The sequence below is a fragment of the Sminthopsis crassicaudata genome, chromosome 4 (assembly GCF_048593235.1).
Source record: "Sminthopsis crassicaudata isolate SCR6 chromosome 4, ASM4859323v1, whole genome shotgun sequence".
Taxonomy (NCBI): domain Eukaryota; kingdom Metazoa; phylum Chordata; class Mammalia; order Dasyuromorphia; family Dasyuridae; genus Sminthopsis; species Sminthopsis crassicaudata.
This window is the reverse complement of record NC_133620.1, coordinates 302,078,613-302,150,701: the sequence shown is the minus strand read 5'-3', so window position 1 is coordinate 302,150,701 and position 72,089 is coordinate 302,078,613. Positions and strand designations below refer to the sequence as shown.

The 72,089-nt window shown below is 35.6% G+C and overlaps 1 long non-coding RNA gene and 1 other non-coding gene across 2 annotated transcripts; one reads left to right on the top strand and one right to left on the bottom strand.

Annotated features, from left to right (window-relative positions):
* The first annotated feature begins 27,517 nt into the window (after positions 1-27,517).
* Positions 27,518-27,589, top strand: TRNAA-CGC (transfer RNA alanine (anticodon CGC)). The gene has a single exon. It is a non-coding gene; the product is annotated as a tRNA-Ala (tRNA).
* Positions 27,590-28,535: 946 nt separating this feature from the next.
* On the bottom strand, positions 28,536-59,689 carry LOC141566874 (uncharacterized). The gene is made up of 3 exons (XR_012489400.1): positions 59,571-59,689; positions 29,030-29,082; positions 28,536-28,936 (listed from the first exon to the last, which is right to left on the bottom strand). It is a non-coding gene; the product is annotated as an uncharacterized LOC141566874 (long non-coding RNA).
* Positions 59,690-72,089: the final 12,400 nt, after the last annotated feature.

The following is a 72,089-nucleotide window of genomic DNA, read 5'->3' as shown; positions in this document are numbered from 1 at the left end:
ATACTAAATGGTTGTCAATCAGTCAATAAACATTAATCATCTGCCAGGCAGAATGTAAGCCATATGTGACGTCAGAGGAAATCAAAACTTCTCTGACCCACATTCTCCTCAACTCTAAAATAGGGATAGCGAATAGCTATAACACTCACTTTACAAGATTTTTGTAAGATTCAACTGACAGCTTTGCAAAGAGCTTTGAATACTTTAAGTGTCATATCAGTGTCAATTATTATTGTTGGTATCCTCTCATAAATCTTCCACAAGAATTACTCAATATATTGCTACAGGGAGAACTGTGCCTCCAGCCAAATGAGAACTCCTAATTTTTTTTTTTTCTCTTGGTATAAGAGTTGAGGCAATGACAGAAAAATTTTTATCTTGACAGAGACTTTTTTTGACCAAAACTTAAGTATGAGAACAAGAGAGCCATGTCTTTGATTCACCATTGCAACAAGATTGACAGAAGAAACCATACCACTAGATCAGAGGTTCTCCCTTAACCTTTTCTGTTTCATAAACTATTTTGGTAGCCTTGGAACCTATAGAGCCTTTTTAAAATAAGATGATATGAGTGCCATCAGTCATTCACAAAGTTAGTATGAATTTATTTAATTTGATTGCTTTTTTTCCTAATGTAGTGGGATCTTTGCCCTAAATGCATACGATAAATACATAGGATTACAAAGGAAACCAACTATATTGAAAATGATATACTATTCCATATATAAGTTCATGAAACTCCAGAAATCAAAACCACTGCAAAAAATTCATTAGAAAAAAAATCATTGAGAACATTCAAAGCCACTTCTGGAGGTTACAGCAAGAGAGAAACTTTTATATTCATAATTATTTAGTGATTCTGTAGATTTACATACCTGTTTTTAAGCAACTTTATTGAAGCATGCATGATGATTTCATTTTCTTTTTTAAAAATTATTCAATTATATCTTGGACTATATGCTTTGCAAGTGGAGAACCATTCTCATTGTCTGGGATTGGAGTTGGAGGTAAATAACCATGGAAAGGACCACACATATAGTATCACACATAGATTTTCCCTAGGTGCAGGCAATTCAAGCCCAAATCCAGTGCTTTTCTGCTTTACCATATTATCCCTGTGAAAAAGGCTGAGACAAGATGTTTCACATGTTATGGGATGTGTAACTGGTAAAAAAAAAAAAAAAAAAAAAAAAAAAAAAACAACAACTTTATCACACTTCTAGTTAAAGGATATGGCCATAGGATTTCAGTGGAACAGGTCCCAAGAACAGACTGAATTGAGGTTTATTTTCATAATGTGATTTATGTAATCCTATCAAGTGGATCAAAGTTGATTTTGAAAGGTACTATAAAATTCTAAACCTCAGGCTTCTGTGCACAGCTATAAGAACTTATGGGATCGGTAGTCTGAGGGGATGATATGAGTGCCATCAGTCATTCACAAAGTTAGTGTGAATTTATTTAATTTGATTGCCAATGTAGTGGGGTCTTTGCCCTAATTCTAACTCCATCAAATCTGAGGCTCATGGTCATTTACCAGAGCATTCTAGTCTGGAGAAGATCCAATGTTATCTCAACCTTTTCAGGTTAGTTTCTGTAGTGTTCTTTTTCTCTAAATTGTAATCATTCTCTGGAAGCAGATTTCTTGGAGAGCTTCTGGAGGCAGCCTTAGTTTCAGTTCAGTTCCAATAATCACCAAATGCAACCAGGAGTTAAAATCCAGATCCTATATTGTGTCCTTCAAAGTATTGAATCTTTGGGCCCAGTTAGCTTTCTTAGAGGCCTCTCTCCTTGGTTCCGAGAGCTCTTGTCCAAATGTCTCCGAATCCAATGGTTTGTCCTTTGGCCTCCAGCCCACTTCAGCCTCTCGTCCTCTCAATGTCTCCAGCCAGCACAAAAGTAGAAGTGGGAAATGAATCATGACTCTGAATCTCCTAGAGAGTGGGCTTGTGGGTGGGCTTGTGAATCTCCCAGAAGTCAATCCTAGTTGTAAATGTCCTGGAAGTCCCCTTGGCCCTGAGAGCTTCTCGATTATATCTTATACACTGAGTATACACCAATCATTATATCATGAGGAAACCATTATTTGTTGTAGGATTAAATCAATGCTAAACTAGATTTAACCATCATCTCCTCAATTCCACTCAGTACCTTGTTTCAAGTTCTGGCCCATAACATCTTCTTATAGGGTCAGATCAATCATACTGAATCATGCTAAATTAAATAATTATGGTCTCTATTCATTACAGTGACTTAGCACCTTATAAGAATCCTAACAGTTTCCACCAGCTGGACTGAAAGAATTAGATCATTTCCCCCCACCTGTATGGCTCCAATGCTATCATTTGGAATCTTAACAAGTTGGTGGACCAAAACATCTCCAAGAGCATCTCTTATGTGCTTTACTTATGTTCATTAGTACCTTTTAGTGTACTTGTACACTAAACAACCTTGTACAAAGAGTATTCAGTCATGATCTCCCAGTCAGTGAAAGAATGAGTGTCATAAGTATCTTACTTGCTATGAAATAAAGAATTCAAGGGTATATTGAGCTTAAGGTACAGCAATCCTTTCATCAATACCCAGGCTCTTTAACTGCCTTATCTCCCACTCCCTTTCCAGGAACATTTATTAATGGCTTCTTCTCAGGTTTCCATACTTGATTTAAAAACCCAAACCTTGAGCCCAAGGGAGTACTTACCGTCCTGGAAGACTACTTCCTTGGGAGTAGTGGATGAGAAGCCAAATTTACCAGAAGAAGCTTTAAGATTGGTATAGTAGAAGGTTTGGCAGCTTGTTCTTTTGGAGCCCCAGCCCTGACCCCCTAAACAAATTCCTTCTATGGGTCTCCTTTCCAGAAGCTCTCATTGCCCCAGATGAATGGGCAGAGCAGCTCCCAATTGAGGAGGATGAGGGGAAGAGGGTTTTGTGGCATTTGTTAAGCTTGTTAGAAATAAGAATTTGGTGAAGGGGAAGTGGGGCAGGGAGAACATGCTTTTGAATCTGGGGTAGAGGCCAGAGTTCCCAGGAGGGGTGGTGTTAAAGACCATGCCTAAGTGTGAAGGCACAGGCCAATTCTCAAAAAGTCCTCACAGGTATGAATCATAACACCCCTGAAGGAACTGCAAATCAGCCTTTACAGACACAGATGTTGCTTGTGGATTGATAATGAAATTAATTGCAGGCAAGAGGGAAGAGTAGAGAGGTCAGAGAATGCAACTGCCTTGTATTGTTATCATCCTCTCACATGAAGGGATCTATTCTGCTGGTCTGAGTTAGATCCCCAACAGGCACTGGCAGGTGGCTCCCATAACAGGGTGGTGCTTGCATTTGTTGAGGCTGCCATCCTTTCTGGGATTTGGGGTCTTCTGAAGCATCGTTATCATCTAGCTACTGCCTGAACCCTTGTAGCCCATTCCTTTGCTTAGTCAGGATGTGGCAGGAAGCAAGTGAAGAGAGGAAGATTCTTGGGATTGATTATTTTTATAATTTGTCCTAGGACAATTTGTTCAATGAAGTGTTAGGGCATATGACACACTAAGACCTCTGAGAAGAATCCAGGACGATCTACTTCTATTGAAGTCACATCATAGTAGCCTTATTGCTTCATAAAATTTCATAGAATTTGAGGACCATGGAAATCACCTAGTTAAGCACCATCATTTTACAAATATTAAAATTGAGGCACAGAAATTTCAAGTGACCTGCTCAAAGATACACAACTAATTAGTCCCATATTTAGGAGCAGAATCCAGGTTTCCTGATCTAATGCTCTTATAATAATATATAAACATGCTTTCTGTCTCTTGTCCAGTTTCCCTAGTTTCATCATCTCCCCTTTCCTATATATAAAATCTAGATTACTTAGTACTCATGTATTTAAGTGGGCCTTTGATCTCATCAATTTAAGAATCCCTTTCAATGATGCAGATCCAGACCCACTGATACCTTTCTATACCATAGGATTTTCATCCATTTCCATCCAAAATACTGGAGGTCTTATTCAATACCTTGAAATACCCATATGTCAGAGCTTGCTCTTGCTACATGACCTGGCTTCTTTTTTACCATGCAATTGGTTGGTGACATCCTTTACTCCTATTCTTATACCCACTATGTGAGTTTACATTTTCTTTTGTCTGATTCTGATTTTTAGTTCTTCAGAAGTCATGATGTTTCAGGTCTCACTACCATATAGCAACACTGGTAAGATGTTCAAATCAAAAAGTTGATTATTTTTTGTTATGGAAAACTTGAGTTAGGAAAAGTACTTTATAATTTCTTAAAAGGAGGTCGCTCTTCTCCTCCTTTTCAACTCTGTCATTTGTCCAAGATACTGTTGGACAAACTTTAAAAGATGTCCATTCAGATTATGTTGAAATCTGGGTAACAGAAATGCTTCATGTATTTGGCCTTTTCTGGGTAAATAAACCAGCCAAACTCATTTGAGTAGTTTACAGCTCTCTTTCAGGAAGCTCTTTAAAGTCTTGGATTTTGATATAATAGTACAATGCCATTCCCAAATAGAAGTATACAGAAGACTTTTCCATGATTCATTCTCAATCTGAATTTCCTCCATTCTAACAGCAAATACTTTTGGTTAAGCATACATGCCCCTATTTTATCTTCATCTCATATTTATCACCCAATAGGGATTTTTCATTATATTTTTTCAAGAAATCTTGAATAATTGATAGATGGATGAGAGATACCTTTTTGTAAAAGAGCCTGTTAGCCTGTTTCATTCTACCAAGTTAAATATTTTTCTTAAGAAGCAATACACACAAAAAAGGATCTTGCCATTAAAGAAGATAAATTATTAGCAGCTTTGCTACTGTACCCTAAGAACCACGGGACCTTTCCATCTGATTTGCAGTTAAAATACATATGTTATCTGCCTCATTAGGATGTAAACTCCTTAAGAACAAATACTGGCTTACTATTTTATGTGTATCCCCTCAAATTAGCACAGTTTTATATATAAGTATTTTTTAATAAAGGCTTTTTCATTCATTCATTTAGTCATTCATCTGCATTTTTTAATCAATTGCAAAATGGTAAAAACTTGATTATTAAACATTGCTTCCCAAAAAAACCAAACCAAAACAAAACAAAAACATTTATTTACTACTAATTACTTACTAGAAAAGGAGTAAAGAATTACTAATTGTAGAGGACGGAACTTTGGAGAAGTATACTTGAAACAAGTATATTTGAAACAAGGTGGAGTTGAGATCATTGTTCTCTAGTTCACATATATACTTAGTATTTAGAATGGTGATATAATGGCTCTCTAAGTTCATATATAATTGGAATGCTATAATAATATAATTACAATAAAGAACTCTGGGAAATGACTATGAACCACTACATAGAATTCCCAATCCCTCTATTTTTTGTCTGCCTGCATTTTTTATTTCCTTCACAGGCTAATTATACACTATTTCAAAGTCCAATTCTTTTGTACAGCAAAATAACTGTTTGGACATATTTAACATGTATTAGTCAACCTGCTATATGGGGGAGGGGTGGGGGAAGGAGGGGAAAAGTTGGAACAAAAGATTTTGCAGTTGTCAATGCTGAAAAATTACCCATGAATCTATCTTGTAAATAAAAAGCTATAATAAAAAAAAATCAGTTTCTCTCCTTAAATTATAGATCAGAAATTTTTTGATTACTTGAGGAATTCAGGTTACCAAATTTTTGGTCAAAGTTCTGCTAATGTAATTTTTTCTTCTTTGTTTAAAAATGGAACAGTCCACAAAGCAATAAATATCGAGACAGTATTTAGGTATTTCCTTGCATGTAAACATAACAGTACTTGTATTATCTGAAAATCTAAATTCTATTATTCTGTGTATCTAGAAAATATGAAATGATTTGACTCTACTTCCAAAAGCTATGGGAGAAATAAATGGAAAGAAAATTAGTCTGGAATTTACACCTAAATTTCCAAAGAAAGTTGCAGCATCCCTATTCAACAACTCTTAAAATCCCTGATGCATGTAGCAGCAGCCCAAAGCCAGAACACAAAAATAAATGAGATCTTCTTTTCTACTCCAAATCCTGTTTCTTTCTCTTAAATTTGGAGTTTGGAGCCTTGCTCTAGACTTTTTTGGTCAGTGAGCTTGGATGACAATAATAAGGAAGTTACTAAAAGGGAAGAATGTGTGTATGCATGTATGTGTGTGTTGTGTGTGTGTGTGCCTTTCTTTGTAACCCCACATCTTAGTAAAATGCCTAATGCATAGTAAACCTTTAAAAATGCTTGATCAATGTCTGACTGATTTAGAAAAAAATATAAAGTAAGAGAAATTACAGGAAGTAATAAAAGCAAATTCAAGCTGGGTGTAGCTGGTTCAGTTCATTACTGCTCTATTGGAACTGATTTGGTTCTTCTCATTGTTGGAGAGGGCCTCGTCCATCAGAATTAATCATCATATAGTATTGTTGTTGAAGTATATAATGAACTCCTGGTCCTGCTCATTTCACTCAGCATCAGTTCATGTAAGTCTCTCCAGGCCTTTCTGAAATTATCCTGCTGGTCATTTCTTACAGAACAATAATATTCCATAATATTCATATACCACAATTTATTCAGCCATTCTCCAATTGATGGGCATCCACTCAGTTTCCAGTTTCTGGCCACTACAAAGAGGGCTGCCACAAACATTTTTGCACATACAGGTCCCTTTCCCTTCTTTAGTATTTCTTTGGGATATAAGCCTAGTAGTAGCACTGCTGGATCAAAAGGTATGTACAGTTTGATAACTTTTTGAGCATAGTTCCAAATTGCTCTCCAGAATGGCTGGATGTATTCACAATTCCACCAACAATGTATAATGTCCCAGTTTTCCCACACCCCCTCCAACATTCTAGCCAATCTGACAGGTGTATGGTGGTATCTCAGAGTTGTCTTAATTTGCATTTCTCTGATTAATAATGACTTGGAGCATCTTTTCATATGACTAGAAATAGTTTCAATTTCTTCATCTGAGAATTGTTCATATCCTTTGACCATTTATCAATTGGAGAATGGCTTGATTTCTTATAAATTAGAGTCAATTCTCTATATATTTTGGAAATGAGGCCTTTATCAGAACTTTGACTATAAAAATGTTTTCCCAGAAACTGACTTTTTAGAAGGCTGATTATAGGGTTTTTGTTTTAAAAATACTTAACAAGCTAACCAACAAATAGCTTTAATAATATGTTCTGAATAACCTCAATTTCCTACACTTTTTCTACATCTACAATATAATGAGAATTAAGGTTTAAAATATACCTTTAACTGCAAAATTCTCAATCATCAAAGAAAGACTTAATCATAAGTCAAGAAAGTGAATTGATCCATTGATCCAGTTTTTAAAAACTTTTCAGTAACAAGAACTGAAATAAAATGGATTTTTCCTTAACCAACTCAGTTACTCAGAAAGTTCTTTAGGTTCCCCCACATTCACAGGTCTATGGAAAGGAATTTCTTAAACCTTACCCAAAAGATATCTAATAATCAACTCTATGGCTCTTGATGCCAAGGCCTTTTCCCTAACCCCTGCCTTTGTAGGGGGAAAAAAAGGGCTTACCCGCAAGGGAGATGAAAGTATGTTCACAGGTCTTTCCTCATCTGTGCTGTCTCATTTTACTCAACAACTTATCTTTTCCCTCAAATGAAAGATAGATTTCATTCACTTTTATTCTCCTATAGAAGCCTATAGATTATGAGAGTACTAATCAGTGCTTAGCCTCATTATGAGCAGTATCAATGCACCTCTGAGCCCCAAAGTTTTCAATGTATAAAATGATCTCATGTCTGCATCAACACTTGAAGTTCACTATCCCCTTATCTCCTCAAGTATTTGTCTCCTCTTGTTCATATTAATCTTTTTTTTTTTTTTTTAAGTGAGTTGAGTTGAAAATGAGGGGAGAAAGGAGCTATCAAAGTGGAGTTAAATCAGGTGTAATTGGTAAACTAGCCATGGAGTTGTAGAGTGTTTAAAAAATATAAGACTTCTAGACCAAAGGAAATAGGGTTCAAATCTTGACCTTAATGTTTACTAGCTGTGCATTTTCTGAGCCTCTTTCTATTTTTAATACTTAACTCTGGGGGTGTCAAAAGTACCAAGTAAAATCATATGTATAAAACATTAAGTAAATATGTCCCATTTCTGTGCTTAACATGTTCTAGCCTCTAAATCAGGGCAGTGTTAGTTAATTAGCAAATGACAAGCACTGTGCTGATCTTTCCTTCTAGGCATTCCAGAATTTGATCATCTACTTGATAGACTGAAATATTGTTACAATGGAGTTACTTTGATAGAACCTTCAATCCTAGGAATCTAATTTTTGGGAAACTGAGTTTTAAGAGCTTTTGAATAACAGGGATTCCTGAGACTTCTGGCTCTGCTATTTACTGTATCATCTAAAAAGACAAAATAATCATAAGTTACAGTTAACAGAAACACTATCAAATGGGTTGTAATATTATTTTTCCTGGCAGATATCTTCTCCCTCTCAACCACATTGTGATTCATCTCATTATAGTTCACTTTACATTAGTCTTTTTCTAACTTCATCAGATAAATGTATATAAATCATCTCAAAGAATTGAGACACATCATTTTTGAAACTTGTTTTCTCTCATGCACTGCAAGAGATAGAAAATATCTACTTGTTAGGAAGTTGTTTGTGCCCTAGGCAAATTTTCAAGGAGTGTAAATTACAGATCACCTTCAGAGAATATTTATACTGGGAGATTTTTACTCTAATGAAATCCCTGATCCAAGTTTGATCCAAGATGGTTATTCTGTTGAATTTATCTTTTGTTTATTTGTTTCCCTCTCTCATTTCCTGAATATTATCTCTAGTCCCTGGAGCTTTATTAAAATAAGAAAAGTAAAGTGGAAATTCATACATCAGGGAGAGCGAAATCATTTCCTTTTTCTACTGACAGGGTCAACCTCAGTGACCTTTGAATGTTTTTTTCCTTTCCCAGAAATTCCCAGGAATGCAGTATTTATTTGTTCATTGAAATAAAAGGTAAGGACTCAAACCCAGGATCTCCTGTTTACTAGACAGGTGCTTTAATCAACTAAGCCACGGGGCCAATGTATATTATTGGTCCTAAATCGACTAAGAAAGGTAGTCTGCTTCTTTCTGAGTGATTTTGTGTGTGTGTGTGTGTGTGTGTGTGTGTGTTTAATAAGTGAGCTAGGAAGCATGAGTCATTCATTCATTCATTCATTATCAATATAAATTAAATTCTTGCTTCACTGGAATTGAAGGGAATAAAAGTGTTAGAGTCAGGGGCAGATCTCAAGGGCAGAGTATAAGAGGCGCTCAGAGGCTTATTCTGCCTGAGCCTGATAACAGGGCATTGAAGGTATTGAGTAAACCTCATTAATGAGGAAAAGCCTCCTCGCTCTTGCTGATCATGCTCAAACTGGTGCAGTCTCAGTCATGTGACCTGGGGACTATAAAAAGGGGGTTGCAGAAGGTGGGGGTGGGAACTCCAGAAGGAAACTCCAGAAGGGAAGGAAGAACTCCAGAGGGAATGCTAGAGAGAATGTTAGGGAACACTACGTAAAAAGTTAGAATAGTTGCTGCATATTTGGGTGACTCGGGTGTTCTGTGGGGGAACCTCTAAAGCGGTAACTCTCTGATTGAGATAATCAGAGCTGAAGACGTCCAAAGACCTGGGGAAGGTAAGAAACCAATTGACCCCCGCTGAGGTGAGCAGCTGGGAGTTAATGTAAAAGCATCACGGAAATGGGGGGTAGGTGAAAGGGAGTGGAGTTTAATTTTGCCCAGACATGGGCTCATCCCCTTATCCACTCGGGCAGACAGGAATGGACAAAGAAGTTGAGGTAGTTGTGGGCATCAGGGTGAGCTTATCTATGAGAGGAAAAAAATCGATAGTTTCAGTGTTTAGAGTGTTCTAAGACTGGGGGGAAAAAAAGAAAAGAGCTCACAATGGATGACCCAGAGAAATGGGGATGAGAGAAGCAGGTGAACCTATAGTACTGCAACTCAGACCTCAAGGTTCCTCTCCAGTTCCCCTTTCCAGATGGCTGTGTTAATGTATACAGCTAACTTTTCACCTGCTGTTATCTCTGCAGAGCTGCTTCTTTTGGTCCTGACTGCATCAAAAAATACCAGAAATTCTCAACTGTTTTTCATAGTATGAATGAACTAGGGGTCATGTCAAGACTGGGCTAAATTACTGGTTAAGTCACTTCTAAAGTAATTGTGTTGAGTCCAGTATTGAGTCCCCAGACTTTAGGTAAAACACTGATAGCATCCAGAAAATCTCAGGATCAAGGGATCCTTTGGACTGGAGAAAATTTAGAAGTTGGATGGGAAAAAAAAAACCAAAACAAAAAAAACTGTGTCTTCAAATACTTGGGGAATCTAAGCTTGTTCTGCTTGGCTCTAGGAGAACCTTAGTTTCAGCTGTGGGTGAAAGTGACAGAAAGCTGAGTGTAGCCCCCAAACAAGGCTATCTCAGGTTTAAGATGATACTCCCTGAATCTCATATCAATTCACCATTATGGAAACTTTGTGATTAATTATATAATTATATAAATAACAAAAACCACATAATAATTTCAGTAGCTACAGAAATAGCCTTTAACAAAATGCAATATTCATATGACTGGAAGGACCTTTCTTTAAGATGACCAAAAGAATTCATCTAAAATAAGAATCAATGATATTTGCAATAGAGAAACACTACAAGTTTGTCAGTACTAATAAGGACAAAACAACTATGCTCCCTTACCCCAGTATTACATTGGAGTTTGGTATAAAATGCATTTAGACTAAATAGAAAGAGAATTTAAACATAAAAAGTCACATAATAAAATATCATTTATAAAAATCTGAAATATAAGATAGAGAGGAAATTAATACAAACACAAAAGACAGAGCTATTTCCTAGTAGATAATTAATTAAATAATAGGACCACTTTTCAGAAGAATTGTGAAATAGTATGAATGACCATTTGAAAAAATTGCTCCAAATCTTTATAGTTACAAAAATTTTCATAAGTTAAAATAATTTTGAGATTGCATTTCACCCGATGAAAATTGACCAAAAACAAAAAAAAGGAAAGGGGAGCAGGAAACACCTAACCTAAACAGTTCTACAAGAACTATGGAAATACAGGAAAAATAGATTTGTGGGTAAACTGTAAATTGAATATCTAACTCTTCCATTGCTGACTAAATTGCACAAATCTTTTGTTTTAGCCATCTTATTACTGGGCATGGATCAAAGACAAAAATAGATGTCTAATATATAGTGTACCAAATATCCATAGTAATCCAAAGTAGTTGTTTATCCAATAGAGAATTGCTGAAAAACCTGTGATGTATAGCAGAAAAAAAGTGTACTAACAAGTTAAGCTTCCTGAAAGTAAAACAGTTTTTCTCCAGACATAGTGAGTCCCTTTCATTAAAAAGGTCATATGTCCATTTAGAATATATTATGGAGTGTGATGTTATTATGTTGATCTAAACCTAGTTTCTGTCAGAATGCTTTCCAGTTTTCCCAGCAGTTTTTGTCAAATATGGAGTTTTTTCCTAAGCAACTTAGGTTTGGGGCACCTAAGTGACAAACTGGATAGTTGTCAGGCCTGAAGTCAGGAAAACTTATCTTCCTGAGTTCAAATTTACTTATTAGCTTTATGACAGCCAAGTCACTTAACCTTGTTTCCCTCAGTTTCTTAGCCATAAAATGAGAAAGAAAAGACAATTTCAGTATTTTTGCCAAGAAATCCCAAATGGGGTTCTTCAGTTTCCAGACCAGTTTGAAATGACTGAACAACAAATTATATTTTCTACTTTATCAAAAATGAGTTACTGAGTTCTATTGTTTTTTAATCTCCCTTGTCTGGTCTGTTCCTATCTCTATCCTTTAACCAAATTAAGTGAATTTAATGACTGCTGCTTTATAATAAATATAGTGCAAGGTCTGTTTCCTTCCCTTTTCATTCTTTCCTTTTTCCTTCTCACCTACTCCCCTATAGGCTCTTCTCTTTCTGATCATAGAAGTCACTTTTCCCTCATTGTTAGCCCTTTATTTAACGGATCACTCATTCTTCTTTATCCTCTACTCCCTTCCCCGGCTTCCATGTACCCTCCTATGTAATAATGTAGTCCTACAAAACAAATATTCACCTGTAAGTAGGGTGTTGGCAGCCTCTTCTTCACATTTAATTCAGTTTCCTTGTGTATTTTTAGAGAGAAGTTTGTTACTGCTCTTTTTGTTGTCATTCTGTTGCTGTTGTTATCTGCATTTATTTAGTCTTGAATTTCTGTTGTTTGGAGTGCTCAAAATGCAATCTCCTCAGTTTTGCTTTTCTTTCTAAAAATGTTTGTTGTTGAATATCTTTCCTTTGTCCTGCAAAATTTAAGTTTAGATTTGTAGGTTATGTCACCATAGGTTTCTGAGCACCAGGGCTCTTTAGAAGACAGTATTTCATTCCCTTCTCCTTTCTTTAATTTAATGCAGAAGTCTCTCATTATTTGAATCTTTTTCTTTGTATTTGAAGCAAGGTCTTTCTCCTGATGGCTTGCAGAACTTGTCTTTTCTGCATTAAATTATTATATTTAACTATTATGTGTCTTAGAGTTTTCAACATTATTTTTCCCCTGGAGGTAAGCTATGAATTCTTTCAATTGGAATTTTTATTCCTATTTTCTGAATTAATGGGCAGTTTTCTTTGTTCAACATGGTGTTCAGTTTAGGATTTTTAGTCCTATTATGTTCTTCTGGTAGAATGTATGATACTTAGGTTGTCACTATGCATCCTATCTTTGAGATCTGCATGTTTTGCTTGCATAGTAAAAATATTTTCTTTTTATGTTGCTGTTGTTCTTTGCTTATTTTCTCCTAGATTGTCTTTTCTGTGTGTTGGCATTTCCAATCTATTGTTCTCTCTTTTGTTTCTTTGTCACAAAGCTTGCAATTGTAAAACCAAGTTTTTCTATTCTCGTATTTTGCAATGCAAGACATAAATGGCACTTTCAAGGGGGCAGCTAGGTGGCTCAGTAGATAGAGTATCACCCCTAAAGTCAGAAGGACCAAAGTTAAAATTTGATCTCAAGACACTTAACACTTCCTAGCTGTATGACCCTGGGCAAGTCACTTAACCCCAATTACCTCAGCAAAACAAAATAAATGGTACTTTCATAATACTCATTTCTCTTTTAAATCACTCAGGAACAATATGATGTACTTCCATGTTCTTCTCAAATTTCACTCGGTCCTCTGTTTCATCAAATATTGTATCATTTTCCGTCATTTACATTCATTTATCAGATCTGGAGCCCATATTTCCTTCTATTATTACTGTTTTTCCTGCTGTTTTATCCACTTATGATAAAAACCTCAAAGTTTTTGAGTTTTCTTCTTTCAGCAATTTTTGGTATTTCCCTTCCTTTATTTTGCTTATTGTTCCCTCCCTCCCTCCAGAATGTAGTTTCTTTGGGGGCTGAATCTCAAAACATCTCAACCTCCTCCTATACAGGGCAATTCACAGTTCATCTGCACAGGTATCTTTCCTAATTAATTTTTGCCTGGTTGGGGCTGGCCTCACCTAAATCTTGTGCTCTATCCCTGAGGCTTTTGGACTGCTGCACAGCTCTCCACATGCGTAATAGCCTGTCCTGGTGACCTGTCTCTCTCCTTTTGTTACTTAATTCTCTAGTCCATTATTAGCTATTTAAAACCTACCTCTTCTGGTACTGGCAATTTAGTGTTTTGCAGTGCTGGTGCTTTCAGGTTGCAACCCCTGGAAGGCTTTTTCTCCTGAAGAGTTATGATTAAACTGATTGTCAAAGCCCAAGGGATCTTCCTCAGCTTGGGAATGGTTTATCAATGGCACTGGAAAGAGGAAAGAGGAGAGAAGCTTTGTATGGAGGTTTAGGGTTTGTCTGTATCATGTTCTGCTTATGTGGCCTCACTGCTACTAGCTTAGGAGGAAGAGGAAGAATGCAAGATTAGTGAGCATCCATTCCTAAGGTTACTTTGTTTGCTTTTAACTTTTCTTTTGTATTCTTGGTGCTCAAGACTATGAAAACCGCTGAAGTTGCCATATCTTTCATTCATAATTTCTGTTTTAAAGAGATTTGAGCAGTCATGGGAATCAAAGAAAATGTCTAGTCCTCCATTTTGTTGCTCATATGACCTGAAAGACTTGTAATGGCTTTCTAAATACTCTATCCAAAAATCCATAAATCCCAAGCAGTTGAGGAAATTAAGCAAATAGTTAGAAATTAAATGAATCATATTCACACCATCTTGTGACTCAATTCTGGAGTTAACTCAGTTCTCTTTCTATTCAGTTTAGAGATCTAGTCCAACTTCTGAACTGTGAGAAGATTTTATTCAATTGTGAGAATTGAGAGAAACCTTTATTGTATTTTTTTAAATTTAGCTCTGTGTAGTTGGGAACTTGGACCACCCCAACTTGCTGCTTAGAGACTCTTAGGTAAGGACCTAGGTTATGCTGACCAGAAACTCAATTGAATCCAAATATTAAAGCAAGGAATTTTCTCACAATTATACATTTCAAACAAGTTATCTGAAAATTGGCCCCAAAGTGATCAGTTATTATTTCCATGTTCCTATAATTGTTTACATATACTTGGGGAAGTAGGACATCTTCTTTTCTGATTTCAGAGAATTGCACCTGTCCCCTCTTTTCCTCTCAATTTGGAAAGTTCCTAATCTTTCATCCAACTAGAAATCAAGTCATCTAATGTTATATTGTTTCCTTTTAATTATTTGGCCTTATTGATCATTTTTAATGCAGAAAAATCTGTCTTCTGGTATATCAAGGTCCAGGCCTAATCTTAAAGGGATCCTGTCCTGGTTAGTTGGACAACTAGAATGTATTGCTTAATAAATCATTATGTTCCAAAGACCAAATCTTTGTTTCCTTAATCATTTCATCTTTCACCCACCAAGCAGTTCTAAAACTATCCTCAAATTAAGTGTTTAGAGAGGACTCATACATATTATGTATGGGTCCAAATACAAAGTTGTGCAAATTTAATTTTTAAAAAGAGACATTTTATAATTCACCAAGTATTTTAAAGGATTAAATCAACAAAAAAAATCTAGAAAAAAAGTGTAAAAAGCTAAATAAAACAACAACTAACTAAAAGAAAAAGTAGATAAAAGAAAAAGACAAGAAAAGAGAATGGAAAAAAAGCTCACTAATGAAAGCCCAATATCCCAGAGGGAAAATTCAATCCTAGACAAGAATTCTTTTCTGGGTTTTCTGAAATGAATGTGATCTTGAAATTATACAACAAATAATTTAGTCTGGATGTAAAATAATGTTAGTTAGATTACAGAATTTTAGTCATTCACATTTAAGGGATAATAGGCAATAAATCAGGTGTCATCTGTCTTAGGGTGGGGCATTATCTGGACCAGATGGGATGAAATCACAAGAAAAAAGATATTCAAAGAAACAGGATAAGTGTCAAATGAGTAAAAATAGGCCAAGTCATAAAATGAAATTATTAAAGTATGTAACAGAGTCTCATAATAGTCAGGTCTTTGAGTCCCATGGTTTATCAAAACATGGAAGTATTATTAAAAAATAGTGGTTAGTGAGCATTTAGAAAATTAGGCAGCAATGAGAGATAGTAAATATGGGTTTATCCAGAAATGGTCATACCATACTAAACTTATTTTGTTTCTTGTTAGGATTCTTACAAGGTGCTAAGTCACTGGTACTGATAGAGACAATAATTATGTAATTTAGCATGGTTCAGTATGATTGATCTGATCTTGTAAGGAGATGTTATCTGCCAGAACTTGAAACAAGGTACTAAGTGGAATTGAGGAGACAAGTGGTTAAATCTAGTTTAGCATTGATTTAATCCTACAACAAATAATGTTTTTTTAGTGATATAATTATTGGTGTGTACTCAGTATATAGCACATAAGCAAGAAGCTCTCAGGGCCAGACACAGAAACCCGCTAGAAGCTCCCCGAGCCGCAGCCAGGAGATTCACAAGCCAGAGAAGCAGCTTAAGCTCTCGGAACCAAGCTCTCTACAGAAGGCCTCTAAGAAAACTAACTAGGCCCCAGGAAAAGAGACAAGTTATTGAAGGAAAAAATAAAGGATTTGGACTTTAACTCTTGGCTGCATTTGGGGTGATTACTCTGAACTGAAACTAAGGCTGCCTCCAAAAGCCCCCTAAGAAACCTGCTCCCAAAGAACATTCTATTTTAGAGAAGAACATTACAGTTTCTTGACAGGGATATTCTACTGAGAGATTTGAAAAAATAAAGTTTTCCAAATAGTTTACTTAAATTTTTTGCAAAGCATTTTATAAAGTCTCTCATGTTAATCTTTTGAACAAATTGGTTGAAAATAGACAAGATGATAGAGGAAAGTAGCTTTGGACTAATTGAATGGATTCATCCAAAGAAAAGTCATGAATTCTTTGAATGTCAGGTTAGAAATCACTGTATAAGGGACCTTCAGGCACCTCTGTTTGGCCCTGTGCTTTTTTAGCATTTCTATCAATGAGTTAATCATGACATCATAAATCATGACACAGAAGTGGCAGGCTTATCTGTTTTGCAGATAATACAAAGTTAGGACAGAGACCTGACAACTGAATGATAAAGTTAGTGCTGAGATGAGCTACAGGAGGTAGCGCTTCAAGGGCCAATGATTCTATGAGTTGAGATACAAAAAGCAAAATAAGAGTGCTAATATGAGCTGAGCCATATAAGAGGCAGAACTATAAAGGACAGCAGCCCAAGAAGCTGAAGTATTAGAAGCAGGACTCCAGGGTTTAGATGTGTTCAGCAGCAGATTACAGAAAGCAGAGTAGTAGTAATGCTGAAAGCTGACATCCTAGAAGTAAAGTTGAAAAACATGGTAACATTTGGAGCCATATTAGTAAACCTAAAGTAGTGCTGAGTTCCAAGCTACAGGTGGGGCAGATCTCAGGAATAATGAGCAGGGTCTTTGAGAATTGTCTAGGGAAAAAAAAAAAAAAAACAATAAAGATCATATAAAGAAATTCCAGAAGAGAACACCACAGAATGGAGAAAACTCTACTTCTTTTGCTGGAGTCTTACCCAGGCCAATGCTGTAAGTTACAGAAACTATACAGGTTTCTAAGTGGAGAGTGGCCTATTTTGGAGATTATTGATTTTCTATTGACTTGTATTGAATACAAAAGATTTATGTTTGAAGACTGAAGAGGTCATCAATCTTCCTATCATTTAGAGATAAATGATCTAAATAGATAATTATATGATAAGTTAGCCAGCCACAAAAAAATGTGAAAATAGTCTATGCATAAAACTTACACATACTGGCAAGATTTATCAAAGCATATTTTTCCTTTTTTAAGTAGTATTTTTTTTCAAATATGTGTGAAGATAGTTTTCAACATTCATTTCTGTGAAACTTTGTATTCCAAAATTTTCTCCCTCCCATGTTTATCTCCTCTTTCCCTAAAATAGCAAACAATCTGATATAGGTTAAATATTGTTGGAACTCCAGTAAAAAATTAAAGTTTGAAGACACAAGCATTAGAGATTTCTTCCAGGAGCTTCTAGAAGACTATTTTTCTCTGAGGCAATTGAGTTAATCATCTGTGCTAAAAAGGAGCCAGAATCTTCAGATGTTGGCTTTCATGCAACCCACCAATCCCCAACAAAGCTGTGGAAAGAAATAAATTCACCTACCCAGAGGCTTCCAACATATCTTTCTTTCCCATAAGCTTCTTGAAGGTAAGAACCATTTCATTTTTATTCATCAGCTACAGCAGCACAAAAAATGACTTCCGCAATTTCTCCTTTTATACAGAATCATTCCTCTCTCTGATATGTGTTGATGATACTTCTCCAATACCCTTTAGGAATTTTAGAACAATGATTAGTAGGTATCAGCCATTATCTCTGCTCCTAAATCTGCAAATCTTTGACTATTAAACTGGTGGAGAAAGTGATAGAAGAAGAAAAGATAGTCTTTGCTAGTGGAAGGAAACTGACTTATAGCATCACTGACCTTGAGAATTAATTGTTCATGGTATAGAGATGTGTCTTCTTTCACGTGAATCATGTGAATAACGGATCGGGATCAATGAAACATTTTTATTTATTATCAAGGCTAAAGGTATTATTAAATAGCAAGAAAGAAAAAAACAAAGATGTTGTCGCTTGTTCATAACCTGAAATTTTTTAAAACTCAAACTCTCCTGAGCCATAAAGCATGTTATGTATTAATCTCTTCATCTATTTACTGATTATACATGTTCACAGTTACCATATTTGCAGTTTATTTATCAATTTCTTTGGGGCAGCTAAATGGCTGAGTGCTGAACCTGAAGTCAGGAAGACTTATCTTTCTGGGTTCATATCTGGCCTTGAATACTTACTAGCTGAGTGACCCTGGGTCAGTCAATTAACCCTGTTTGCCTCAGTTTCCAAATTTGTAAAAATAAGCTGGAGAAAATGGCAAACCACTCCAGTATCTTTGCCAAGAAAACTTCAACAAGATCATGAAAAATTGTACACAATTGAGCAACAATGACATATATCTCTTTAATATAAATATATTCATTTGCCCAGAATATTCACATGAGGCAGATGCTCACATGATGCTCAGAAGAAGCAATATAAGGACACTCTCAAAGTCTCTCTGAAGAACTTTGGGATTAATTGTGAGACATGGGAGATACTGATAAAGGACCATCCAGCATAACCTGTCCACATCAAAGATGGCACTATCCTCTATGTTCAAAAAAACATGAGATGTACAAATTTAGAGACAATTCCACTCCAAATGTGCCTAGAGGCTATTTGTATCTGATCTGTTGTAGAGCTTTCCAAACTCATAGTCAAATATAATGTATAAAGTATCCTGACTCCAGTAGAGTGATGTTCTCTTTAAGAAGGAAGGACAACAACAACCAACTATATATATACACACATAAATAAAATAATTTAACATTCTCTCAGATCTTTTGTTCCATTCAACACCCCTTAATTTATAAATCATCATGTAATTATTAAGGACCTAGTATGTTCCAGTCACTGGGAATCCAAAGACATAAATGAATGATCCCTGTCCTCAAGGAGCTTATTATGTTCTGTAGGAGAAGATTTTATATATATATATATATATATATAAATACACTGAAAAACTTGTAAATATAAGTGATACTGAAGAACTTTTTACAAATGTGTACATTGGTCTGATGAAATTAGAGATGCAGCTAGAAACTGAGTTGAAAGTGTGACCATAAAGGAGGTTCCTTAAAAAGTCCAAATGTTGGAGCAGCAGGTGATATAATGGATAGAGCACTGGCCCCAGAGTCAGAAGGACCCAAGTTTGGCCTCAACACTTAATACTCTGGGTAACCCCAATTGCCTCACAGAAAAAATTCAAATATTAGCTCTTCAGTTAGTTTGTCTTTGTCATTAGTAGGCGGGGAACCTCAATTCCGGGGGGGAAATTACTTTTGGGTAAAAGGAAATGATTTATTTCTCCTCCCCATCCTCATCCATGTCCCTTTGAAGGGTAGATCCCATAATTTGAAGGCACTCCATCTTTCAGTCAGAGTTCAAGTCACAATTAACGAAACAGAGATAGTCACTTGAGACCAGAAGAAGCTTTAAAAAAAAAAAAAAAAAAGCCTGAGGAAACAAGACAGAGATAGTTTTAGTTAATTTAGAGTTAAACTGCAGAAAGGACTTCCCAAGGAGATTAAAATGTTCTAGGCTTGTAAGCAAGGGGGTCTTTCTATCACTCTACTCTACTCTACTCTTCTGTACTCTACTCTACACTGTACTATACAGTCTTCCAACAGATGCCAGAATCTGACGCAAGTTTATGGATAATGTTTTGTAATTATTCTTTTAAAAACTATGCTTTCTTAGTAAGTGCCTTTGCTAAGAGTTGTGTCTAGTAGCTGATTGTTAATGAGAATTGTAAAAAAAAAAAAAAAAAAAAAAAAAAAAAAAAAAAAGGTGTTTAAGTAGAGCTTTAAAGTCAACTAGGGATTCTAACAGGTAGAAGTAAGAAGGGAATGCAAGAGGACACCCTTTGCTAAAGCCTGGGGAAAGGAGATGGATCAGAATATTACAAAAATGTAAGGAACAGATGTGTATGGAACAGAAAGAAAAAAAAATGGCAGGCCTATAGCATGGTGTAAAAAGGGTAATTTTGTTAGAAAACTAGGTAGAACAAGGTTGTGAAGGACTTTAAATAACAGACATTTTTATTTTATTCTTCAGATAACAGCAAGCCATTAGAGTATACCAAATGAGAAAGTAATATGTATTCCTAGAACCTAGCACAATGCCTGGCACATAGTAGATATTCAATAAATGCTTATTCAGTTGTACACACCTGTGAATGAACATCAAGAAATATGAACATTTCAACTTAAAAGAAACGGTAATTATATAGAAAATTGTTACAAAAAGTATATTAAATTTAATTTTGGTATCAAAACTACACTTTTTGTGCTTGTTTGTCCCAATCCTTAGTTGACCAATGTAATGATCTTTTCTTAGTGCTCACATTTTTTTTTAACCTCTCTGAGGCATATGACATTGTTAATAACACTTTTCTTCTAGATATTCTCTTCTCTCTGGGTGTTTATATCTACTTTCTCTTTGGTCCCTTCTACATCATTCCCATCTGATTACTCCTTATTAATTTCCTTTGCTGGCTCATCATCCATGTCTTTTTTTTTTTTTTTTCTTTTTGCTGAGGCAATTGGGGTTAAGTGGCTTGCCTTAGGGTCACATAGCTAGGAAGTGTCAAGTGTCCAAGATTGGATTTGAACTCAGGTCCTCCTGACTTCAGAGCTGGTGCTTTATCCACTTTGTTCACCACCTAGTTGTCCCTCATCATCCATGTCTTATCCCCTAACTTTGGGCATATACCAAAACTTTACCTTGGGTACTCTTTTCTCTGTTTGGTGATTTCATCAGCTCTAAAATATTTCATTATCTCTATACAAATTATTCTCATGTCTGTTTCCAATCCCAGTTGGAAAAATCACTGATTTTAATCAGAGAAGATGGATTCAAACCCCACATTTGATTCTTTCTACCTGTAGTTTCTTGGATAAGTAATTTCACATCTACAGACTTCCATTTCTTCATTTATTTGTAAAATGAGAGTTTTGGATTAGATGGTCTGTAAGGTCCCATCCAGCTAAAGGTTTTGAGCTTATGAATCTCAATCCTAAATCATCAACTGCCTAGCACACATTTTGAATTGGTATCCTTCAGGCATCTCAAATTCAACAAATCTAAAACAGAACTCATTCTTTTCCCACCTTGCCTATGCACTGCCTCATTCTTCAGAAGCTTCCACCCTCATCTACCCACTTTTCAAGTTCCCTGTTTCTAGCAGAATGATAGTGGTGGTATCCACCATTCCATCAATCTGTTTACAATCTGTTTACAATCTGTTTACAACCTTAATACTATTCTCAAGGCCTTATTCTCACTTACCTCACATATCTAATTCATTCCCATACTATCACCTCTGACTCTACAATGTCTGTCATTTATATTCCTTTTTTTCCCTTTCATGCATCTACCTCCGCAGCTTAGATCTCATTATCTCTAGCTAGAAGCCTCTAATACTGTATTAATTGGGTCTTTGTCTCAAGACTCACCTTTCTCCAATAATTGCCAAAATTATTCTCCTAAAGTAAAAGTCTGATCATATCATCTCCTATACAATAAACTCCAATGGCTTCCTAATACCATATGATCAAGTATACATTTAAAGCTCTTTATAACTGGATCCTATTTTACTTTCCAAATCTCATTACTCATTGATTGTTCCCTTCTATATATTCTTCAGTCTAACCATAACTGACTTCTAGATATTTCTCATATATGACACTCTATTATTAGTCTCTATATCTTTACATTTGTTGCATTTTATGCTTTTTCTTCATTGCTGTCATCTGGTAGCCTTGGTTTCAAAATTTAGATCAAGTTATATCTTTTTTCAGAAAGTTTCTCTCATAAGTGCATGGTATCTTAAAAGACCACCTAAAGGTGGTGACAGGCTCTGTGGAGGACACACTAATACATATACTAATATTTTTTACTTATATGGATACAAAATGAATGTAAAGAGAAATAATTGGTGGTAATCCTTCATGCAGTGCCAGACAGATAGATGGAACAAGAAAAGAGAGTTGTTGTTTACTTGTTTTAGGTTCTTTGGTTTTCTTGGCAAAAATATTGGAATGTTTTGTCATTTTCTTCTCTAGTTCATTTTACAGATGAGAAAATTGAGGTCAACAAGTTTAAGTAACTTTCCCAGGATCACACATCTAGTAAGTGTCTGAGGCCAGATCTTAACTCAGGTGTTCCTGACTCCAAGCCTGGCACTCTATTTACTGCCATCACCCATTTTGGATATATAAAGAAATAATGAGACACACTTTCCTTCAGAAAGGTGGGATACTCTGAGTATGACATTGTACATATACTGTCAGATGTAGTTTCTATGTTGGTTGGTTTGTTTTGTTTAACTGGTTTTCTTTGTTATGAGATATAGTTCAGTGGATAGAAGGATATATCAGAAGTGTGTGTGTGTGTGTGTGTGTGTGTGTGTGTGTGTGTGTGTGTGTGTGTGTTTGTTTTAAATGCCACCAACAAGACTTTTAAAAAATAAAGCAAAGAAAAGGAATAGAACATATTCTCTTTTTGTCTTTAAGTAGTTTTAATTATTTTTGTCAGACTGAACCAGAATCTACCTACTTCTGCTGGAGCAATGGAATAAGGTGCTGACTAGGAATTAATGTGCTTGGATAAAAATCCTGCTGCTAAAACTCATTAGTTGTGCGAATCTTCTCTGTATCTTAGTTTCTTCATGGAAAATGAAAGAGTTGGACTAGATGATCTCTGAGGTCCCATTCAGTTCCCCATCCTATAAACCCATTCCACCCAGTTGCTTCCACCTTCATTTACCATAAAAGGAAAAGAGGGACATTGCCATTGTAAAAAAGGAAAAGTTTCTCTAAATTGATGTCATCTTCAGGATAGAGTCATGTAGGAAGCCAACTGTATTGAGAAAATTCCCAAATCAGGCTTAGTCAGACAGGTGGGACACTTTTCATTCAAGAGAAAATGCATTTCAGGGGAAATTAAGTCAGGATAATTAGTCTTAATTTAGCTCATGTCGAGAGTAATTTTCCCAGATTTCCCCATGAGAATGCAAAAGATGTTCATAGATATCAACCCCATAGGGTTACTGGCATGAGGTACTGTTTCAACAGCATTTCTTGATGATCATACCTGAAATCAGACTTAGAATAATAAATATCATTTACAATCCCATAAGGTTTAACAATAAACAGCAAACTCTAATAATCAAAGCTTTGGATGGATTCAGTTATTAAGGATCATATATCATTGGGAAAAAGTATTGACTATAATCTGCATTCTAAAACAGTAAAAGATTCATCATTTTTAAAAATCACAGTTTAACTTGTTCTGGTTAGACAGAGCAGGACATGAATATAACACCAAGACTAGCCCAAGACTCACAATGACTATAAGCTAAATATATAGCAGAATATGATAGCTGGCCTAAAATTAACCAGGCAGGCAGATTTCTTCTGTGGGAAGATGGTTTAAGAGACTATAATCTTAATCTTCTCAAGATCACCCTCCTATCCTTATTCTTAGAGAGAGATATCCACTGATGTTAGAGCACAGATGTCACTCCCATTAAGCTGCTGGCATTTTTCTTGAAGTAAAAGAACTTGCAATAAAGCTAAAAACAAAACTCAAAAAGAATATTGAGTCCCAAAAAGTTTCACCTACAAAAGCAAATTCTCATTAATCACAGTAGGGCTAAACACAATTGTTATTAACACACTCAAGTTGTTGCAATTAATTAACTAGCAAATTTAAAATACATTGGGCCTTCATAAAAAAATCACACAAAGATTTCCTTTCTACTAGTAGTTCTCTTTTTTATTTTTCAAATTTTGAACTTAATTACAAAAAAAAAATTTCCACATATCAGTACAACATAAAAAGAAGATGCAATATAAAATCATGAATTTCATTTCACACTGTTTACTTTTAAAAAACTATGTACTAAATGCTACATATTGTTTTCAAAGATACCCTGTTTTTCTGTGCTTCCTTCTAAGTTTTCTTCTGTTCTCTGCTGTGCATTTTTTAATTTTTTCTCCCCATAATGTGTGTGTAATACATATGTGTGAAAAACATACTATACATACTTCTATTGATCAATTCTTTCTGATATAGGTCCTTTGTAGTTGATTTGAATATGTATAATGATCAAGTTGACTTACTCATTTAAAATTGTTCTTAGTAAGAATATTGCTGTTACTGGGTATCATGTTTTCTTGGTTCTGTTCATTAAACTCTTTGCTATTTCATGCAAGTGTTTGCATGTTTTTTCCCTAAAATTAATGATCTCATCATTTCTTATAGCACAGTAGTATTCTATCATAATCATATAGCACATCTTGTTTAGCCATTCTTCAATCGAGGAACATCCTATCTACTTCTAGTTCTTTGCTACATTAGAAAGCTGCTATAATATTTTGGAGCAAATAAGTTCTTTTCCTTTTCCCCTAAGCACCTTGGGAAAGAGACCTAATAGTGATATTGCTGGGTCAAAGGGTATATAATAGTTTGAGAACTATTTGAATATAACTCTAGGTTGCTCTCTAAAATGGTTGGAGTAGTTCACAGTTCTACCAATACTGAATTAATGTCATAATTTTTCCATGTCCTTTCCAACATCTGTTATTCTTCTTCTATCATTTGAGTCAATTGGATAGATATAAGATGATATCTCAAAGTGGTTTTAATTTGCATTTCTCTAATCATATGCCTATATGTAGTTTTGATTTCTTCATTAAAAATCTGCCTCTTTGGATCCTTTAATCATTTGTCAATTGGGGAATAACTCATATTCTTATAAACTTGACAAAGTGCTTTATATATTTGAGATATGAGACCTTTATCTGAGAAACTGTCTATAAAAATTTCCTCCCATTTTTTGTTTTCTTTTTGACTTTATTTGTATAAAAACTTTAAAAATAATATTTCTTTTACTCAAAAATAGCTTAAAATCCATTCTGATGTAAAAAAGGCACTCACTAGACTCTAATGAAGTAATGCCATTCTGTAAATTCATATAGAGAGTAAATATGTAAAAGTTGTAAACCTCAAGACTAACAGATATTTATCTATATTTCATCCTTAAAACAAAAATAAATCTGTAAGACTGGAGTTTGTTAAGACTATTAGTTAAAATGTAACTTCAATATAAACAATTCCGGATATAACTTAATATTTCACAGTAGTCTTATACTACAAACAAATTCTTAATAATCCTTTCTCCTCTCATTAAAAAATATTTGCAATTAGGGAAGAATCCCACAAAAGCTCAAATGCCTGGCAGATGATAATTACAGTTTATCCCCCTAGATTAGAATACATTTTACTGAACACCCCACTAAGAGAGTAAAAGTTTATTAGAAGCTGTAACACAAAGAAAATAATTCAAAAGAGATATAGAACATATCATTTTAACCGGAGTAAATCTAACTGTTGATAATAGGGAGAGAGTTAATTCACAGTCTGTTCACAGAAAGTTCTCCATTGTGTACACATTTTCCATTTAGGTCCAAAAAGAAATGGGGAAGTTGTCTGATAACAATATAATGAACAGATCCCTTGAGGGTTAGAGCAAATCTTATTCAACTGTCCCTTCAAAGGCTGATTGATCTTTTCAGGAGTTGGATTGTAACAGAAATAAAAGTGGATCACAAATTAATAATTAGTTAATAATGCAATTATGTGATATTAATTTATCTCCTAAGAACATTAGGAGCAACAAGTTAATTATTATTTTTATTATTACAAATGAAGAAACTTAAGAAACCAAAACCATATTTTTAACTAGTGATGTTCACACCTCAATCCTACTATTAAAGGAGGGAGGCTTTTCTTATCTACAGCTGCTGGTATGGTTACAAAAGTCATTTTTTCTGCAAAACTGAGATTTTGCCTAGAAGTCATTGAAATAAACACCAGAATCTGCCATACAACTGGTAGATTCCCTAAGCATTCACATTCATACATAGATATCTCCTTTGCCTCCGACTCTTATTGGAATAAAATATGAGCTCTTTTCCAAGTCTTTATGCAGCTTTCATCCCAAAAAATATGGAAGGCAAAGAAGATAATAGTTTTATTCTTCTTTCTCCAAGATAGAAAACAAATCAAGTCTTGAAGGCCAAGAAGACAAAGTTGAAGGAGGCTTTATTTAAACACAAAAGAAGAAAATATGAACATTCCCCATGTTCATGAGTCCCTAGGCCAGTTCAAATAATCTCAGAAAAGTGATCCTTGGAGAAAAAGTTTGATTGCTATGACATAATCAAATTTTCCCTGACCACTGAGTGTGCTGTGAAAATCGAGGACAATACTCTGATATATTGAAGACAACAAACATAAAATAAAGCAGGCTGTAAACTCTATCCGATGAAGAGAAGGCTTGCCCAAAACTATGATGATTGGATGTTGCTGCAAAATCGGAATTACTTGAACTACGGTCAAATAGCTTACTCCATGTAAAATTTCCACTACAAAAATATAGAAGAACTCCACCTCAATCTGCCCTCACTCACCATTACTAAACTGCATATATTCTTCAAGGCAATTTTTTACCCCAATTTCCTGCCTTTGAAGCTTTTCAGACCGAGTCTTTACAGCACCAACTACGTAAAGAGTCCACCTCTATGGGAAGTAGGATTTTGTTTTGAATCTAATGAGTTTAAATGAATGGAGGAGGTATTAGAGATCGTCTTGTCTGGTCTTGTCTGCCCAAACTAATTTAACCTTTTGAATATATTGCTAGAACCCATAAATGGGTTTCCCTATGCACTTTTATTGGTAGATAAGGATGCAGGCCTGTCATTTAGGGATGAGCAAAACATTTCCCATAGGTTTTGCACTTCTCAGAGAAAAATGAGTGCGTGAGAACCCTGGGAAATCTGTAGCAAAACAATCGTGGCAAAACTGTTTACAACAAAGGGTAGTTCACAAGTCTCGATTTAAGGAAGCGCGAATCAATCATGTTCCAGACTAGGGCCTCTTTCCTAACATGTTTGAACTTCGGGGGGGCTCTCCCTACTTAGTAAGAAGTTTATTTCCAGAGATTTGGGGGAAAGGGGGAGAAAAAGAGAAAAAGATTTAGAAGGAAATGCATTGTAATGAAATTCTCTGGGGAAGACCTCCTTCGGGGATTGAGGGAGGGAAAGATTGCGAGAGACTAGAATGACCAGGGAGCTCTTTCCACTCTAGGTGTAGTCAAACCGTCCAGCTTCGAACATTGATGAAAGGACGAAACAGAACTTTCTCTCCACACCAAAACATCCTGCAGATATCACTAAACGTGACTTACTTTTAAGAAAGCTAACTAGAGCCGCTACTTGCTGGCTTGGGGATGTAGCTCAGTGGTAGAGCGCATGCTTCGCATGTATGAGGCCCCGGGTTCGATCCCCGGCATCTCCACTTTAAGTTTTGCAGATTCAGCCGGGTCCTCCGTTAATGTATACAAACAGCAGAGCAAAACGAAACTCAAAAGCCTCGCCCCTTCTGTCATTCCCTTACCCTTATTCAGAAATATGTATCTCCATGTACACATACCCGTCTCTGCATATTTATATGTAGCTATGTACACGGATATATTTTGGGGTTTTTTTCCCTTTCCTTCCTCTTCTTCCTCCCGCCCACCCCCATCTATGTTCTTGCCTCAGCCACGTCACCTGATTAATCATGCAATCTATAGCACTGGGAACAGATAGTGTCACCTCTACTTTTGGGAGGGACGACTGGGTTTACTAGATGAAAATAATCTGACTCCGCAAATTGGAGAAGAGGAACACTGGGTAGAGGAGGAAGATGAGTGGATTTCTGGTCAGGAAACTAACCGGAAAAATAAACAGCTGACCCGCCTGTGTGAATCTCTGTGTCTGTCTGTCTGCCTGCATGTCTGTCTACGTTTTCTGGACTCCGCTGCTCCAAAAATGCTAACAATAGGATCAGAATGTGCAGCGCGATGTCTTTGCCCTCTCCAATCCACTTGAATGTCCCGGCAGAATTCACATACACAGAGAGATTGCCGGATCTCTCCTCCCGGTGTCGTTTAGCCAGGACAGGAGAGCCCGGACGGAAAACCCAAATGTCTCCTGTAGAGACTCTGACGCTCCAAAATACTGTTCCTTGAAACAAAGAAGGGCAGCAAAGCAAAAGCAACACAACCACAACATCCCCACAAAAAACAAAACAAAACAAAAAAGCACTGAACAAGTATATCTGATAGCATCTACAACATTCCGCATTCGTGGTCTTCCATTTCTCCAAGGGGGATGTGCTTTGATGAAATTATAAGTCCATTGAAGGTTTTAAAATATATATATTTATTAAATTTGACATGGTAGTGTCAACATTGCTCTGTTCATTTGTATCTCTTTCTAAACTTCCTTATTCTTCCTTCTGTGGATTTTTATGTTTAATTTAAGCTTTCCCCCTCCCTCACATTCTTATCACTGATGCGATTGATGATGTGCGATTTGGCACCAAATGATGGTAGGCACCAAAAGTTCGGATCAATCTTGTGAAGAATTCGCAATGGCCATTGTCTTTGGCAAAAGATAGATTTATTTAGGGCAATAGGTTACAGAAAAAAATGAAGGGAAACAACAGACACCAGGAATGGTAAATATAAAATACAGTGGGAGACATATGAAAGACAAGTTCCTCGGTGGAGCTCACAATTATCCAGGAGAAAGGGAGAACTCCATGAGTTTGTAACATGTCCTTAGCTGGAAGGCTAAATCCTGAAAGGGATGTAACACCCTAAAAGAAGCATAGTGGAGTTAGAGAAAATACTACCAGGCATGGGGGGAAAAATAAGGGGAAAGACACTATGAAACAGAATGCTTGCCTTACCTAAAAGACTGACCCAAAAGAAGGCAGCAGCCATGTGCAAAACTCAACCTAGTCTTTAAAAATGAGAGTTAAAAAACAAGTCATAAACTATTTCCAGTCATATGAAAAGGTGCTCTAAATCACTATTAATCAAAGAAATGCAAATTAAGACAACTCTGAGGTACCACTATATACCTCTCATATTGGCTAAAATGACAGGAAAAGACAATTATGAATGTTGGAGGGAATGTGGAAAAACTGGGACACTGATGCATCATTGGTGGAATTGTGAAAGGATCAAACCGTTCTGGAGAACAATCTGAAAAACTATGCCCAGAGAGTTATCCAGCTGTGCATACCCTTTGACCCAAAAGTGTTTCTAGTGGGCTTATATCCCAAAGAGATAATTAAAGAAGGGAAAGGGACCCACATGTGCAAGAATGTTTATGGCAGCCTTCTTTGTAATGGCCAGAAACTGGAAACTGAATGGATGTCCATCAGTTGGAAATTGGCTGAATAAATTATGTAAATGAATGTTATGGAATATTATTGTTCTATAAGAAACAACCAGCAGGATGATTTCAGAATGGCCTGGAGATACTTACACGAACTGATGCTAAGTGATATGAGAAGAACCAGATCATTATATACAGCAACAATAAGACTATATATACAATGATCAATTCTGATGGATTTGACTCTCTTCAAAAATGAGATGATTCAAACCAGTTCCAATTGTTTAGTGATAAAGAGGATTGTGGGAACTGAGTATGGGTCACAACATAGCACTTTCACACTTTTTATTGTTTGCTTACATTTTATTTTGATTTTCTTTTCTTTTTTCTAGTTTGATTTGATTTTTCTTGTGCAGCAAGATAATTGTTTAAATATGTATTCATATATTGGATTTAACATATTTCTCTGTTTAACATATATCAGACTACTCGTCATATAGGGGAGGGCGGGGAGGGTGTGGGGGAATTGAAACACAAGGTTTTTCTTTTGTTGAAGAATTGTCCATGAATGTTTTGAAAAATGAAAAGTTTTAATAAAGAAAAAAAAACCAAGTCATAGAAACCACAAATAATTTTATTAAGAAAATGACAATAATAAGACCATATACCAAAACTTCTAAGATGCAGCAAAAGCAGTTATTAGGGGAAATTTTATGTTCGTATCAATAAAATAGAGGAAGAGCAGGCCAATAAATTGGGTATGCAATTTTAAAAGCTCAAAAAAGAACAAATTGAAAATTCCTAATTAAACCACAAATCAGAAATCCTAAAGGTAAGAGTAATAAAATTGAATGTAAGAAAACCAATGAATTAATATATAATACTAGGAGTTGGCTTTGTGGGAAAAAAAACAATAAAAAGATGAATCATTGGAGAATAAAGACAACTAAATCACGAGTATCAAAAATGAAAAGATTGAATATGCCACAAATGAAGATGAAATCAGAGCAATTATTAGAAGTTATTTTGCACAATTTGATAGGTGTAAGACTTTTTAATTTGCATTTCTCTGTTAGTAATTTGGAGTATTTTTAAACTGGATTTTGATAGATTGATACCGTCTGTTCAAATTGTTGGAGCAAATGATCAAAGAATTGAGAATAGTTCTTATTCTTTAGTCAGATAGGTGGCAAAATGAATAGTCTCAGACCTAGAATCAAAAAGGTTCTTCCTGAATTCAAATGTGACCTCAGACATTTACAATATCATCCTGACTAAGTCATTCAATCCTGCTTGCATTAGCTCCTCTGTAAAATGAGCTAGAAGGAAATGGCAAAGTTCTTAAGTATCTTTTCCAAGAAAACTCCAAATTCAGTAACAAAGTGTCTGAAGAGTTTGGAACAACTTATTCTTATAAATTTGCGTTAATGTTCTATATACATTTATCAGTGAAGTTTGTACAAAGATTTTTTTCTCTGTTAACTGTTTTTCTTCTTATTTTAACCATATTGGTTTTGCTTGTACAAATTTTTTTCAAAATAACCAAACATAACCAAAATTTTATTTCTTGTCATCATCTCTATCCTGAGTTGATCAAGTTGATCAAGAGGTCTTCCCCTAGCCACAGTTGTTAACTCCTGCTCCTCTAATTTGCCACACACACACACACACACACACACACACACTCACAAGTACCCATTAGAGTATTTTTATACTATATGGTGTGAGGTATTGATCTAAGCCTAATTGTTTCCAGACTGCTTTCCCATTTTCCCAGCAGTTTGTCATGTTATCCTGTCCTTACCCTAATAATTATTATTCTTTGGTTTATGGAACACAATGTTACTGCATTCTGTTGTTTCTGGATCTTACTTACTGGATCTGTTCCACTGCTCAACTCTTCCATTTTTCAACTAATGTTAAATGGGTTAGATAATCATTGCTTTCTATCACCTCCCTAATTAGTTTCTTTAAGATTCTTGATCTTCTGTTCCTCTGGGTGAATTTCATTATAATTTTGCCTAGTTTTTTAAAGAAACCTTTTAATAGTTGGAACCAACAAATTAATTAATACAAATTTAGATTGTCATTTTCAATTATGTTAGCTTGATCCAAACTATAAGAAACTAATTCCTTTCCAATTATTTAAGTTTTCCTTTAAGTATAACTTGTTTATTGAGACAACCTCAATGTTTTCTTCTTAACTTAATCAGAGACATTTAAACTACCTAGAAGGCATAGGCTTTTCATATTCACACATTAAAACCTAATCATGTGTGTCTATATGAACTGAAGTGTAAAGGGAAACTTCCTCCCTTACAAATATATTCCCCTTTTGAATTTAGATCAGTGTTCCTTACTTAGGGACACTTGAATTGCTTTATTTGATAACTGTATTTCAATATAATCTCTTTGCTTTATAATTATATGTATTTGACTTTATACATTTAAAAACATTTAAAAAAAAAAGTCTATATGCTTCATCAAGCCACCAAAAGCCCATAATACGCACAAAAAAAGGTTAAGAACTCCTGTTTTATATGTTTATCATATTTTTAAAAAAAATTCATTTACTCCTATATTTGGGTTTGGGGCTTTGTTTGTTTATATATATATATATATACATATATAATAGTATTGTGTTTATGCATTTTGATGTAATCATGATTTTTGTTATTTTTGTTCTGAGTATGGTCTATCATTAATTTTCCTAATATTGAATCAATCTTATATTTCTGAAATCCAAACTGGTCATAATTTAAAATCCTTTTAGTATGCTTCTGTAGTCTCTTTGTAAACATTTTATTTAGTATTTTGTATCCGTATTCACTAGAAGCATTAATCTATAGATTTCTTTCTCTAACATATCTCTCTGACTTATGTTTCTATTTCCATTTTTATGAATAGTTTTAAGTAAAATTAGAATTATTTTTTAAAGTTACTTGTAAATTCAACTAGTCCTGCATTTTTTCCTTGGAAAAAATTTTCATTTATGACTTTTTTCAATTTATTTTTCTGAAATGGAAGTAATTATATGATCTATTGATTGTTTTGATAATTTGGGTATATTTTACATTTTAAAAATATTCATCCATTCCATCCATTTTCACGTTGATAATTAAAATTATATAACAATTATATAACATGTAATTTCCTTTATTTTCTCTTCATTTGTTTTGAGTTCTCCTTTTTAATTTTTGAAATAGGCAATTTGGTCTTCCTTTTTTAGTTATCAGATTATCTATAAATATCCATGAGTATTAGAACTACTCATGGGGCAGCTAGGTGGCGTAGTGGATAGAGCACCAGCCCTGAATTCAGGAGGACCTGAGTTCACATTTTATCTCAAACACTTAACACTTCCTAGCTGTGTGACCCTGGGCAAGTCATTTAACCCCAGCTTCAGGGGGGGCGGGGAATACTCATGAAAAGCTTTGATCAAATTTATGTAGAAAGAAGCAAGAAAATAACATGCACAATAACCACAGTAATTTAGGTAAAACAATATGAAAGGCAGCCAAATTGATTAATTGTAATAACCAATTTTGGTTTATTAGAATAAATGGCTAGAGGGGTAAGGGACTATGGATATAAAGCATTGCATTTATATGTAGTTGGCCAGTTTTTCTTAATTATATTTTGTCTGTTAGAAGGAGTGCTCAATGCATGGATATGAAGAAGCATAAATTATATTGAGAAAAATTAAAGGCTTCAATAATTTTTAATGAAAAAAGATGACAGTTATGTTACTTACCAAAAAGAGTTAATTCTATTACAATTCATGCAGGAATCAGCACTACCCAGACTTTAGTGTGAAAACTTCACCTTGAGAGAACAATCTTTATGATCACTTTATCACCCCCTGCCAAGTCACTATGACACTTTAAACTCACTTGTCTCATTATGTATTTAAACTCATCATGTATTAAGTGCTGCAAACTCAGGGTGTCCAACTTTTTAAAAATCTTTTATCCCTTGAAAAGAGAGAGAGAGAGAGAGAGAGAGAGAGAGAGAGAGAGAGAGAGAGAGAGAGAGAGAGAAAGAGAGAGAGAGAGAATTGTTATAGCAACCAATGGACTTTTCCTAATATGCTTTGTGCACATAATTGATATAAGTCCCTATTTCTTTCAAGGACACCATCATTTTCCTGGTCACACAGCTTCCCATCATACAATTTGGTGAGACTGGTCTTGATATTGCTCAAAATTGGTAGGTATATACCATCTCCTGATATGTCTTAGCACTTACCTGGCACACATTTTCATCTCATTTCAACTTCTTAGAATTTTTTATTTCTTTCAAAACTCTGCCCATTATGCTTTCTTTCTTTTTTTTAAATTTTTTACTGAGGCAATTGGGGTTAAATGACTTGCTTGGGGGGGGTCGCAGGAGGAGGGGGGTCACAACTAGGAAAGGTTAAGTGTGAGAGATCAGATTTGAACTCAGGTCCTCCTGACTTCAGGACTGGTGCTCTATCCATCCCATCATCTAGCTGCCCCATTACACTTTCTTTATGAAACTTGTCCTGGTCCTCATAGATTCTAGTGTCTTCTGCATTTCAATAAACATAAATTATATACTAAGTTTGAATCCATATTTATCGGCAACTATGCCTATTTTGGGGAATGAAGAGGTAGATATACTTTGCTCTTCTTTCTCAGAGTTAACAGCTTATTAGTAAAATTAGTTTTGGCCCCCTAGAACAAAAGGAAAGTTGAGTTTTTAATCTCTTCTCATTGAACTAGAATTATTGCATATACATATTTTACATCTATGGGATCACAAAGAGTGCAGGGAGTTAAGGCTAAGTGGAATTGCCATTTCAGCCACTAGATGCTGGATTCAGCAAGACTAGATGCTGGGGCCACTGATTTTTCAGCTGATTCTGTATATTCTCTTATCTTTTCAAGTTAATCACTAATCAATAAAATATAAATAAATAAATTGAGTACCTGCTAAGTGCCATACTGGGCTAAGTACTGGCGATATAAAAAGAGACAAAAACAATCAGACCCTGCTTTCAAGGAGTCTATAGTCTAATGGGGGGGGGGGGGGGGACACAACTACATGCAAATAGGCTATACAAAGGAAAACTTGGAAACAATCAACAGAAGACTAGTACTATAATTAAGAGGATCAGGAAAGGAAGGTAAAGGTGGAATTTTATCTGAAATTTGAAAGAAGTCCACAAAGCCAGAAGGCACATATGAAGAAAAATGCCATTCCAGACATGGGACATAGTAAAAATGTTTAGAGGTAAGAGATGAAGCTGTAGACTATATGTATAATTGGCCATATAATGCAGAGACATAGTTATCTCTCTGTATATACACATTAAATCCATATGTGGTATGGTTGAATATAGAACTTAGGTCCTACTTTCTCCATTAATGAAACAATAATCAGTTTAGCCTCCCCTACATCATACATTGACACCCCCTTTGCTACATGGGAGGCTTGAATGAACCTACTTCCTTATGCTACATGTGATAGGAAGCCTTCAAAAGACACAAAAATCACCACTAATAACTGATGAATTTTTTAATCAAAGTAAGCAGTAATTTGAAATTAGAGTAGACATAAGAAAACACTAGATTAAAAGACTCTTCTTGCTACTCTTCATCCCCAGCTCCTGTTTGGTTCCAGAGTAAATGGCTTCATTCAATAAACTCCATCTGCTTGGGAAATGCTATAGTTGCCATCTCAGAGTCCTAGTTCTTATTTTTTGGAACTCACAAGGTCACCTGGACACTTCCAACTCAAGGTATGGAGTCAACTAATATGAAAAAAACAAACCAAGAAACAAAGACAACTATGTGCTTATAGTTGGTAGAATAGACACATTCTCAGAGTAATGTTTTTTAAATATATTTTAAAAAAAAACCATGTAGGATTATCGAGGAAATTAAATGTTAGTGTCAAGCCCTAGGAATTTCCCTGGAAAACTTTAGGACCCCTATTCTGCTTTGACTAGCAATATTCTCATGTTAAACTCTTTGGAATATCTGTTGTGATCAGCAGTTTTTAAACTGCTTCTGTTCCTGAAAAGAAATACCTCTAAGAATACATCTACAGCTCCTCCCTTCCTGCAGTTCAGCAATTCTGTTAACCCTACAGGTGACTAGATTCTTGGCTGCAATCAACTAAAACTGATGCTGTGGTTTTTATAGGAACTGCTGTCACTCTGAAATAAATAACTAGTGAACCACCTGTTCCAACTATCTACCTAGCTTCGTCTCTTGGGTGTATATAACCTCTGCAATTCCCCTTTCTAAACATTCCTCAATAAGACAGCACATTGTTCTCAACTGCAATTCTTTGGTCCTGAATAAATGCCTTTATTTATGGATTATCTTGATCTAATTTTTATACAGGCTTGACATTACTAAAACTAAAGATAATAATAATAGCTAGCATTGATATAATGCTTTATGGTTTGCAAAGTGCTTTACATGTTAACTTAGTTGATATAATTTGATTCGATGTATTTTTTTTTTTTTTCTTATCCAAGACTCTTCATAGTCTACCCAAGGCCTGCTTCTTCTCATGTTAAGAACCCCTGGGTTATAAGAATTTGAATCAAGGAATATGATTTTGTCACCTTTCAAAATAAGTAGTTTTTTGTTTTGGTTTGTTTTTTCTCACACGGCAATATAGAGAATTTGATGCTCAATACATTCAAGTCTAAGTCAAATTGACTAGCTGCATTTGTCTTTAGTGAGTGATTTCTGTTACTACTCTTGCCAAACTTAGATAATTTTTGTGTTTTATTTATCTAATTAATTCACTAAGAAACCTCTTAAATATTTTAAAATATTATTATTTAAAATTTTAGTGTTATGGGGGGGGGCAGAGCCAAGATGGTGGAAAGGACACATGCTTCTTTCTGATCACCTCCCAGGATCCTCAACTAATTGCCAAATTCAGCCTTTGAATTAGTTCTGAACCAGTAAAATTCACAAATATTAGAAGTGCAGCAAATTACCAGCAGAAGATAATTTCAAAGATTGCCAGAAAAGGTCTATCTAGGTTGGGTGCAAGGAGGTGGCCAGGCGCAGGACTCCAGTCCTGTGCAGACCAGGATGGTGTGGTCTCTGCAGGGATGGTGCAGACTCCATATGGCAAAGAATCTACAGGAAAGACTCTACCACATTGTTGGCTACTCTGACCTGGTTGCAAGCCAGTAGACCAGCAGAGAAGCTATAAAACACCCTACACAAACACAAAAGGTAAAGAGTGAACCCCAAAGTGCCAATCTCACAGGGCCTGGCCACTCCCACCTAGCACCAGAAGTGAGTTAGCATAATTCCAGCGCAACTGCTGCTACTCCACTGCATCTTTGCTATTATCTGTAGAGGAGGTTTGGAAAAATCTCCTTTGTCCTAAAAGAAGAGCCCAACATTTTTTAAAAAATGAGTAAAAAGGCAAAGAGGACTCTATCTATAGATAGTTTCTATGGTGAAAAAGAAGAATTGATTTCAAACCCCAAGGAGACTAAAAACAGATTGTCTCCAGATGAAGCCCCAAAGGGTTAGATAACCTGGTCCCCACCACACAAAACTCTCTTAGAAGAAATTTAAAAGGATCTCAAAAGACAGAAGAAAAATGGGGAAAAGAAAGGAAAACTTTGCAAGAGGGTTTGGAAAAGGCTCATAACTCATTAAAAGATAGATTTGATAAAGTGGAAAAAGAAAACAACTCCTTGAAAAACAGAATTTCTGAAATGGAAAAAGTAAAGAATTCCCAGGAAAACAGAATTTGTGAATTGGAAAAGGTAAATAACTCTTAGGAAAACAAATTGTGAAATAGAAAAGGAAAACAGCTCCATAAAAAAACAGAATTTGTGAAATGGAAAAAAAAATCCATAGAACAAAACAACTCATTTAAAAACTCAATTGGACAAATACAAAAAGAAATTTTAAAAAGTAAATGAAGAAAATAATTCACTAAAAATCAGAATTGAACAAATGGAAATGAATGACTCAATGAGACATCAAGAATCAAGCAAGCACCCCCAACCAAAAATTAAACTTGAAATACAAAAATTGAAAGGAGAAATCAATAATATTGAAAGTAAAAAAACTATTGAATTAATAAATAAAACCAAGAGTTGGTTTTATGAAAAAGCCAATAAAATAGATAAACCTTTGGTAAATCTGATCAGAAAAAGGAAAGAGGAAAATCAAATTGTTAGTCTTATAAATGAAAAAGGGGATCTTTCCACCAATGAAGAGGCAATTAGAGAAATAATAAGGAGTTACTTTACCCAACTTTATGCCAATAAATTTGATAACTTAAGTGAAATGGATGACTTTCTCCAAAAATATGGGCTTCCTAGATTAACAGAGGATTAACAAATTGCTTAAATAGTCCCATTTCAGAAAAAGAAATGGAACAAGCTATTAATCAACTCCCCAAGAAAAAATCCCCAGGACCAGATGGATATACATGTGAATTCTACCAAACATTCAAAGAACAATTAGCCCCAATGTTATATAAACTATTTGAAAAAATAGGGGATGAAGGAGTCCTACCAATCTCCTTTTATGACACAGACATGGTACTGATACCTAAACCAGGTCGATTGAAAACTGAGAAAGAAAATTATAGACCAATTTCCTTAATGAATATTGATGCTAAAATCTTAAATAAGATATTAGCAAAAAGACTTCAGAAAATCATCCCCAGGATAATACACTATGATCAAGTAGGATTTATACCAGGAATGCAGGGCTGGTTTAATATTAGGAAAACTATTAGTATAATTGACCATATTAATAATCAAATTAATAAAAACCATATGATCATCTCAATAGATGCAGAAAAAGCATTTGACAAAATCCAACATCCATTCCTACTAAAAATGCTTGAGAGTATAGGAATAAATGGACTATTCCTTAGAATAATCAGGAGCATCTATTTATGACCGTCAGTAAGCATAATATGCAATAGAAATAAACTGCAACCTTTCCCAGTAAGATCAGGAGTGAAACAAGGTTGCCCACTATCACCATTACTATTCAATATAGTACTAGAAACGCTAGCCTCGGCAATAAGAGCCAAGAAAGAGATTCAAGGAATTAGAGTAGGAAATGAGGAAATCAAACTATCACTCTTTGCAGATGACTTGATGGTATACTTAGAGAACCCCAAAGATTCTGCTAAAAAGCTATTAGAAATCATTCAGAATTTTAGCAAAGTGGCAGGATACAAAATAAATCCACATAACTCCTCAGCATTTTTATATATCACCAACAAAATGCAAGAGCAAGAGATACAAAGAGAAATTCCATTCCAAACAAATGTTGAGAGTATAAAGTATTTGGGAATCCATCTACCAAAGAATAGTCAGGAATTATATGAGAAAAATTACAAAACACTTGCCACAAAAATAAAGTCAGATTTAAATAATTGGAAAGACATTCAGTGCTCTTGGATAGGCCAAGCGAATATAATAAAGATGACAATACTCCCCAAACTAATCTATTTATTTAGTGCTATACCAATCAGACTCCCAAGAAACTATTTTAATGACCTAGAAAAAATAACAACAAAATTCATATGGAAGAATAAAGGGTCGAGAATTGCAAGGGAACTAATGAAAAAAAAGTCAGAGGAAGGTGGTCTAAGTGTACCTGATCTAAAGCTATATTATATAGCAGCAGTCACCAAAACCATTTGGTATTGGCTAAGAAATAGACCGGTAGATCAGTGGAACAGATTAGATACAAAGGACAAAAAAAGGGTACATCTATAGCAATCTAATCTTTGACAAACCCAAAGATACCAACATTAGGGATAAAAATTCATTATTTGGAAAAAACTGTTGGGAAAACTGGAAATTAGTATGACAGAAATTAGATATGGATCCACACTTAACACCATATACCAAGATAAGATCAAAATGGGTCCATGAATTAGGCATAAAGAATGAGATAATAAATAGATTAGAGAAACAGAAAATAGTCTACCTCTCAGACCTGTGGAGGAGGAAGGAATTTATGACCAGAGGAGAACTAGAGATCATTACTGATCACAAAATAGAAGATTTTGATTACATCAAACTAAAAAGTTTCTGTACAAACAATACTAATGCAAACAAGATTAGAAAGGAAGTAACAAATTGGGAAAATATTTTTAAAGTTAAAGGTTCTGACAAAGGTCTCATTTCCAAAATATATAGAGACCTGACCCTAATTTATAAGAAATCAAACCATTCTCCAATTGATAAATGGTCAAAGGATATGAACAGACAATTCTCAGATGATGAAATTGAAACTATATCCACTCATATGAAAGAGTGTTCCAAATCACTACTTATCAGAGAAATGCAAATTAAGACAACTCTGAGATACCACTACACACCTGTCAGATTGGCTAAGATGACAGGAATAAATAATGATGAATGTTGGAGGGGATGTGGGAAAACTGGGACACTGATACATTGTTGGTGGAGTTGTGAAAGAATCCAGCCATTCTGGAGAGCAATTTGGAACTATGCCCAAAAAGTTATCAAACTGTGCATACCCTTTGACCCAGCATTGCTGTTATTGGGCTTATATCCCAAAGAAATACTAAAGAGTGGAAAGGGACCTGTATGTGCCAAAATGTTTGTGGCAGCCCTTTTCATAGTGGCCAGAAACTGGAAGATGAATGGATGTCCATCAATTGGAGAATGGTTGGGTAAATTATGGTATATGAAGGTTATGGAATATTATTGCTCTGTAAGAAATGACCAGCAGGAAGAATACAGAGAGGCTTGGAGAGACTTACATCAACTGATGCTGAATGAAATGAATAGAACCAGAAGATCGCTGTACACTTCAATGTTGTATGAAGATGTATTCTGATGGAAGTGGATATCTTCAACATAAAGAAGAGCCAACTCACTTCCAGTTGATCAATGATGGACAGAAATGGAACCCAGAGATGGAACACTGGGAAGTGAATGTAAATTGTTAGCACTACTGTCTATTTACCCAGGTTACTTATACCTTTGGAATCCAATACTTAATGTGCAACAAGAAAATGGTATTCACACACATATATTGTATCTGGGTTATATTGTAAGATATGTAAAATGTATGGGATTGCCTGTCATCTGGGGGAGAGAATGGAGGGAGGGGGGGGATAATTTGAAAAAATGAATACAAGGGATAATATTATAAAAAAATTACTCATGCATATATACTGTGGGAAAAAATTCTAAATAAAATAAAATAAATAAAATTAAAAAATAAAATAAAATAAAAAAAGAATCAAGCAAGCAAAACCAAAATAATGAAAAAATTGAAAAAAATTGTAAAGTACCTACTTGGGAAAACATTTGACCCGGAACACAGATCTAGGAGCAAGAATCTAAGGATTATTGGACTCCCTGAAAACCATGATGAAAAAAAGAGCCTAGGCACTATTTTTCAGGAAATCATCAAAAAGAACTACCCTGATGTCAAAGAATCAGAAGGTAAAATAGCCATTGAAGGAATTCACCAAACACCTCCTGAAAGAGACCCAAAATTAAAACTCCAAGGAATATTGTGGCTAAATTTCAGAACTATCACACCAAGGAAAAAATATTACAATCAACCAGAAAACAAACAAACAAACAAACATAACAATTCAAATACCAAGGAGCCACAATAAGGATCACGCAGAATCTAGCAGCTTCTACCTTAAAGGATCAAAGGGCCTGGAATCTGATATTCTGAAAAGCAAATGAACTTTAATACAGCCAAAAATAAACTACCTTGCTAAACTGAGCATTTTTTTCCAGGAAACAAGATGGGCATTCAATGAAACAGATGATTTCCATTTATTCCTGATGAAAAGATCAGAGCTAAACAAAAAATGTGACCTCCAAATATAGGACTCAAAAGAAGCATTAAAAAGGTAAAAAAAAAAAAACAAAAAACTCTTGAGAACTGTTATACATGATATACATGGGTATATATAGAGAGTGCATGTATAATTTGATTTTACTGTTATAATTTTAAAAAGGAACTACAAGTAGAAAGGCAATTGTGCCAAGAAAAAAAAAAAGAGAGAGAAAAGTGGAGGTAAAATGATGGAAATTACATCTCACAAAGAGGCAAAGGAAGGGGGATGAGCACTGTGTCAATCTTACTCTCATCAGATTTGGCTCAAAGAGAAAATATTATACATATTTGGTTTACAGAGAAACTTCTCTCACTTTATAGAAAAGTGGGAGCTAGGTGGCACAGTGGATAGAGCACCAGCCTTAAATTCAAGAGGACCCAAGTTCAAATCTGGTCTCAGACACTTAACACTTCCTAGCTGTGTGACCCTGGGAAAGTCACTTAACCCCAGCCTCAGGAAAAAAAAAATAAAAGTGGGAGGGGAAAGGGGAAAGAAGAAAGTTAAATAGAAAAGAAAACAGAAATAGTAGGGGAAAGGTATAAGAAAGGGGGAGGGACTCTAAAGGGGGAGGGCTACTGGAGGCAAGTGGTGCTCATAAGTTAAATATTGAAGAGGAGGGAAAGGAGAAAAGGAAAGAGAAAAGTATAATCAGGGGACAATAAGATGGCAGGAAATACAGAAAGCAGGGGTAGCCATCCTGATCTCAGACCAAGCAAAAGTAAAAATTGATCTAATTAAAAGAGATAAGGAAGTAAACTATATCTTGCTAAAGGGTACCATAGATAATGAAGCAATATCAATACTAAGTATATATGCACCAAGTGGTATAGCATGGAAATTCCTAAAGGAGAAGTTAAGAGAGCTGCAAGCAGAAATAGGCATATATAATAATGGGAGATCTCAAACTTGCTCTCTCAGAACTAGATAAATCAAAACACAAAATAAATAAGAAAGAAGTTAAAGAAATAAATAGAATACTAGAAAAGTTAGGCATGATAGATCTTTGGAGAAAATTGAAGGGAGACAGAAAGGAGTACACTTTTTTCTCAGCAGTTCATGGAACCTATACAAAAATTGACCATATATTTGGACATAAAGACCTCAAAATCAAATGCAGAAAGGCAGAAATAGTAAATGCATTTTTTTCCCAGATCACGATGCAATAAAAATTACATTCAATAAAAAGTCAGGAGAAATAGAACAAAAAGTAACTGGAAACTAAACAATCTCATCCTAAAGAATGAATAGGTGAAACAGCAAATCATAGACACAATTAATAATTTCATCCAAGAGAATGACAGTAATGAGACAACATACCAAAATGTGTGGGATCAGCCAAAGCAGTAATAAGGGGAAATTTTATATCTCTAGTTGCTCACTTGCATAAAATAGAGAAAGAGAAGATCAATGAATTGGGCTTGCAAATAAAAAAGTTAGAAAAAGAACAAATTAAAAACCCCTAATCAAAATATCAAACTTGAAATTCTAAAAGGAGAGATTAATAAAATTGAAAATAAAAAAACTATGGAATTAATAAATAAAATTAAGAGTTGGTTTAATGCAAAAAACAACAAAATAGATAAACCTTTATTAAATTTGATTGGAAAAAGGGAAGAGGAAAATCAAATTGTTAGTCTCAAAAATGAAAAGGGAGATCTTTCCACCAATGAGGAGGAAATTAAAACAATAATTAGGAGTTACTTAGCCCAACTTTACAGCAATAAACTTGATAACATAAGTGAAATGGAGGAATACCTACAAAAATATAGATTGCCCAGATTAACAGAGGAGGAAGTAAATTGCTTAAATAGTCCTATTTCAGAAAAAGAAATAGAGCAAGCTATTAATCAACAACACCCTAAGAAAAAATTCCCAGGACCAGATGGGTTTACATGTGAATTCTACCAAACATTTAAAGAACAATATTATTTAAACTATTTGAAAAAATAAGGAATGAAGGACTCCTACCAAATTCCTTTTATGACACAGACATGGTACTGATATCTAAACCATGTAGGAAAAAAAGAGAAAGAAAATTATAGAACAATTTCCCTATTGAATATTGATGCAAAAATCTTAAATAAAATATTAATAAAGAGATTACAGAAAATCATCCCCAGGATAATACATTGTGACCAAGTAGGATTTATACCAGGAATGCAGGGAAGGTTCTATATTAGGAAAACTATTAGCATAATTGACAATATCAATAACCAAATTAACAAAAAACATATATTATCTCAATAAATGCAGAAAAAAAATTTAATAAAATCCAATACCCATTTCTATGAAAAAACACTAAAGAGTATAGGAATAAATACACTTTTCCTTAAAACAATCAGTAGCACCTATTTAAAACGATCAGTAAGCATCATATGTAATGGGGATAAACTGGAACCATTCCCAATAAGATCAGGGGTGGAACAAGGTTACCCACTATCACTATTACTATTCAATAATGTATTAGAAATGCAATAAGAGATGAAAAAGAGATTAAATGAATTAGAGTAGGTAATGAGGAAACCAAATTATCCCTTTTTGTAGATGATATGATGGTATACTTAAAGAACCCCAGAGATTCTACTAAAAAGCTATTAGAAATAATTCACAACTTTAGTAAAGTTGCAGGATATAAAATAAATTAATGTAAGTCATTAGCCTTTTTATACATCACTAACAAAATCCAACAGCAAGAAATACAAAGAGAAATTCCATTTAAAATAACTGTTGATAGTATAAAATATCTGTCAAGGGAAAGTCAGGAACTATATGAACAAAAAACTACAAAACACTTTCCACACAAATAAAGTCAGATCTAAACAACTGGAAAAATATAAAATGCTCTTGGATAGGTAGAATGAACATAATAAAGATGACAATACTACCTAAACTAATCTATTTATTTAGTGCTATACCAAATCAAATTCCCAAGAAACTATACTGACTAGAAAAAATAACAAAATTCATCTGGAAGAACAAAAAGTCAAGAATTTCAAGGGAACTAATGAAAAAAAAAAATCAAATGAAGATGGCCTAACTGTACCAGATCTAAAACTATGTTATAAAGCAGCAGTCATCAAAACCATTTGGTACTGGCTAGGAAATAGATCAGTTGGTCAGTGGAATAGGTTAGGTTCACAGGACGAAATAGTTAATACTATAGCAATTTAGTGTTTGACAAACCCAAAGACTCCAGCTTTTGGGATAATAATTCACTATTTGACAAAAACTGCTGGGAAAACTGGAAACTAGTATGACAGAAAGTGGGCATTGACCCACATTTAACACCATATACTAAGATATGATCAAAATGGGTTCATGAACTAGACATAAAGAATGAAATTATAAATAAATTAGAAGAACATAAGATAGTTTACCTCTCAGACCTGTGGAGAAAGAAAGTATTTATGACCAAAGAAGAATTAGAGATCATTATTGATCATAAAAAGATAATTTTGATTACATTAAGTTAAAAAAGTTTTGTACAAACAAAACTAATACAGATAAGATTATAAGGGAAGCAATAAACTGGGAAAACATTTTTACATTCAAAGGTTCTGATAAAGGCCTCATTTCCAAAATATATAGAAAATTGACTCAAATTTATAAGAAATCAAGCCATTCTCCAATTGATAAGTGGTCAAAGGATATGAATAGACAATTTTCAGATGAAGAAATTGAAACTATTTCCAGTTATATGAAAAGTTGCTTCAAATGACTATTAATCAGAGAAATGCAAATTAAGACAACTCTGAGATACCACTACACACCTGTCAGATTGGCTAAGATAACAGGAAAAGATAATTATAAATGTTGGAGGGGATGTGGGAAAATTGGGACACTGATGCATTGTTGATGGAACTGTGAATGAATCCAACCATTTCTGGAGAGCAATTTGGAACTATGCCCAAAAAGTTATCAAATTATGCGTACCCTTTGACCCAGCAGTGTTACTACTGGGATTATATTCCAAAAAGATCTTAAAGGAAGGAAAGGGACCCACATTTGCAAAAATGTTTATGGCAGCCCCTTTCATAGTGTCTAGAAACTGGAAATGTGTCTAGAAACTGAATGAATGACCATCAATTGGAGAATGGCTGAAATAAATTATGATATATGAATGTTATGGAATATTATTGTTCTGTAAGAAATAACCAAGAGGATGATTTCAGAGAGGCCTGGAGAGACTTACATGAACTGATGCTAAGTGAAATGAACAGAACCAGGAGATCATTATATATATATATTGGATTAAACATATAATTGAACATATTTAACATGTATTGGACTACCTGCCATCTAGGAGAAGGAGAGGCGGAAGGAGGGGAAAATTTGGAACAGAAGGTTTTGTAAAGGATCAATCCTGAAAAAATTACCTATGCATATGTTTTGTAAATAAAAAGATATGATAATTTAAAAATTTAAATGAAAAAATAAAATAAAATCAGATTTTTAAAAATTTAGAATTATCAATTATATTTAGAGAACAACACAAATGGGGAAAAAATAATAAAAAGGATGCTGAACACATTTTTATTTTAGTGACCAAGAAGAAAATTGAAAAAATATACCTTTCATATATATATATATATATATATATATATATATATATATGTCAGTTTTCCAGGCCTGCTTTTTTTTTTCTTTTTCAAATTCTTTGTTACAAGAAAGGTAACAGAAATGTATTTGGAAGATTATATAAAACAAAATATATTATTTTTAAAACAAAGACAAAAGAGCAATCATTATTAAGTAAACATAATAACATGAGGAAGAGGACAGCAATAACTATGGCCATGACAATAATAATGATGATGATGATACTGACTGTTAACCATAACAGGCAGTTACCACCCTTCTTTATTTTGTGCTTCATTGCCAGGCAGCCAGGCATTTCTATTTAATGGGAACTCTGGGGAAAATAAAACACATAGTTTCTCCTCATATTCTGCTTATATGTAATATAATGGTAAATCCCACTCTAATATATGGAGACTTTTTTGTCTTAATTCTTAGAACAATATTACATCTTTCCCTTGTTCATTCAGTTGTCTGGAAAAGGACAAAATTTATTTTCTTGTTTTTAAATTCCAGAATAGACTTAGGTATCAAAATTTGTTACAAAGTCTTTTCTTTTTCTTTTTCAATGGGAAGGGAAAAATAAGATGGAGAGATATTCATTAATTGAAAAATATGTGAAAGGGGAAGCTAGAGAAGGTAATGACCAGACCTGAGAAATACAGCTACTAAACATCCAAACTCCAAAGAAGAGAACAAGCAGTCCTTAAAAAGCAGGAGAAGCAACTTTTTGTATTCCCCATGTGGCTACTATTTTCCGTCTATAGAGCTTCTCTATTTTCACCTTTCCTGATTTTCCTCCATTGACCCTAACCCACCTCCATTCCCCAATCCACTCTCCCATCCCAGAAAGAGATGCGGAGGGAGAGAAGAAGGGAGGGAGACAGAGGGAGAAAAACAAAAAAGAGAGAGACAGAGATACAGAGAGTCAAAGAGAGAGAGACAGACAGAGACAATGACAAAGAGAGAGGGAGAGAGGGAGGAAGGAGGAAAGGAAGAAGGGAAGAAGGGAAGAAAAAAGGGAAGGAGGAGGAAGGGTGAGAAAAGGAGGGTAGAGGGAGAGAGTGCTTTTTATTTAATTTCCAATTAACAAAAATTTCTCCTTTCCATCTCTTCCTGATGTAATCTATGGTGTGATGTTTGTCACCAAATGATGGCAGACACGAAAAGTTGGGATTCGTCATGTGAAGAATTTATAATGGCCATTCTCTGGCAAAAGAGAAAAAGGTAACATAAAATGAAAGGATACAACAGTGAAAGATGTAGATATAAGGATACGATTCTGTAGGCCTTGGCCCTCAAGTTTCCCTCCATGGAGGGAATTACAGTACAGTGAACTATTATTCACCCCTGTTTTGCAGCTGCTGAATAACCCTGGAACAAATGTAGTTTAAAGAACACCATCCTGGGTGAATTCTGGTCAACTCTACCAAGGACATGTTATCTATGTATTGGAACTAACCACTCCAGGAGTAAAACTTCACTCTTGTCAGACTCTGACTGACTCACAGAAGGTCTCCCTTCTGGATTCACTCAAGAAAATGAAGTTAGTATTGCTGGCATTTAGTCACATTTGTTCCCTGAGTTATTTAAGTCATGATAGATCAATACCCAAATTGGAATCTCACCCATGGAGAGGATGCTCTGCCTGGGATCCTCCCAGTCAGGCTTTGCAGGGGTGTGATTCGGAATTCCCTAGCCTGAGGTTTGCAATGTTGGTGCTTCCCTGAATCAGGATGTCTATCTCTTTGTATTGTACATTATTATATTATGTTAATCATAGGATGCATTAAGTGCTTTTGCTGAAAGAACTACACTGTCAGTTCCTATTTTCCTTTTTAAAAATAGTTCATTGTTATTAAACATTTTCATACAACCTGGAATCTTAGGTCTTGTTGTGGGAGCAAACCAACCCTTAGGAGCAAATCATAAATCTTAACCTAACAAATTGACACTGGAAATGGTAGATATGAATAGAGTGGGAAAGCATATGACAGACAAGTTCCACAATGGAACTCACAATTTCCCAGTAGAAAGGGAACACCCCATGAGATTGGGGCATGCCCTTAGCTGGCAGACTAAAACCTGAAAGAGACTTACTTATAATCCTAAAAGAGTTAGTTAGCTATCAGGAGGAAAATATTGTGGAGTTAGGAGAAACCGCATGTAGTATGGGGGAAAGGGAAGGAAAAAGGGAAAGACACCACAATTGTGATGCCAATTGAAGGCTAAGTTCCTAAAAGATTTAGTGAAGAACCAAGAGCAAGAAAACAAATGTATAGGAAAAGTTAGAGAGACGAGAATTTCATGTTACTTATTTGCTAATTTTATAGCTTACATGTAGATTTGAGGGGTAGTATATTCACTATTGTCTCAGGAACTTGGTTATCACTGACCAACAGACTGGAACTATATTATTATATTCTTAAGACCAGGAGATTTTAGAATCATTGATAGACATTGTTAGAACTAAGGCCAAGGGATTTTAGGATTACTACTATATTTCCCTTAGAAGCTGTACTCCATCATTTCCTTACCCATTGGAAAATTACTCCTCTCTTTTCCCTTCCTCATTCCCCTGTCCTCTCCTTCTCTGTTTTCTCCCTCTATCTTTCCCCCCCTCTTTTTTCATCTCCTCTTCCTCCCCCCCCCCCTTTCTGACCGAGAGGTGGCCAAGGCACTTTGATCTGGCTATTTTCTCAAATTATTACAATTTCTCCAGCCTCTAGGAGTCTGAATCCTGAAAATCTTGTGAGCCCTTGAAAGTCACCAGTATGCCCACCTCTTTCCCAAAGCTGCAGTGTGGGAAACCACTTAATTTCTGGCCAACTCATTGGATTCTTCTGGGTTCCAGGATCCTGTTGCATGAACCCCAAAAGACAAGGGAGCTTTTGGTTCCCTAGTGAAGTATTAGAACTCAAAGTGATGAAACCCCATATAATAATGTCTTTAACCAAGAAGCAGAGGAAGATCCCTGTCATCTCCTAAATTGGCTCAGTCTCTATGTGGCATGAGATTATTAATCTCTGGGTCATGGATTCCAGCTGCAGGCTGGGTGATTTCCCCTTTTTCAACATCAAGTCAATTTCTTTTTTCTTTTTTCTTTTTTTTTCTGAGGCTGGGGTTAAGTGACTTGTCCAGGGTCACACAGCCAGGAAGTGTTAAGTGTCTGAGACCAGATTTGAACTCGGGTCCTCCTGAATTCAAGGCTGGTGCTCTATCCACTGCGCCACCTAGTTACCCCCAATCAAGTCAATTTCTTTGGAAATTCTAGAGACTTCTGGCCAACAATCTCTTTCAGGATTAGGCATTCATAGGAAAATGCTTATGCTAGCCCTTCCTATGTGCCAGGCATTGGGTTGAGCATTTTACTTTTGAAGAGGTCTTCAATGTTGTATATAGTTAAGCAAAGGAACAGATAAAAATTAATCCTGGAGACATGCCGGGAGAAGGCTCTGATAGAGATCAGTTTAGCTCAGTGGTCCCACCCTCTGGGGAGGTCATCCCAGTAAGAAATTCAAGTTGTCACACCCTTGAGATCCATGCTCTGTAGGGATCTCAAGCAGTCTCACCTTGCCAAGCCTTATCAAAAATCCCAGTCATGACCCTAAAATTAAATTTTCCCTAAAAAATCTACTCATGAGCCACCCCATGGCTCCTGCCCTTCTTTGAATCAATCCTCCAAGCATTCTGTCTAGTGGTGTCTTTCTCCTTACTCCTTCTCCATTCCAAGTAGTATCTCCCCTAAGTCCACTATGCTTCTCAACCACACTTCTACTTATGAATACTTAGGATACTAAGTGTAGTGTTCTCATTGGTTTTCTGGAGGTCTTTTTGGACCAGCCTTCATTTCAGCTGAGTAATCACCAAGAGAATAGCCAGGGATAAAGTCCAAATTCTTTATTGTCTTCTTGCCTGGGGCCCAGGCTAGCTTTCTGGAGGCCCTCCAGACTGGCCTTGGTCTCAGTGGAGGAAATGCAGGAGGACAGGCCAGCCACCACGGTGGTGTGAGATGGAGTGAATGTCTCTCCTTGGCTCTGAGACCTTGAGCTCCAGCCTCCATCCTCTGTCTTCTCCGAGTCTGTCTCTGAACCCTTTTCTGGCTGAGTTTGTCCCAGTATATATGCAATATGCTAAGTATAAGCCAATCATTATATCACTAGGTAACCATTATTTGAACTAGAGAACTATTAATCACTATGCTAAACTAGATAACCACTGACTCATCAATTCCACTGAGTTAATACCTTGTAAGGATCCTTCTCCAGAGTTCTGGCCCATTACAACTAAGTCCCTTTCAGAATTTAGCCTGTCAGCTAATGAATTCTTCACAAGACCTATCCCCAACTTTTGACGCCTACCATCATCTAGTATCTGTATTACTCATGTCACAATCAATATTTCATTTTATTCTCACTATCCTGGAATTATCCTCTTTCTTTTACAGATAAAAGAACTGAGATAAAAACACTTTAAGTATCTTGCCCAAAGTCTCAGTTAGTAAATGTCTGAGAATAGACTTGAACCCAGATCTTTCTGTCTCTAGGGCCAGGGTATCCACCACACAACCTAATCACACAAAAAGAAGGGACACCAGATTTAACTATTCCAGGAATATCGTGAAACATGAAATTCCCTGCAAAAAATTGCGTTCTTTAAGAGGCCTGCCTAGACAAAGACTTCAAAGCCCTAAATGCCAAACCTAAGTTTTCTTGGTTTCGCTGAAATTTTTTCCACAGGGAAGTGATTAAGTCAGACTTGTGCTTTAGGAAAATCAATTTAGCAGTTGTGTGGAGGATAGGTAGGGAAGAAGAAATACTAGACTGAGGAAGACCAATTAGGAGTCTATTGCAATCATCTGAGTGCAGAGTATAGCAGTCTATTGCAATTGTGAAGCAAGTGCATAAAGCTGGAACTAGAAATGATTGTAACTCTCCAAATATTATTTGTGACTGACTCATGCTTCTAACCTTGTAAAATGCTTGCTTCACCTAGATCAATTGCTGCTGCCTGAAATTCTGTAGATTTGGAATGAATCCCTCATAGCACTGACATAACAGCTTGCATAAAGTACATTATTAATGTTAGTGTTAAAATAATTGTTAATCAATTAATAGAAGACAATAATAGTGTTATTCTCTCCATTAAGTCCCAACTGCTGAATTTGGAACTAGAATGAGGAAGCACCTCTAAGGGTAATGAACAATTAGATGAAACCAGGCTGTGAAAGAGAAAAAGATCCACCCCCCCCAAAAAAAACAAGGTTATAAAATAGAGAAAGGGGAGAGTCCAGAAACATAATGACAATTGTTGAGAAACTCTTGGGGTTATGTGACATAAAGCAATAAGGGAGGGAAGGAAGAGTACAAACAGTCTATGAGGAGCAGTACATTGTTATATTTCTTACCTGCTGAGATTCTCATCTTTTACCACTATCTGGACCTGGCATTAGCACGCATCAGTTCATGTAAGTCTCTCCAAGACTCTCTGTATTCATTCTTATGCTGGATTCTTTGATGAAAAATGGTTTAAAAAATCCCTGTAGCTTGAATTTATATTTTTTTCCCAAATTTTAGTATGAATTCAGTAGCATATCTAAAGTTTTCCTGGTCCCCTTCAATTGTTAATACTTCAGTTGTTTTTACTCACATGTATGCAACTTATATTTCATTATTACATAAGCTTTAACTGTTTTATTTGTGTCTTATTTCAAATAGATGATTGATCACCATTGAAGAATTGCTTGAGAAGAAAAAGATTAAAGATATTAGAGTAGGTTATGAAGAAACAAAATTATCACTTTTTGCAGATGATATGATGGTATGCTTAGGAAATACCTAGGAAATCAACCAAAAAATTACTAGAAACAATTCCCAACTTTAGCAAAGTTGCAAGATATAAAATAAATCAGCATTTTCATATATTACCAACATAGCCCAGCAACAAGAAATACAAAGAGAAATTCCATTTAAAATAAATCTCAATAATATAAAATATTTGGGAGTCTGTCAAGGCAAAATCAAGAAATTATATGAACATAACAACAAAACACTTTCCACACAAATAAAATCAGGTCTAATCAATTGGGAAAATATCAAGTGCTCACAGATAGGCCAAGCAAATAGAATAAAAATCACAATACTACCTAAATTAATCTATTTATTTAATGCCATACCATTCAAACTCCCAAGAAATTATTTTATAGATCTAGAAAAAATAATAACAGTTCATCTGGAAGAACAAAAAGTCAAGAATTTCAAGGGAATTAATGAAAAAAAATGCAAATGAAGGTTGCCTAGTTGTGCCAGACCTAAAACTATATTATAAAGCAGTGGTCATCAAAACCATTTGGTACTAGCTAATAAATAGAGTAGTTGATCAGTAGAATAGGTTAGTTTTACAGGACAAAATAGTCAATGACTATAGTAATCTAATATTTGACAAACCCAAAGACCCTAGATTTGGGGATAGTAACTCACCATTTGACAAAAATTCCTGGGAAAATGGGAAATTAATATGGCAAAAACTAGGCATTGACCTCATACCTAACACCGCATATCAAGATAAGGCCAAAATGGGTTCATAATCTAGACATAAAGAGTTATATTATAAGCATATCAGAAGAACAAACGATAGTTTACTTCTCAGATCTGTGACCAAAGAAAAATTGAAGTACATTATTGAATAAAAAATAAAAAATTTTGATTGTATTAAGTTAAAAAGGGTTTGTACAACAACATTTATGCAGTCCGCCAGATTATGGCAAATGGGCCAAGGGGCGGAGACAGAGTGTAAGTTTTTGTTTTTACTATAGTCCAGCCCTCCAACAGTCTGAGGGACAGTAAACTGACCCCCTATTTAAAAAGTTTGAGGACCACTGATAGAGAATTGATTCAAATTTATAAGAATTCAAGCCATTCTCCAATTGATAAATGGTCAAAGGATATGAACAGGCAATTTTCAGATTAAAAGAAAAATTGAAACCATTTCTAGTCACATGAAAAGGTTCTCTAAATCAATTATTGATCAAAGAAATGCAAATTAAAAACAACTCTGAGGTTGTCTTACTACTACTCACCTCTCAGATTGGCAATGATGACAGGAAAAGATAATGACAAATGTTGGATATTTGGGAAAACTCCAACACTAATATATTGTTAGTGGAGTTGTGAACTGATCCAAGAATTGTGGAGAGCAATTTGGATCATTCACTTCCATTTGTTGAATTCGAAATTTTAGTGAATTATTTTCTTCAGTTAGCCTTTTTTTATCTCCTTTTGCTTGGCCAATTGAATTTTTATATGAAGTATTTCATTCATTGCATTTTTTTTTTCCATTTCATAGATTTTGTTTTTCAATGAATTGGTTTCTTTTTCATGTCTATTTTGTAAGGGATTATATGCTTTTTCTATTTCATCAAGTGTATTTTTTAAGGAGTTTTCTTCAAATAATTTCTGGTTTTCCTTTTCCATATCCTCTTGCAAAGATCTCATTTCCCTTCCCCATTTTTCTTCTCTCTTTTAAGATCCTTTTTGAATTCTTCCAAAAGAGCTTTGTGAAATGGGGATCAACACATATCTCCCTTTGGGTCTTCTTCTGGAGTTGACTTGCCTTTAGGATCCTCATGGTTTGAGATCTGTTTTTTCTCTTTCTCCATAAAAGCTGTCTATGGTCAGTTATTTTTGCTTTTTTGCTCATTTTTTTCAAAAGGTTGAAGTCTGCTTTTAAGGCCAAAGGGTGACAGCTGTTTTAGTTTACCCTGGAACCAGTAATGCTGTCTGACTTCTGGTAATCAGGTCCCCCATTCTTCTGGGGCTCAGTGGCTCACAATTTATTTGTACTTGCTTTTGCTTGTCTTGCAGCAAATCTGCTTGCAAGTAGGACAGAGTAGCCTAAGAGCCTCACAGTAGATTCCCTGGTGCTCTGATGCTACAAAGTTCTGGCTCCCTGCCCTAACTTCTTCTTCTTTTTTTTTTTTTAATTAATTTTATAATTATAACATTTTTTGACAGTACATATGCATGGATAATTTTTTACAACATTATCCCTTGCACTCACTTCTGTTCCGAATTTTCCCCTCCTTCCCTCCTTCCCCTCCCCAGATGGCAGGCAATGCCATACATGTTAAATATGTTATAGTATATTCTAGATACAATATATGTATGCAGAACCGAATTTCTTGTTGCACAGGAAGAGTTGGATTCAGAAGGTAAAAATAACCTGGGAAGAAAAACAAAGGTGCAAACAGTTTACACTCATTTCCCAGTGTTCCTTCTCTGGGTGTAGCTGATTCTGTCCATCATTGATCAACTGGAACTGAATTAGATCTTCTCTATGTTGAAGATATCCACTTCCATCAGAATACATCCTCATACAATATTGTTGTTGAAGTGTATAATGATCATCTGGTTCTTCTCATTTCACTCAGCATCAGTTCATGTAAGTCTTTCCAAGCCTGGTCATCCTGCTGGTCATTTCTTACAGAGCAATAATATTCCATAACATTCATATACCACAATTTACCCAACCATTCTCCAATTGATGGGCATCCATTCATAGTAGCACTGCTGGATCAAAGGGTATGCACAGTTTGATAACTTTTTGTCTGCCCTAACTTCTTGCCCTGGGCTCTGCAGCCTCTCCCCCTGCCAAATTGACTTTCTGAAGTTCTTCCAAAGTATTTTCTTCTGGAAATTTGTTGTATTCCAAATATTTGTGGGTTCTGTCACTCCAAAACCCTTTGATCCCAGTAGTGTTTCTACTGAGCTTATATCCCAAAGAGATCTTAAAGGAGAGAAAGGGTCCCACATATGCAAAAATGTTTGTGACAGCCCTTTTTGCAGTGGCAAGAAACTGGAAACTGAGTTTGAAGAATGGCTGAATATATTATGGTATGTGAATGTTATGGAATATGGAATATTACCGTTCTAAAGAAATGATCAACAGGATGATTTCAGAGAGGCCTGGAGAGACTTACATGAACTGATACTAAGTAAAAATGAGCAGAATCAGGAGATCATTGTACATGGCATCAAGATTATACAAAGTTCAATGCTGATGGACATGGCTCTTTTCAACAATCAGATGACTGAGGCTAGTTCCAATGATCTTGTGATGAAGAGAGCCATCTACATCCAAAGAGAGGACTGTGGGAACTGAGTATGGATCACAACATAGCATTTTCACTCTTTTTGTAGTTTGCTTACCTTTTGTTTTCTTTCTCACTTTTTTTCCTTTTTGATCTGATTTTTCTTGTGCAGCATGATAATTGTATAAATATGTATACATATATTGGATTTATCATATATATATTTTAAACATGTTTAACATAGATTACTTGCTATCTAGAGAAGGGATGGGGGGAAGGGAGGGAAAATTTGAAACACAAAGTTTTGCAAGGGTCAAGCTGAAAATTATCCACACATATGTTTTGAAAATTTAAAAGCTGTAATTAAAAAAAAAGAATTGCTGAAAAGTGGAATGGGCTTCCCTAGAAAATAATGGGCTTCATACTAATGGTGTCCAGTAATCATTTGCCAGTCATATTGATTGTAAAGGGTACTCTTTATCAAATGTGAATTAGATTTTATAGTTTTCCTTTCAATGTTGAAATTCTGGATGTGTGTGTGTGTGTGTGTGTGTTTGAGTTTTTGAGTCGGACAGACCACCTAGTCAATGATCATATTGAATAAAAAAGTGCTATAAATTCCTTGTAGAGATTAACAAAGGTAGAAATATGGACTGAAGAACACAGTGGATCAGAAAGAAATTCTATTTCTCCTATCCCTGAAACCTGCTCATTAATACTGATGTAAACCATATCCCCTTTAATCTTTGGGGGAAGGGTCAGTAAGGAATATTTGGGGGGGAGGGTTGGAAAGGAATCTTTGGGAGGTCCTGGGTCTCAAACCCTCCAGGCCTCCAGGAGGGGTGCACCCTTCTTCTGTTCAATAAGGGAAACTCCCAGGTAAGTAATCTCATTCAATTGGAGATCTTGGCCTGAATCATAATCACTGCCCTCTATTGAATTGAAAATTAGCCTTTAATCTCCCCAGTCTCTAACCTCAGCCTCAAATCACAGAAGGCTAATAAAAGACCTGGAATCTTTGCTAATGCCCTTCTGGACTCTTAGCCCGCTGGGTCTTTCTCAGTGCAAACCTTTGAAGAAGTCCTAACAGGATTTTGCTACTAAGAAAGCTGTATTCTTAGCATAAATAAACCCATTCTTGCCATAAACCTCAAGCCTGTATTCATTCGGGTTTGTGAATTCTTTTGCAAAGCCTGCAACTCTCCAAGGGGGACCCCATTGCTATTAGGGGATCTCTCGATCCTCAATTCTCACACCTCAACAATATCAAAAATGGAGTGACTGATATTTGCCCAACTTGGTCTTTCCTCAGTCCCAACTCACTACTTCTACAAAAGTGCAATCTCAGGGACTGGCTGAAAAATTAGAGCTGGGATTTTTTACTGAGATTAGTGTCAAGGTGAATCTTGCACAAGCTAAAAGATAATGAGATCTTGGGACCTTAACTATACTTTATAGCTATTTTACAACATAACCTTGTTCTTTCACATTATCTCTGAAATGCAATCTCATCAAGGGAGACACTTAAGGATCCTTTAAATGGGCGGCCACAGAGCAACAGGAGATTGAATGACCCAGAAGTAATCTCTGTGGATATAGGACTGCCCTTTGGGTGGGATCCTGTCCATATTGAGATAGCTTCGTAATGGTTGACGGCTCTCGCTGGTTGGCTGTGTGTGTGAGGTCACAGGCCCTTTATAAGCCTACTGTAGGCAGCAACTCTCTCTCTTTAACCTGGCTCCCTAACCTGGGGTAGCTGAGCCAAGCTGATGGATAGCGGAGAGAGGTAAGGAGTTTGGTAGTGAACACGTGGGTCTTCAGACCAGGTGTTCATTAAGGAGTTAACAAGCCAGGGCATTATGTGAGTAGGTATAATAAAGGCTTTAAGTTTACACTTGGCTATTCTTGAGCTCGCTACTGGTTATTAAACTATAGATTCAAGAGATTGTGGCCAGAGACCTTCAAAAGCCTCAGAGGAGGCGAGCCGGGTAGAGTTGACACTGCAAAGGTCAGTGGTCAAAGGTACTCTGTTGGGCCTAGGACAGACTGGTAATAGTAACTGCCAGGAGGGCATGTTACAGAGACAGACTAGGCAGCAGCTAGAAGAAGATGCACATACTTATTTTTCTGGGGCATAGCAAGGAAGGTACAGGCAAAGAGCTAGAAGAGAAGCTAATTTTTGGAAAACAGGAATAATCAGAAAATCAAAACTGAAGGTATGAGTTTATTACTATTAAATAGGTAGCCAATCAAATTAATAATGTTAATCACTATTCAATCCTGTAATAATTGTCAGATACATCATGTAATATTGAGATTGGGAAGGGACCCCAAAAGGTTGAGGGTCACAGACCAAACCTATATCCAAGTCGAGGTGCAAAGCTTATTGTAATTGTAATGCTAATCAAAATTCCAAGAGAATTTATCAAGGAATCTGAAGCAAGGAGACACATTTATCTAGCCCTTCATGTTATAGATATGCTAATTTCATGGGCTAGGGGTAGAACCAAGGAGTGGTCTCAAAAAATTGGCTATCACTGATCAACAGACAGTGATGTTTATAGGACTATTCTAAGGCCAAAAGACTTGAAATCATTGACAGATTGTTAGAACAATAGTCTCAGGATTCCTAAAGTCTAAGGAAAGAAATATTATTATATTCTTAGGCCAGAGGAGTTTTATAATCATTTACAGAACAGAATAGAATTCTTAGATCAGAGGCCTCAGGATGAGATTCCAAAGTCAGAAGATTTAGAATCACTGTCACATTATTAGAACAGAAGCTCCCTTGTAATGCAGGAGAAACTGAGGTAGGATAGAGATTAGAGAATTATAATATCTTATTTATTGGAGAGCTTAATTAATTGACTGGATTGGAATCTTGTCTCCAAGAATCCAGATTCTTTATAGGGTATTTATGATTAAGAAGAACAATGACAGAATGGGAGAGGCACCAGACATTCTGATCAAGTTGGGATGATAGAATGGGATAGATAAGTTGGGAACAAGAAGAACAATGACAGAATAAGGGAGGCACTGGACATTCTGTAGGAAAGGTCTAGGGTCATGATGTCTAAGACAGAAGATCTTTCTCTTTATCAAACATCCTGATGATTAGGAGGGAGAGGTGGTATTGCAACCAGGGGAATTGGGGCAGAACAATGGAAGTAGGACAATTCAAGGAGACTGTGGCATAACACCCTAAGGTCAGGGGACCTTAAAATTATTGCTATCTCTCCTAAAAGCTATATTACATTGGTAAGATTTCAGAAAATGGAGAAATTAGCATGAGTTGGAGAAGCCAAGAAAGGCTTTGAGGAAAAAAGAGGACTTAAGTTGGATCTTTAAGGATGAGTAAGATTTGGACAGAAGGAAATAAGAAGGGAGGAAAAAACAGTTATGGGCAAAGATGCTTTACATAAGTCACTGGAAATTTTAGGAGACTACCCTAGCTATTTAAAAAGTAGAGGGACAAAAGTTTTCCATTCAGAATGTCATTATCCTAGTTCAAATTCTTACTACTTCCCTGGTACTGCTGAGAGTAACATCATAAGCAACCTAGAAAGTCACTTTGGATTCCTCCCGTATCTAATTAGTGCCAAAGTCTGTGGATTTCAGCTTTGTAACTTTTCTAAAAGTGTCCCTTCCTCTTCTTTGACTTTGAATGTCTTTTACCTCCTATCTTATCATTAATAGGTATTTGTCTTTCAAATATAAATGTCTTAGGCTAATTGTATGAATGTAAATAGTTGATTCTGTTCAATCATTTCGATTGAATTCTTTTGGAATCTGTTAGAGTTTTCTTGACAAAGTTACTTGTGTGGTTTGCCAATTCCTTCTTCAGCTCATTTTACAGTTAAGGAAACTGAGGCAAATAGGGTTAAGTGACTTGCCTAGGGTAACACAGTGCCTGAACCAGAGTCTAACACAGCTCTTCCTGATTCCAGGCCTGGTGTTCATTGAGAATAACCTAGAAAGGCGATGCTGTTAGCAGTCAGTCATTAGCAGGAGCCTAGAGGAGAGAAACCTAACAATTCACAATAGTAGAGGGCTTTTTGGAGAAGAGATATGGGAATTATTTACAGGACGAAAATCATCAGGTAAATTCATTTCTCCATATGTTTTAAATTTGAAGTTACAAAAATATCAGCACTCATTCCATTCACCTCTTTCTATTTAGATTTTTTATGTTCATCAGTTTTCTCACTTTTCTCGCCAAGACAGTATACATAGTGAATACTTATAGACTCTAATAACACACACAATTAATAAAACTATATTAAAATATTGTCCTTCTAAGAGATGTTATCCTAAATCAAATTCCACTTATATATAAATTATAATATATATATATATATACATATATATATATATATAATTCCACTTATATATATTTTTATATATATATAAATTCCACCTATATATAAATTAAATATAATATATTCCACCCTTTATATAAATTGACCTGGGATTTGCGGTTAAAACGGAAAACTCATTCCCTCTTAGTTCTAAAAGTGATTTGTCTCATCCTAATCTTTGTGCCAAAAGATAACTGGAGTCTCACCTGGGATTTCCGAAAAATATGCAAATAGTTTGGGTGGCCACGTTAAGAAGGAACTGGGACTGCATAGTCGATATTCCGCTCCCCTGTCCCGGCAAATCCCATCTAGTCCAGAGAATAGGGGAAGACTGAGAAGGATTTATTCAAAGCTACCTCTAGGGAGGAGGAAATACGAATAATTTAGGACAAGGCTGGCCAGCGACACCCACTGGTGTGACATTTATTTAACATTCTCTAAGTCTTTTTCCCTTAAGTATGAAGTGCAACTAAAATGTCCATTACCTTAAATTATTAAAACACAAGTTAGCTTCACCTAGTTCCGGTGGAGCTATGGTTTGAAAGAGAATTGAAGGTTTCCGGTTTTGCTTTTCTAGCTAGTAACTTCAACCAGAGGCTTCTGTGGAACCGACGCGGATTGGAAGCCTTGGCATATTTTTTTATTTAAGGAAGTGTTGGAAGCGCCAGAAGAGCCATACTATCTTCCCCCCACAACCATGCCTAAAAAATCCTCCCACCTTCTGATTCAGTTCATTCTCCCACCCCACCCCGACCCCCGAAAGCTCCCAGGATCGGTCAACTCTTGTTGAAAAACAAAGCCAGGAGGAAACGGCTCAGCCCCGGAGGATTTTGGGAATCGTAGTTTTAAATGATCCGGTTTCACAATCTGTTGTTTGACGGCCTCTGGTACCAGTGGACTCCTCTTGCAAGGTCAGAAAAGTGTATTAGGGCGCAGGAGGGTGTGACCTAGAAGGGTGACTTGTACACTCAAACCTTCCACCTTGCCTATTTTGGGGGCAGTCGTGGGAAACGGGGTCTTCATTTAATCCCTCCTCCTGGTGCTGGAGACTGCGTGCTTCCGGTCCGGCCCCTACATTAAGGGTTTGGACTGAGTACCGGACTGGAGGGATGGCGCCGCGCTCTCCAGAGTAGCCAGAATTGTTCGGCTGTGCACTGGGAGGGGGTGAGCCCGCTGCCGGGGAGGAGGGGGAGCGCACCGGTATTCGAGAGTATGCTCCTGGCTTTTATCTTCTGGCCCCTGCTGTGCCCTACTGCGTTTTTGGCTGGGCTAGGGAATCGTAGAAGGGGAAAAGGACCCATTCCAGGGCACCTGACCTTTTCTTTTTGAGCACAATTTTGTCTCAGCCCAAATCCTTTCTTTTGTAACCAAAGTCTTATGCCCTTTTTTTATATCCTTAAAGACAGAAAGGTGGAAAGGACCCTTCCCCACCAGCTATCCTTTTTCAGTCTATAATAGTCCATCAATTAACGCTTTTGTTCCAACTAACTGCATATGTATTTCCTGGCGTCCTCAAGGTCTGTACTTTCTGGTTCCAAGGATGTTGAGGCAAATTTTTTTTTCCCCATGTTCAACTAAGTGTTTCAGTGTGTATGTCCTTGTGGGTTTTGTCTGTAATATTCAAATAAACCAAGCTAGCCCTTTAAGCTCTGCTGCCTGATGCTCATCTTGTATATATTCCAAGTCTTTTGTATAGTTCTGTGGGAGGTTGACCTGTATTAAATTGTGACTGCTTAAGCCCCTCCTCTTGACCCTTACCTGTAAGTCTGGACCCAAATCTTCCCAAGTTTCTCTCTTTGATTTAGCCCCAGGGTGAAGGTACTAGTTGGAAGAAAACTTTTTTTTTGTCTCTCAGTTCTAAGTTCTCCTGGAAAAAACTACAATTATATATAACAAGGTAAACTAATATAAATTTGTCTCTTCTTTTCAGATTAAGGAAACAGGTTCAGAAATATAAAGTGATTGGCCTATGGTCTCTCAGTTAGATTTTACAACTTGGATCATCTGACTCACTCCAACATACTTCTTAGTGTGTGGAAAAGGTGAAGAACTTACAGATAAGGCACATATTATTGATCAGAGTCTGTTAGCTAAATTAACTGAAGCCTTAAAGGCCTCAGTTTCGACTTCTCTGGAGTCAGGTGATTTTAGATAAGGCTTGGACTACATGCCATTGTCCAAAGAAGGATACGTGCCCAAGAAGCTATACATCACCCTATCTACTGCATTCCGCTGACCAAATAGAGGAATAGAGACTTATGTAACCAATCACAACATACAGAGAGTGGGATTTTTGGGATTCTTTGTCTGAAATGTATAAAAACTGTGAGCATTCTCAAGTGAGTGGCCCTCCTGCTGTGAGCTTCTTCTCACAGAATGGGGTGGTCCTCTTCTCGAGATTCTAATAAATAATTCTGCTTTTTATGAGTGATCTCTGAGTAGTCAATTTAGGTAGATGTCTTCATCCCAAGCATTAGCTATTTTAGAAGTGATGAATATTCTTGGAGCAGAAGTCCTCTTAAGGAGGCACACAATGGAATTTTGTCTCTAGTTTCAGGAGGTGTTCAGCTTTTCTAGCTTTGAGAGTTCTGTGAGTGGAGATGAGAAAAACTGGTTCAGATGTGGCTGATTTGTAGTTTAAGATGTTCTACCTAAGGCTTTAAAAAAAAAGTGATTGGGGTACAGCCAACCTGCAGAAAGTAGCCTGACGTATTGACTCTGGAAGGAGTATTTGACCCAAATGCTTGAGGAGAAAAATAGTAAGGCAGCTTCGAAGGATCTCTACCAGAGTGAAAGTAGAAGATAGAAAAGTATCATTGTTGTGTATGAACAATAAATCTTAGATCTGGATCTAGAAGAGACCTTCCTGATCATTGAGTACAAAGAATATATTTTACAACTGTGGTCTAGAGAATTAGCCATCTCCACACTAAAATTTGAACTTAGGTCCACTGACTTCAAATTCAGTGCAGTAAAACTCTTTTTGAACCTGAACTTGAGCCCCCATAAAACATCTTATAGCCCAGTTCTCCTTTTTCCCATTACTAAAATATTTTCTATTAAATGTTCCTATAAGATGTAAAGAGCAGGATGAAGACCATTTTTTCTACTTTTTCAGACATCTCAAAGGGCTTTTTCCTCTTCCCAAGTTTATTCACTCTTTTAAGCAATTGGTTGAAACTTGGGTTGTGAGTCATTAAACTACCTATTAATTAACTACCTTACTATTTGTCATGTTTTTTACCTCTTGGATCTTGTGATTTTTATAATAACCTTTTGGCATAGGATAGGGCAAGTACTTGCTACCATAACATCAACTTCACAAAGATTGTAACAGGCCCCTGATGTTCTCAGGAATTGTTACTTGGCTGAGGTCATGAGGTACTATACTAAATATAGTACTCAATGGTGGGTCAGAAAACCCAGAAGAGGGTCCATATTTCTTTTGTATTCCTTTCACGAGGCCATATTATCATTTTTATCTAAAAAGTTTTATTGGAGAAAGAGAATTCCCTCATAAACTGAGGCAAGGAAAGAATGTAAATATTTTCTTAACATTAAATTATGAGGTGATTGGAGCTCAAAGACAGTGAGTTTCTCCAGATTTTATAGTGCATTAAGAATAGAGATGTGAATTCATTCTTACCTATCCACTAGATCAGACTTTTCACTCTGCAAACCACTATGACCACATCAGGAGTTGGAGTCTTTGCTTTAATATCCGAATTTTGTTGCTCTTATCCCAGAAGGCACTGCAACTATTCTTAGATACTTGTTCCCCCAAAGTAGATGAATGGCATTTAGAAAGGCCCCAGATAATTGGAACATTCAGGGAGAATTTAAAACTAAACTCCTGTCCTTGATTTCTATTGTAGACTCCCTTATCCTGAAATCTTCTGTAAAAGAATCTGGATCCCAGGTATCAATGTTTATTATGGTCTTCTGGGAAGAAGAGAAGCTCCGAGCTTCTTTTTGACTTACTATTCTCTAAAGTGATATTGATGAGGTTAATGGCAGTCAGAAAGTTGTTAAAATCCCCTTATGGTCAGGCACACAGGTTCTTCATGAAAGAATTCATGAACTCAAATTATTAATTGGCAAAAATGAAAGTTTATTGTTGGATAGGAAGCCAGTTTTGCTAAGAGACTGGCTTCTTTAGTAGCAGAGTAATTAGAGGCTGACACTGAGAAGAGAATGACTTCTCAGGAGGCAAAATTCTAGAAATAAAGTAAGCTGCTTTGGACCTTCTGCAAGGAGTGAGTTTAGAACTGGGAAAACATTTTTACTATCAAAGGTTTTGATAAAGGTCTCATTTTCAAAATATATAGAAAATTGACTCAAATTTATAAGAAATCAAGTCATTCTGCAATTGATAAATGGTCAAAGGATATGAACAGGCAATTTTCAGATAAAGAAATTGAAACTATTTCTAGTCACATTGAAAAGGTACTCTAAATCACTATTGATCAATCTAAATTAAGACAATTCTGAGGTACCATTTCATATCTCTCGGATTGGCTAAGATAACAGAAAAAGATAATGACAAATGTTGGAGGGGATGTGGGAAAACTGGGAAGCTGATACATTGTTCGTTGAATTGTGAGTGGATCCAACCATTCTGGAGAGCAATTTGGAACAATGCTCAAAAAGTTATCAAAAACTTATACCCTTTGATCCAGCAGTGTTACAGCTGAACTTACATCCCAAAGAGATCTTAGGGGGCAGCGAGGTGGAACAGTGGATAGAGCACCAGCCTTGAATTCAGGAGGACCCAAGTTCAAATCTGGTCTCAGACACTTAAACACTTCCTAGCTGTGTGACCCTGGGCAAGTCACTTAATCCCAGCCTCAGGAAGAAAAAAAAAAAAAGAGAGAGATCTTAAAGAAGGGAAAGGGACCCACATGTGCAAAAATGTTTGTGGCAGCCCTTTTTGTAGTGGCTAGAAACTGGAAATTGAATGGAAGCCCATCAGTTGGAAAATGGTTGGGTAAATTGTGGTATATGAATGTTATGGAATATTATTGTTCTGTAAGAAATGACCAGCAGGATGATTTCAGAGAGGTCTGGAGAGACTTACATGAACTGATGCTGAGTGAAATGAGCAGAACCAGGAGATCACTATACACTTCAATAATGATACTGTATGATGATCAGTTCTGATGGATGTGGCTCTCTTCAACAATGAGAGGATCCAAACCAGTTCCACTTGTTCAGAATTGAAGAGAATCAGCTACACCCAGAGAGAAAACTATGGGAAATGAGTGTGGACCACAACATAGCATTTCCACTCTTTCTGTTGAGTGCATTTTTGCTTGCATTTTTGTTTTCCTTCTCAGGTTTTTTTAACCTTCTTTCTAGATTAGAGATTTTAGACTCCAAAAGCGATCGCAGATCAAAAGGGAACACAGTTTCAGAGTGATAATTTGAACATGGGCTTTGGCATTTTTTTTTGGATGACTGGGGATTTGGATAAAAGGGAATTGAGAGAGATTATAGAATTCATTTCAGTAAACATTTAGCAAACAGTCTATTATTTGATAAAGTTAAATGGTATAAGTCTTCAGTGATCTCAAATTCTACTTGGGGAGTCGGAAAGCGAAACGACCTGTACACAAATAAATAAAAATCAAAATACAAAAAACAAAGTAATTTCAAAAGGAAGGGAGAGTTAACTTTGAGGGGTTGTGAGGAGTTAGGCAAGACCTTCTGTAAATGATGGTACAAACTTTATTAGGGAAAGCTAACTGGTGCAAAGAACACTGGTCTTAGAGTTAGGGACCCCTGAATTAAAATCCTGCTTCATACTTAACAAGTCAGTAAACTCTTTAGCTTCAGTTTCCTTATCTGTAAAACAAGATATTCTAATAGCACCCAATTGCACTGGGTTGTTGTGAGAATCAAATGATGTAACATGTAACATGCATTGCAATCCTTAAAGCTTTATATCAATTCTAGCTTTTTTTTTTTTCCTTTAGAAATAACTTGAAATAACTTGAACAGTCTTGTCTATAATTTGTACTGCAGAGGATGAAACTTTCAAATTGCTTAGAGTTCAGGAGTTCTGAACTTCAGTAAGTCTGAACCTTTTCAGGCGTTTACACCAATATGACGAATCCTCAGATGTAGAGAGCCATCAAGTTACCTAAGGAGGGGTGATATAACCCAATTTGGAAAAATGAAGGCAAGTCAAAGCTTTCAGATCCATGAGTAGTAAGCTCAAATCTGTAAATGGCTGCTGTGTGCTTGGAAATCCAAGCTGGGAAATAGGGATAACCAGTCTCAAAAACCAAAAAGCCATTTCATATTTACAGTTAAATTAATTTGGCTAAATTATATATAATGTAGCAGTACCCAATTTTTTTTTTTACTTTTTTAAAACCTTTTTGGGGTGCTTTTTATTTTTCCTCCTACTCTTCAGTATCCTTTTTTTTTTTTTACTTTTTAAAAACCTTTTTGGGGTGCTTTTTATTTTTTCCTCCTTTTCAATATCCAATGTATTTTGCTTTTTTAAAACCTTTTTTTGGGGTGCTTTTTATTTTTTCCTCCTACTCTTCCAAATGTGCCTTCCCAACTCACCTTAGGAAGGCTTGTTGCCTGCCTTTGTTCCAAAAGTGAAAAAAAAAAAAAAAAACACCAAAAATAATTCAGCAGAGCCCCCTGACACATCAACTGCATTTGATAGCATATACAATATTTCAACCTTATATTTGCCATCTTTTCAAGAAAAAGAAGGAAGTGTTTTTCCTCATTTCTTCTCTAAAGAAAGTTAGGGGTTATTATAATTAGATAGAGTTTAGTTGCTTTATTGATTTTTCTGTTCATATTGTTACTTTTTTTGGTAGGCAAGCAATATGTTTATTTTTCTTGATTACCCATATTTGTTTTTTTAAATTTATTTTATTTAAAAAAATAAGAAAAAAGAAAAGGAATACAAAACAAAATTAAAGAGAACATTGTCATGTGCCTGGCAGAACATCACGGAAGATTCAAAATATATAACAACAAATTACTAGTTCAATAAAGTGTATATATATATGTGTGTGTGTGTGTGTGTGTGTGTGTGTGTGTGTGTGTGTGTATACACATGTATATATGCATATATATATATGTGTGCATATATGTATGTATATATAGATATATATTTGTAGAAGAAATCATATTCATGAGTATTCATCTTTTCTTTACTTCCTTGTAAATTGTTCTTTTGTTCTCTGCTGCACACTTTTTTACTTTATTATCCTCTCCCCATTTCTACCACTACCCCCCCCAAGCAGACTATAGTTAAGAAAGGATATATTTATACATATGTAGATACATAAATACACATACACACACGCATGCACACACATCCTTCCGGGGGAGGATACACACATATTTTTTCTATCTCTGCTGGTTTAATTCTACTCTTTAACTTGCTTTGCAAGTTAAGTAATAACTTAACCTGCCCCCAGTCATGAATCCCTCCTTTGTCTTCTTCCCTCACCCTTTGCTTCCCCATGAATCTATCCCTCTACCATATTTCTTTATAGATTTTGGAAGATGCTATACCCCTCATGCTATATATGTAATGTTGCCTATTTAACCCATTTCCCATATGAGGTAGGTTTTTGGAACTATGTATCCTCCCCACTCTAATGCCTGTGTCTAGTCTTCCTTTGCACCTCATTTGTATAAGCATAATTACTATTTTTACCTTAACTCTATCCCAGTCTTTCTTTTGAGCTACCATATTGTTGATGTCATTCTTAAACATATGGTATATATTTCCTATGTAAAAAACATAAACAAACAATTTGTCCATGTTGAGTTCCTTGAAATTGATCTTTCATATTGGATCTTATATGTTAAATTTTCTATTAAGCTGAGGTTTGGTTGATAGAGAATCCTGAAAATCTGCAAGTTTGTTGAATGTTCATTTTTTCTCATTCAATCTTATAGATAATTTTGCTGGATATGATATATTTGGCCATAGCCTACTTCTTTTGATAGTAGGTAGATATGATTCCAGGACCTATAGTCTTTTTATTGGAGCTTCTGATATGTCCTGTACAATTCTAATTGTAATTCCAACATATTTGCATTGTTTTTTCCTTGTTTCTTGCAACATTTTTTCTTTGATCTGGGGGTTTCAAAATTTGGCAATAGTATTCCTATGTGTTTTCCAGAAAGGATCTCGTTGAGGTAGTGATTAGTAGATTTTTTTCTATTTATATTTTTTCCTCATACTCTATCACTGCAGGATAATTTTCTTGGATTATTTTTATGCATTATTGTATCTAGGTTCTTTTTCTGGTCACAACTTTCAAGTAGTTCAATTATTCTTATATATTTTTTTTCTTCTTGATCTGTTTTCCAGATCTGTTGATTTTCTTATAAAGATGTTTCACATTCTGTTCTATTTTTTCATTTTTTTATGATTTATTTTGTTATTTCTTGGTCTCTCATAGCTTCACTGGAAGCTTGCCCAATTCTAATTTTCTTTTCTTTTTTATTTTTATTAAATAAAGTTTTTTGTTTTCAAAACATCTACACAGCTAATTTGACAACATTGACCTTTGCATAGCTTTGTGTTTCAGATTTTCTCCTCCCCACCCCCTCCCCTAGATGGCAAGCAATTCAATATATGTTAAACATATTAAAATATATGTTAAATCCAATATGTATAAACATATCTACACAATTCTTTTGCTGGACCAGAGACCTCAAATCAAAAAAAAAAAAGAAAGTAAATGAATACAGAAACAAAATGCAAGCGAACAACAACAAAAAGAGTGAGAATGTTATGTTATGATCCACATTCATTTCCTATAGTCCTCTCTCTGGGTGTAAATGGCTCTCTTCATCACAAGATCATTGGAACTGGCATCAGTAATCTCATTGTTGGAAAGAGTCACATTCATCAGAATTTATCATCATATAATATTGATGTTGTCATGTACAATAATCTCCTGGTTCTGCTTACTTCACTTAGCATCCGTTCATGTAAGTCTCTCCAGGCCTTTCCAAAATCATCCTCCTGCTCATTTCTTATAAAACAATAATATTCCATAATATTCATATACCATAACTTATTCAGCCATTCACTCAGTTTCTAGTTTCTTGACTCTAGGAAAAGGGCTGTTATTAAGGGACAGGTCAATTCTCCGAGAGCCTCCACAGCTGTGGGTCATAACATCTGAAGGAGCTGCAAGGCAGCCTTGCTGACACAGGTGTTGTAGACTAGGAATGAGATAAATTGGAGGCAGAGGGAAGAGGAGAGAGGTCAAACAACGCAATGGCCTCTCAGAGAGGTCACAGAACAGCAACTGCCTTTAAGGCTCCTTATATCATTCTCTCACAAGAAGAGATCCATTCTGGGTTGGATCTCCAGCAGCCACTGTCACGTGGCTCCCATGTATTCCAGCAGCTCTCCCGTGTATTCCAACAGGCCACCACAAACATTTTTGCACATGTGGGTTCCTTTCCTTCCTTTAAGATCACTTTGGGATATAGGCCCAATAGAAACACTGCTGAGTCAAAGAATATGCAGTTTGATAATTTTTTGGACATAGTTCCATATTGTTCTCCAGAGTGGTTGGATCCATTCACAACTCCACTTTTTCCCATATCCCCTTGTCTTTTCCTGTCATATTAACCATTTTCTCTGATCAATAGTGATTTAGAGAACCTTCTCATATGATTAGAAATAGTTTCATCTGAAAGTTGTCTGTTCATAGCCTTTGACCATTTATCACCAATTCTAATTTTCAAAGAGTTATTTTCATCTTTGAGACTTTGTATCTCCTTTTCTAAATTGGTTAACTTTTTTTTTCATAATCTTGTTTTTCTTTGTTTGTTTTCAGTTTTTTCTCAATGTCTCTCATTTGATTTTTAAATTCTTTTTTGAGTTCTTCTATAAATTCTCCCTGGGCAGGGAGCCATTTCACATTACTCTTTGGGGTAGAAACTTTTTTTACTTCAGTGTCCTCCTCTGAAGATAAGCCCCAGTCTTCCCTGTTCCCATCATAAGTTTTTATTTTCTTCTTTGCCAGTTTATTTTTTTTTTTTTTAAATGAGAGGTATTTAGTGTAAGCACCTCTAATTATTCGCTGGGGAGATGGTGCTTCCAGCTTCACTTGACCTGGAATTCCAAACTCAGAGCTCACCCTCCACCAAGTGGCTACAACTAGCAATGACACTGCTCCAGTGCCTCTGAATTAATGGATGTGCTGTTTTCTTCTTATCTAGGGCTGAGTCACAGCAGCACAACTGGATCTGAGGTTCCCAATCAGCAAAGGTTCACTCAGCCTGCCCAGATTCAGACCTGGATTCCACACATTCTTGAGAAGGTGAAAGTTTCTATGGTTCCAGCTGAGGTTCCAGTCACACACCCAGCTATCCCCAGAGCTCCCACTTGGTGTTTTTGTGGAACTAGCCTGGAAGTGTTTGCACATCACTCTAACCCTGGGTCTTTCTTCAGATCTTCTCTGGTTGTATCTGGAGGGTGTCTGTAATGCTCCAAGCCTTTCTGATTTTTCACCAGTCTATATTCACTCTAAGGCTCAAATTTGTTCTATGTGAGGGAAATGTGGAGAGCTTGAAATTTACCAGCCAAATATATCATTTTTCCAGAATCCTCCCCTATTTTGCTAATTTTTAAAAAAAATTATTTTTATTACCTTCACTTCTGAATATATCTCTTATCCAGAAGGCCATCCCTTGAAATAAAAAATAAACTTTTTTTTTTTTTTTTTTCTGAGGTAATTGGGGTTAAGTGACTTGCCAAGGATCACACTGCTAGGAAATGTTAAATGTCTGAGGTCAGCTTTGAACTCTTCACTGCCCCACCTAGCTGCCCCTAAAAAATAAACTTTAAAAAAAGCAGCAAAGCTAACATCTCAACCAATCCAGGTAATATATGCATTGAAAGGAGAAAAGTACATTTTGTTGTCTCTTCTCTGAGGGTTAAGCTTTGTCATCATAATTACTCAATGTTAAGTTTTCTTTCTTTGTTCTTTCCATTTACATTGTTGTAATCATTTAGTATTTCTTTTTTCAAGTTCTGCATACTTTATGCTGTATTACTTTATATAAATTTTACCAGGTTTCTATAAGTTTTTGGCTTTTCTTAAAGTTATCATTTTGTATAGTGGAATAACTTTCTATTACATACAAATACTATAGTTTATTTAGTCATTCCATGCTTTGTTTCCCAGTTTCTTGTTATAGCAAAATATAAATATTCTGTCAAATATAGGTTCTTTGTTTTTGTCTTTGACTTCCATGTAGTATATGCTTATCAAATGACTGCTGGGACAAATTATATAGACATTTTTGATCCCTTTAAAAACATAATTTGAAATTGCTTCCAGAATATTTGGATCAATTCTTAGATGAATTGTGTCTTAAATAAATCTAAATATTGTAAAAGGTGAAAGTCAGGAAGGAGTACTTTCCAGATATGGTAGTATCACTTATACTAAAGCATGGAGACAGGAAATGAAATGTCATATTCATGCAATAGCTTGAGACCAGTTTGACTAGAAAGGTAGGAATCCAGGTTTTGGAAGACCTTAAATGCTAGACAGAAGACTTTATATTCCATTCTAAAAGCAGAGCGAAACCCTTACATTTTTTTTTTTTAATAAGGTAGTAGCATGTTCAGATATATGTTTTATGAATATAAATTTAGTATCTGTGTGGAGAATAAGGAAAAATTACAGGCAGGGAAATAAATGAAGAGGGTACTGCAATAGTCCTTGTAAGGGGTATATGTCTTGAGCTAGAAAGAGTACAATAGATGCCACCATAGTGCCTGCCACAAATTAAGTACCATTAAATATTTACTGACTGATATTTTTTGGAAGTAGAACTGATAAGGCATAGGAGTTCTAAATGAGGAATAAAGGAATGGAGAATTGAAGATGACTCCAAGAATTAACAAACCTTGGTTATGGGAAGGATTATAGTGTCGTGAAAAGAAATAGGAACATTTGGAGGAAGGACCGGTTTAGGGGAAATGTGATGAGCTCTTTTTAAAGACATATTGAGTTTGAGATACATCCAGATAGAAATATCTAACAAAAAGCTGGTCATGTATAAGTGATCTGCATAAAGATGATAACTGAGCATGAGGGAGCCAATAAAATCATCCAAGAGAAAGAGTATAAAGGAATGAGTGATCAGATTAGAGTAAGCATATACTTAGTGGAAAGGATAATAATGATCCAGCAAAAGGTATTGAGAAGGAGCAATCAAATAATTTTAAGAAGAAAGAGAAAGGAAGCTAAGAAGGCTGTCTGGAAAGAATCAAAGACTACTATGTTGAAAACTATAGAGAGAAGTTGTAGTAGGAGGACTGAGAAAAGACCAGATATGTTAAATCTGAGTTTAAATAAATAGTAAGAGTTTGTTGAGAACTTTGAAAGGAATGACTTTAGTTAAGTGATAGGCTTAGGTACTGACCAACAGCTAGTATCATATACCAAGATATGGGTTCATGATTTAGATATAAAGGATGATAATATAAGCAAATTAGGAGAACAATGGATTTCTTCATTGGAAGATATAGCTTTATTGGTCTCTGAGGGAAAGGTACAACTTCTCAGATCTCTGGAGAAGGAAGAAATTTATGACCAAAGAAGAACTAGAGAACATTATGAAATGCAAAATAGATAATTTTGATTATATTAAATTAAAAAGTTAAGTGGTAGGGTATGAATAAGAAAATGGACATAAAATGTGTC